The 72,089-nt window shown below is 34.5% G+C and overlaps 1 protein-coding gene across 1 annotated transcript; it reads left to right on the forward strand.

Annotated features, from left to right (window-relative positions):
• Window positions 1–2,976: 2,976 nt before the first annotated feature.
• Window positions 2,977–47,134, forward strand: EIF3E (eukaryotic translation initiation factor 3 subunit E). Its single transcript, XM_004431260.3, has 13 exons — window positions 2,977–3,115; window positions 8,022–8,136; window positions 9,788–9,905; window positions 12,382–12,424; window positions 13,809–13,913; window positions 19,228–19,353; window positions 20,042–20,166; window positions 31,009–31,135; window positions 31,982–32,083; window positions 33,407–33,516; window positions 45,078–45,180; window positions 45,482–45,616; window positions 46,950–47,134. Exons 1-13 carry the CDS (start codon window positions 3,026–3,028, stop codon window positions 46,986–46,988), a joined length of 1,338 nt encoding a protein of 445 aa, XP_004431317.1. The 5' UTR covers window positions 2,977–3,025; the 3' UTR covers window positions 46,989–47,134.
• Window positions 47,135–72,089: the final 24,955 nt, after the last annotated feature.

Here is a 72,089-nt window from a genome sequence, read left to right on the forward strand (position 1 = left end):
CTCACTTCTTTCAGGTCTCTTTTCAAATTCTACCTCGTCAGAGAGGCCTTCCTTGATCACTTCATATAAATTAGCAACCTTTTCCCATCATTATCTAACTTTTGCCTTGCATATTGTTCTTCATAGCATTTATCACCACCTGACAAAGTATATATTTGTTAATATGCTTTATCTGTCTCCTTCCACTTGAATATAAGCTTCTTTAGATAAGGTAGTTTGTTTTCTTTACTGCTGTACTCCCAGGACCTAGAAAAGTGCTTAGCACAGTGTAAGTATTCAATTCATATTGTATAAATGAATGAATAATTGTCACCTACTTGAAAGCTTCTGTGACCAGGGACTAGCTCTTATTGATCCTATATTCCCATTACACCTAGCTTAGTACTTGGCATATGATAAAAGTTTAAAATGTTGGACAAATTGAATTGCATCTTATTTTTCTCTGCTTCTCAGAAATACTCTCTGTTCCTTTTTGGCAAGTTTCCATACTGCCACCTGCTTCCTTCCTTCCTCTGCAGCCCATTTCTGTTGGAAGCCTCAGTTCTTGCTATTTGTCTTTTTAACTTCCCCTTTTCCTGTCTATATTCTATTACAACTTTAGTCTCTGGGCTTCCAGGAAACTTCAAATTACGACTATCATTTCTCAACTCTTAGCGGCTACAAAGACTATCCCCCACAATTTAGCAGCCTATACTATCATGTATTCTCTGATTCATGGGAATTCAGCCTTGCTTTCCCAAAAATACTGTAAATGGCACGATGGCAGAGATCATATCATACTCACAAATCCTTGAAAACATCCAGTACAAGGTCACATGCATGGTAAGTGATTAACAACTATATCAACTGATCCAGAATAGTATCTCTATTTGCATATTAACATCACCACTGGGATATCTAATAGGAATCTTATTCTGTCTGAACCACAGTTCCTGATTTTAGCACCCATACATATTTCTTGGCCATTCTCCCCTCAGAAGTCACCAGTAGGTATCCAGTTTCTTAAGTCCAAAGTCTGGGAATCATTTTTTAAAACAAACTTTTACTCTGAGATAGTATTCACATGCAGATGTAAGAAATAATACAGGCAGATTCCATATACCCTTTACCCAGTTTCCCCCAGTGGTAACATTCTGCAAAGTTACAGTACAGGTTGGCAGTTCCTCAAGGGATTAAATACAGAGTTACCATGCAGCCCAGTAATTCCACCTCTGGGTATACACACAAGAGAAATGAAAACATGTCCACATAAAAATGTGTACATGAAAGTTTACAGCAGTATTATTCATAGTAGCCAAAAGGTAGAAACAACCCAAATGTCCATCAACAGATGAATGGGTAAACAATTTGTGGTATATCCATATGATGAAATATTATTCGGCCATAAAAAGAAATGAAGTTCTGATACATGCTACAACTTGGATAAACCTGAAAACATTATGCAAAGTGAAAAAAGGCCACATATTATATGATTCCATTCATATGAAAGTTGTGAATAGGGAAATCTATAGAGACAGAAAGTCGATTAGTGGTTGCTTAGGACTGGCGTAGAGTGAGCAAGTGGAGGAAATGAAGATGAGGTCAGAGAGGTAATGAGTCCAGATGATCTAGGACTTTTTAGGCCATTATAAGACTTACATCTTTTACTCTGAGTGAGATAACAAGGCTTGGAGGGTTTTGAGCATAATTTGACTTTTAAAAGTCACTCTGACTGCTGTATGGAGAATAAACCATTGAAGGAAAAGAGGGGGAAGCAAGGTGATTAGTGAAGAGACTATTCTAAAAATCAAAGCAAGAGATGGTGGTTTGGACTAGGGATTAACTTTGGAGGTGGTGTGAACTGATTGGATCAGGATATGTTTTAAAGGTCAGAACCAAAGGATTTGTTGGTGGATTCAATGTAGAGTGTAAGAGAAAGAGAAAAGTCAGGGATGACTCCAAGGTTTTGGGCCTGAGCAACGGGACAGATGGAGTTGGCATTCACAGAGGTGGAGAAGAGTATGAAAGGAGCAGGTTTTGAACAGCCACTTTGGGGAGTTTGGCTGTGGACATGTTAACGTTGAGATGTTGGACATATGTGAATCTGCAGTTAACTGATAGTCTGTGTTGCGGCTATAATCTGGGAGTTGTCAATGTGTAGATTGCATTTAAAGCCATTAGGCTGAATGATATCACTTAGGGCATTGGCCTAGATAGAGAAGAGGTCCAAGAACAGAAGGAACTATTAAAGAAGACTTCAGAGCACTTCGAGTAAGATCCCCATTCCTTACCTTAATCATGACCTGGCCCTTCTCAACGTCTTTAACCTCACTTTCCAGTCACACAGGATACTCACTTTTTGAAACCTAAGTCTTTTCCTGTCTCATGGACTTTGACTTTGCTGTGCCTTCCACCAGGCATTTAAAAACTTGGTTTTTACCCAGGCTTTAATTGGTCACCTCCTTCTCTTACTACAATTCTCAGCTAAATTTTTAGTTACCCTGAGTTTTCTCTAACCACCCTAATCAAAAAAGCCCAATCCGACCACTCCACCACGTTATGGCTCTTAGTACAATCCGAAATTATTTCACTTGTTTTCTGTCTAGAAACCCATCCCACCTTAATTTAACAAACGCTTACAAAACGATTATTGTATGCCAAATAAAAGCTCATATTTCTCCTTGTATGTAACTTCCTGGAGAGCAGGAGCCTTATTATCTTGTCCTCTGCCGCATCTCAATGCAATCGACATTGCCGCAGCAATCAATTCTGAGTTTTCAACATTTATTAACGGAATGCATAGCACGACACCCATCAACTTGCAAACAGAAGAAACTGTGCCGACCTCTTCGCCGCGCCCTAGAATTGCTCAGAAGAACGGAAAAGCCGCACGCATGCGCCATTGTTCTCAGAGCGCTCCAGGCTGAACCCCGCCCCTTTCTCATGGCTAGTTTAACCACTGCACATGCGCAGTACGGGCCCTGTCCGTCTGTCGATTCTACCAATAAAGTTTTAGTGAGAACAAACTACCCTTTTCCTTGGCAAGATGGCGGAGTACGACTTGACTACTCGCATCGCGCACTTTTTGGATCGGCATCTAGTCTTTCCGTTGCTTGAGTTTCTCTCCGTAAAGGAGGTGAGGAGGGCTTTGAGCGCGAGGAAGGCGTGGGAGCGCGTGAGATGCGGGGCAAGGCCGAAAGGCGGTGGCGGTAACCCTAGGCCTGACACACGTGTGAGGCAGCCGCGAGTTTGATCCCAGGTCGGACCAAACTGTAAGGACCTACTGGTAGTTTACTGTCGTCCCGGTTGTTTAACACCGCGGAATTCGGCCGGAAGAGGGTGAAGTGCCAGTATGAAACTTAGGAGAGAAAGAGGTCTTCTTGAGGTGCCAGGACCCGAGGTACTTCCGCGTCTTGTCCTCTGGGAAGTTGACGACTCGCTGGCTTCGCTGTAGTAACGCTTGAGCTTTACTTCAGGCCGGCTTCTAAAAGCAAATTCGAGTGTGAGAGATTTTGGGTTTTATTTCGGGTACTGTGGGCAGGCTGTACTTGGCTTTGTGCTTTTGCTTGCCGGATCGTTTGGATAATTTTCTTACACTTGAATGAAATATTTAACACGTTAATTTCCATAAGGTTGTGAGTTGTTTTCATTGAGTTTTCTTTAGCCACTTCCTAGAAACGTTGCATATTTTGTCGGATGGAGACAAGGACCTCCAAAAAAACACCTCGACAATTTTTAAGCTAAAAGTTTTCCAGTGTATACATGTACACATTTCGAGCGATTTGAATTGGTTGTGAACGTTCGTTTAGCTACTCAAGTATCTTGAATAAGTATGTGGTTCTGATACCTCATTTTAAAACGTGTCAGTCCTAAAAGTTTTGAAATACTGGGCTTAGTTATACCTTGAGTTTATTGGGAAATGAATGCATTTTAATAATTAATAATAAAATAATATTACTATGATGAAGGGATTAAGATATCGGCCAGAAAAATGAATGAATACAAGTGTATCTATACTTGGGAGACACATTACAAATTAAAAGTGTAGAAATTAAGTGAAGTTAAGCGTAGACTTAGAACACAAGTCTGCTTAGAGAACTCTAGATTTGAGGAATAGATTTTGTGTGTCCCAGCAACAATAAAACGAAAAAGCTGTACAAATAAGCGTTAAATTGTTCTGATAACTTTTTAAGTCTTCCTGGAAGTTATGGTTCATTAGACAAGTATAATCCTCAAATTCATGCGAAGCTTTTCTAAAAATTTAGACAACTCTAAAGTTGTTGTTAGAGAGTAGCTAAGTTCATTTTCAGTAATCGTTCAAGAATATCTTGCCATATAAAGCTTTATCTTGAAAGGATGTGTTTTTGCCTTGATTTTTCTTTATATAGGATGTATTTACATGTATATTTTAGAGCTTGAATAAAACAGTCCAGTCTGCATTCTGTTTCCTTTTCTGGATAAGTGAGGATAATTCACCAAAGATCAAGGAATAAAAAAATACCATATTTAGAAATTCTTTGCCACCTACTTGTAGAAATGCTTCTGAACTAGCCAAACTTCATATTTTTGTATTTTGTTCTTTACACTTTCGTTTTTCAAGGCAGACAGACGAAAGGGAGGAATATGTAAGTGTAAATTAGTTTTTCATGGGACAGGACCAAAACTATGAAAGGCAGCTGAGAAGCAGTGGAAAATAACTGTGCCCAATACCTGCCTCCTTAGAGAGAATGTGGTAAGATGGCTGTGATATGCCAAGACGAAGACAGATACTAGACTATTTATTTAAAAACTACTAAGTATAGGGCTACCATGGAATTGTGAGAAATCCAAGATAAAACTCAGACATCTCACCACTAAAAAACTGACCTATTCTTTACAGGAGATAAAAGATTATTATTATAAGGCAGGTAGTAAATGTCAGAGAAGTACTGGCAGAGTGCTGTCAAAATTGAGGGAGATTCTTCATTCAGTGGGCAAAAAATTTTGAGGAGGAGAGGCTTTAAGTTGAGTTGATAGTCAGTGACCATGACACATGAGACTAACAATTTGTTATATTTGTAGTATGTTGCAGAATATAAGTTCTATGAGAGCAGGAACTTTCTTCTCTGCTGTGTTCTCAGCACAGAAAATAGAGTCTGGCATAAAGGCTTTTAATGATTTTAGTGAGATTGGAAATCATAGATTTATAGAGCTTATGATGCTCATTCTCAGTGAGAAGGCTTGTAGATAAATGTTATTTAGAGATTAATGAGAAGGGTTGCTGATCAGCAGAGAAAAGCACATTTGTGATTGAATAACATTATTGCCTAGTTTTGAGATATTTTATAGTGGTCCTAAAACAGAACGTAGGAAAAAGATAACTTTTTTCCAGAGCTAGAGATCGATATTGAATTGTATTTGGTTGAAGAAAATGGATGGAATCAATGCAACTGCTAAAGAGAAAATATTTGAATAGCTAAAAACGATATCCAAACTAATGTAGAAAGTGACAACCAAAAAGGGTGATATAAAAATGAGAGCAGAGGGTATGGTGAGGATGAGGAAGCACTTTAATGGTAATGGTGGAAGAGGTGATGAATTTAAGTTGAAAATCTTAGAGATGAAGTACTGGATGAAAGTTGTACTTTGCGGGATAAAGGAATTTTAAGGCTTGAGTTTTTAAAGAATCATCAGTATAGATGTTGGATTTGTGGAGGATGACAGCAGGAAGGGATGTCAAAAGACCTCTTAAAAAGTAGGAGCTGTTTGCAAGAGGTTGATAGACCAGGGGTTGGCAAACTATATAGCTTGTGAACCAAATATAGCCCTTTCTCCCTGTTTTGTGTGGTCTGTATGCTAAAAATAATTTTTAACAGATGAACATTTGCAAACATTTTCAATTAGAGAACACTAACTTTCTACCCCAGTTAAGTGAAATATTTCCTGCCCAAAAAGAATTCCATTCTTTTCATTAGTAATCTGTATTACAAAAAATTTTACTCCATTATAATCTTTATATTCTTTATTTGAAAAAGAAAAGAAATTGTGGAAATTTGTTTCTTTCTTATGGTACTTATATATAGTATCCTTGATTTTTGGTCTTTGGCTCACAAAGCCTAAAATAGTTACTATCTGCCTTTTATAGAATAAGTGTGCCTATGAGGCAGAATTTAGAGAGGGTGTTATAAGCAGATGTAGATTTAAGAAGAGGCCAATAAAGTGTAATGGCAGAGGAGCAATGCTTTGTATTTACACTTGGGAGGCACATTACAAATTAAAAGCTATTAATGGGGTGCTGAGGGGACGTGGCATGCTAGGAAAAGGATGTTTTCACCTAAAGTTAGGGTTTCTGTAGGGCAACTGAAAGAAAACTTCAATTCTTTTAAGTAAGCTTTTTATCAAGTATAACATTCACGCAGAAAAGTGCATAAGTATAAATGCTTTTTTCAAAGTGAACACACTGTGTGACCACCATCCAGATCAATAAGTAAAACATTACAAACATCCTAAAAACCTTCCTTCAGACCCCTCTTAGTCATTATTCGCTCTTCCCAAAGGTAAGCACTAGATGATAGATTAGTTTTTAATTTTATATAAAAGCAATTAATCATTCACCATCATATACTGCTTTGTATGACTTCTTTCATTCAACATTGAGTCATCCAAGTTGTTAGGATAGCAGTAGTTCATTGATTTTCAATGCTGAATGTTAAACCATTGTATAGGACAGTTTATCCATTCTAATATTGATAGACTGGGCTATTATGAATAGTGCTGCTATGAACATTCTTGGAAATTTTCTTTGAATATAAATACTCATTTCTCTTGAGTACCTAGGAACAGAATTGCTGGGTCAAAAAGTATGTTTAGCTTTCGGAGATAAAAACAGTTTCCCAAAGTGGTTTGACTTCTGCCAGCAGAGTTAAGTGTTCAGTTACTCTACATCTATACCAACACTAGTATTGTCAATTTTTTTAGTTTTTGGTGTGGTTTTCGTTTGCATTTCCTTTGTGATTAATGAAGTTAATAACCTTTTTGGGTGTTTATTGGCCATTTGGTTATACTACTCTTGTGAAGTGCCTATTAAAATCGTTTGGCCACTTTCAATTGGATTGTCTCTCTTTTCTTACTATTTTATAGGAGTTCTTTTTGTAGTTTGGAAGGTCAGTTTTGATCTCATGGCTGTACCATTTGACCACCTTCAGCTTTTCTTTTCATGGGCGGTGAAATGTGGAATCTCCTGCATTTTTCTTTCCTTGGCAAAATTAAGTACAAAAATTTTTTCTTTTGCTGAAGCTTTATCTTGATGACTGATAAAATTTTTTTATTTTGATTATGATCTCTCCCTGAATATTATTGTGTAGAATCCTTACATATTGCTCAATACACTTAACTTCATGTTTATGTGAGTTTGCTTATGTATCTATATGGTACCTCTACTATGGGTTAAATTATATTTCTTGAACTCCCTGCAAAACAAAAACCTGATATGACGTGGTTATCTTACAGAATAGGTGCTAGTTTTGTTTCAGGGATGTGGATGGGGAAGTATTATAAAAAATCGTTAACTAGTGAAAAAATACGTGGGGGTAAAGGAGAGGCCACTTCGAGAAGAGATGAGTAGGCATCGTGTAGATGTAAGAGATACTAAGAAGGTAAAAAATTTGAGTTGATTCCTGATTACCTGGATGTGGAGAAGATACAACTGTAGTTGCTTACCAGTGGAGTTGGTATGGTTGTGTGTTTATGCACAGCCTTGTTCTAGAAAGGATAAAAGATGGCTTATAGGGACACATAAAAAATGATATAAATCAGGGGTAGATAAGAATGGCTTTGAAGTGTATAATTGCCTTCATTTTTCAATTATTAGGTAAACAAAATATTCTTCTGTCTCTGTAGGCTGATTGCTTGCCTTCTTACAAGAGGGTAAATTCATAGTGTATAAGATTATATTAAAAAACAGTATTTCAGAAAGTATATTTCCAGGTAGACTAATCTTAGTATTAATCAGTTTATTTGGGGGAACTTCAATATATTTATTAGAAAGTAATTTTCTCTTGCAGATATATAATGAAAAAGAATTATTACAAGGGAAATTGGATCTTCTTAGTGATACCAACATGGTAGACTTTGCTATGGATGTATACAAAAACCTTTATTCTGATGATATTCCTCATGGTAAGTTTTGTCATTAGAACTGAAGCTTGTCTTGTTAACCAAGTTTCTGTGTATTAAAATTTTGTGATTTATAATAGAGCTTTAGTCAGAAGTCTTAATTATTTGAATGAGTACATTCATGCGCCACATAACAATGTCTCGGTCAATGACAGACTGAGTATATGACGTTGGTCTCTTAAGATTAGTATTATATAGCCTAGGTGGTAGGCTATACCATCTAGATTTGTGTAAGTACACTCTGATGTTCATACAATGATGAAATTGCCTAACGACGCATTTCTCAGAGCATATCCCGGTCGTTAAGTGACACTTGACTGTAAAAAGTTCTTTGGATGAAAGGTAATATGAAGGTTATAGGTCTTCTAAAGTATATTGTTTTCTCATGGCAAAAGGTGTGAAACCTCTTTAAAACATGGCCATCAAGTACCTTCAGTTCATAGTATGTATGATCAAAGTTGTGCTTATGAATCAGATTGTTTCCTTAGAATTATTCGAGAATGTTGCAGGGTTTGGTTTGCTAACTTTTTCAGTTAGCATCTTGTGTGCCTTAGAGATATCTTTTTCATCCTGAAGCATCTGGGTATAGCCACGATTCTCAAAATTATGGTTCCCAACACCGTCATCATCAGTTCACCTGGGAGAGCTTGTTAGAACTTCAAATTCTCCAGCCATACCCTAGATCTGCTTAATGGGAAACTATTGGCTGAGGCCCAGCATTCAAATTGGAGAACTATTGTGGTACAGTGTTTTCCAAATCCTTGTTTTCTATGATAGTAGATGTTCCTTTAAAAAAAAAGTGGTCCCATAAGTTTGGAAAATTCTAGTATATCATTTCTTCTATGCATAGAGTATTTTTAAAGATTCTAAGAACTCTTTCAGTAGAGAGATACAATTTACTTTGTTTAAATTGACATTTCTCAGTATTTAGTTACAGATCCCCTCTGTGTTTGAGAAACACTGTTCTAGTATATACTTTCTAATGTATAATGCAGAATTTATTACATTGAACATAATCACCTTTTTGATTTATATTACAGTTCCCTACAGTAACAGTAGCTCTTTAAATTTTAGTTTGTGAGGAAAAAGTGAACTATTTCTCAGTGAAACTTTTAAAGCATGCTAGCAGGGTAGGTTATATGCAAGTTTTCCCTATAGAATTGGGTTTGCGAGATTAGAGAACTAGATTTATAGTGAAAAGAGAGATTATTGACTGGATTTAAATTGCATTCAACCTCATTGAAAACCTGTGGTAATAATATGTAAACTCCTCTGAGCCTCTGTTCAGCAACTCTGGGATAATATTCACCTGAGAAAATTCAGTGAAAACACTGAGAATGAAGTCTCTGAAATGTAGAATTAGATAATTTTTTCCTGGACAGCCTGCAGGTCTCCCCCGCCCCCTTCCATCTATATATTCCCCCATTTCCTGTAAGAGCAAGAAGAGGATTCCCTCTTCCTTTCCGTGCCTTTGCGGTGCTAGAAAGAAAAAATTGGATCTGGGGGAGTTACTGAATTGGTGGTTCCTGGCATGTGAAAAATTGGGGGTAAATAAATATTTGCACAATTGAAATAAATTGAAAATTTTCCAGAGACATCTTCACGGTGAGCAGTATAGTTTAACATCATAGTACTCCTTTGCATTTTTAATTAGCTTTGAGAGAAAAAAGAACTACAGTTGTCGCACAACTGAAACAACTTCAGGCAGAAACGGAACCAATTGTGAAGATGTTTGAAGATCCAGAAACTACAAGGCAAATGCAGTCAACCAGGTAACCTCTCTTTAATTTGAGTTCTAAAAATTCTCTTTCCTGGATTAAGACAAATGTTAATTCAAACTTTATCTAGTGTCCCCTTGTAGAAGTTTGTGGTTTAAATGATCAATTTATGTGTTTATTTTCATTTGTCTTTATTGTGTAGGGACCAGGAATTCCTTAATAATAAAAGTTAATACTAAATTTTTTTTCAAACTTCTTACTGGTTACCCAAATCTGATTATGCAGGAGCAGTTCCACCCTTTTCCCCCCTTCCCAGGGGACATTCGACAATGTCAGGAGACATTTTTGGTTGTCACAATGGGAGGGGTGCTGCTGGCGCCTAGTGAGGAGAGGCCAAGAATGCTGCTAAATATCCTACAATGCATCAGACACTACCCTAGTCCCAAAAAAGAGTTATCCAACCCAAAATGTCAGTAGTACTGAGATTGAGAAACCCCGTACCTTGGCAATACCTGGAGCACATGGGTTGCTTGCTGTAAGGGAAACCTGAGCTCGTTTTATCACTTTGCTACGTTCTCTCGTATCTTTCCAACCTCGATGCCCAGCCCAAGGAGGGTAGTGTAGAGCCGATAAGGTTATTTTATTCCTAACTTCCCCTTAGCTAGAAATAGACTTATTGTTTGGTTTCCAAAGAGAGCATATTGCCTCACTCTGCCTTAATATATATTACTAATTGAAGCCCTTTCGGTTATTAGAAATGTTTAAAAATAGAATCTTCTCCTAAAATTGAATATTGTCATTTTGATAAATCTTAGCTACCAATATATTTGCTAGAGGAATTGAAGATTTTGCCATGTTGTACCTTTAGTTCTTATGATATGTGATCAAACCAAATTTTTAGAGAAATTAGCGCTAAGTTTTTATTTGTGGTTTGGGTAAGTGTTACTAGATATTTAGAAAAGCGGTATATACTACATGATTACTATACCATACTGTAATGTACCATACTATGCTACATAAGTGTACACAGATGTATATATACACATGCACACACATAGATAGCTATATCTTTCAAAGCTATCACATATATATCTTATATATAGCTCTGTGTGTGTGTGTGTGTATATATATTTTACTAGATTACTTGTGTACATTTAGAATATAATGAGTAATTGCAGACCTTCAAATCACATGACCTTAAAGGGAAAGCTGAAATAATCCAGGTGTTAGGCTACGACAGATTTAGGATTTATATTCTAAATTTAGTCTAGTCACTTAAACACTAGGAAGTAATGGGATTAGGGTATGAATAAGATGAATATAGATTTGTTCACCAAATATTAGGAAGAGAGGACTCCTTGTAGCTTAATAGACACTAAATTGGAGATAAATGAAAGGATACAATTGTGTATTAAAAGCTTATAATCTAATTAAACTACTTGTTTTCAAAGTAATAACCTCTCCCCACCAATTCCCATTTTAAAATTTCATTGAACATGTAGTATTGTACTTCTCATACTTTTCCAGAAATATCCAGTGAGCCAGAGGACAGTGTAAGGACTGTAACACAGTTGTTCACTATGATCCATAGCAAGCATTAAGTTTTGAAGTCTTTTGATGTTAAAATTTCATGCATGTTTCATATTCAGTGTTATACCCATGTTAAGTTTAGTGATAAAATATCCCCTTCCCATGAAATCTTCAAAATGTTGCTCTCGGAGGACATGCCACGACATTTCTTCTTGCAATAAGCATAAGAAAATGTTTTCATTTTTGAAAATGCCTAGAAGATGGACACCTGTGCCCATCTTGTTCCTTGGTGTCTTTGTTATCAATTTGTCTTTTACCAGCCTGCCAACCTCTCAAGTTATGCAAAGTTAATTTAAGATAAGTTAAATCGGGTTATTTGACACTTTGGTATGATGATAATTATATAGGGTGTGTAGCATAGATATCATGTAAGTTAGGCATGATTTATTAATCTTGTGAATTTGCCAAATCACTGTCCTTGTGAAATATATTAATATTGTGGAGGGGGACAAAATTTATATATAGGATTAATTCCTGTTTGTACAGTACATTTATTTCAATCTCATTTTATAATATGAATATATTATCTGTTAGAAATGTTACCTCAAGACTGCAAATACCATTCTCAGTAGGTCACCACCTAAGTAGACTACTGACCTCACTATAAAAATAGTCAGAATGTTCTGGTTTTATCACCTAAAGAACTTCTAAAGGCCTTCCCTTAGATGATGTGGTGAAACAGAACATGTGATTTTCAATTAGGGCTAAAGAAATTTAAAAGTGAAATTTTAGAGTTCGCAATTCTCCTCGAGTTCCTGTTCCTTATGTTCAAAATGTGTAATGTTCTATTTATTTTATTCTAGAAGTCTTATTTTCTTTCTAGTGTTTATTAAGATAAGATTAAAATGGCTTTGTGTGGGTAATAAGTTAGAAGTTGGATATGCTTATTTTGTGTTCTGTGGCCTATAAAATACAGTAATTTTTGTTTTTTATTATTAAGGGATGGTCGGATGCTATTTGACTACCTGGCAGACAAGCATGGTGTAAGTGGTGTTTTAAAAATTCTTTTAATTGTCATGTTATAATAAGGTTAAATAAAGAATAATGCTGTATAGATAGGTTCATAGCTTGACAAGAATATAATTTCCAGATTAACTTCTTAAATATAATACCTGGTATGTTTTTGAAACTTTAGTTTTTAAAAATTGGTGCTGATAGGGAAGTAACATGCTTATGCTTACTTTTAGATAACAGAAATTCTCAAAAGTTCTGGTTTATTTTTCCAGAATAATCATATGATAGTTAACATTTTATATTTCTCATGGGTTAACAAGTGAGTAAAGAAAACTAAATTTAAATTAGAAACGCTTTGAGCAATAGAATTAAGTGATACTTTGACTGCCTTGTGGAATACAGTAGCCCTTGATGTTATCAAGGCCTTCATAAATCCCCAAATAAAGGAATGTGATTATAGGCTTTGCTAGTCATCTCCCAATCTCATTTCCCTTGTGTTAACTCAAAGTGTGAGGCATATGTATATAATTAATTCTTTAGCTTGCATTCAAGTTTTGTCTCTCATTTAACAATTACTGTTAACAAGAGGCATGCTGACCACTGTGCAAATTACTCTTTCTGATTTCCATGTAGATTTTTTCATTTATTTGTTCATGTTCTTGTTTGTAGCCCTTCTCATAGATTTCTTCACTTTCACTTTGCTTGCATCATTAATTCTAAAAGTTGATGTAATTTGGGGGCCAGTTTTCACAGAGAACTGAATTTTATTGTATGTGTTATTTGTACAGCATCACAAAACCTTACAGGGATGCATGTGCTTGATAGTTGTATAAGCTCAGTCACCAGCTAAGGGACTCACATGTCAGACCTTCAGCTTCAATTCAAGTTTGTATTGTAACAAAGTAGATTTCATTACAATTCATAACTCTTAGAGGGCAGGACTGGGAATGTTAAATCCAGTAATTCCTAATGTATATTTTAAGGGTCATGTTGTTTTCTGATTATGTTTTTTTTTTTGTTATTGTTGTTTTTTGTGAGGAAGATCAGCCCTGAGCTAACGTCTGATGCCAGTCCTCCTCTTTTTTTTCTTTTTTTGCTGAGGAAGACTGGCCCTGAGCTAACATCTGTGCCCGTCTTCCTCTACTTTGTATGGGATGCTGCCACAGCATGGCTTGACAAGTGATGCGGTGGTGCGTGCCTGGGATCCAAACCTGCGACCCCTGGCCCGCCGAAGCAGAGCACACGCACCTAACCTCTGTGCCACTGGGCTGGCCCCTGTTTTTTGGTGGCAACTTTTGGGAGGCTTTGGACGAACTGACTTTTGGGGACATCTAAAGGAGTAAATAGTTTGAATTTTAAAACTCAAAATTGAAAAATAGAACTTAAGCTTTTTTTTGTTTATTTGTTTTTCAGTTTAGGCAGGAATATTTAGATACACTCTACAGGTATGCAAAATTCCAGTATGAGTGTGGGAATTACTCTGGAGCAGCAGAATATCTTTACTTCTTTAGAGTGTTGGTAAGTAATTTCTTTTCTTTATCCTCTCCTTTGTAGGATTCCCTTGGTTTCTCAAAACGTATCTGTAGATTTGGGTCTTTCTGTTAAGTTTTCAGCATTCGTTGGCAAAAGGAGAAAAAAATAAAGCAACTTTCCCCAACAAAAAACAAGTAGAAACAGGAAACCTTATGTCAGGGCCTCAAAATTTGGAGGGAGATTTACCTTCTCCTTAAAATCCAAAAGTGGGAACCACTAATTTGTTATTTTATGTATAATTGTATGATTTCAGCATTAGCAGAATTCTGGTATGTAATGAATTTGTTATAATATTACTGTACAGCATAGTGAGTGGCACATTGTGAGTACTTAAAAATATTTATTGAATAAATCTATTATTCCGAATTTTAATTCAATATTTTATGCTGTGTATATTGGTTGACCTTGTTCTAAACAACTGTGGAATTCTTATAATACTGGAGAAGATTTTATGCCTTAGTAGTAGCTTTTTTCCATTTACTTCTGCCCTCAGCTATTAGAATATAAAGCTCAGTGGTTTTTTCTTTATGTAGAGGGTAGATGAGTTTAAATGGTACTATTAGAGCAAATTGCTAATCACAAAGGATCCTGTTTATTATCTTCGTCTATTTGACGAGATCTAGATTCAGTGCTTTTGTTAGAGAAGGAGGAGTTGTGTGAAGCCAAAGAAAAAAATCAGGCCTTCACATTGACAGATTTCTTTCTCACTCTGCCTTCTGTTTAGGTAATTCTTTTAATAAATGCCTTCTAGAATTATCAAAATGCCCTTGTTTTACTAGCCTCTCATTTGAGAAATTATAATTGGTTACTCACTTTGGGTTAGTAAGCAAGTACCTAAGTCTGTGATTTCTCTAATTAATCCTAGAAGTTGGGAAATGACCTCTTAAGACAGGTACTTTTTGTCTTTCAACCTTGGAAGAGTCCTTTTTTCTGTCTCTGTTTTCTGGTGCCTTTTTTCTTTTAGCCACACATGCCACAAAGAAAAGCCTTATGACTGCTATCTTTAGTTATTTTCTAGGAAATTAAATTTTCCTTTTTTGGGGTGCGGGAAAGAGTTTGGTGTTACTAATTTAGGTAATTCGTAATTTAAAAAAGTACTTAGGCAACTTCATTTTTTAAAACTACCATCCTTCCTTCAAAGAAATACTTTTAGTTTATTTGCAAGTTCGATTTGAAAAAAATTTATTTTTCACTTGCTCCCATTTGTAAATGAATTCTTAACTTACAGATTAGCTGTGGTTAGCTTGCAAGTGCATTGAAGGTAATCAGTGATGCTAAACTTGTAGTGCCTTATCAGAAAATTCCATCAGTTTTACTTTGAATGTTATGAAGGATTTAAGAGAACAAAAGTTGATTACTTTGGAAATGTAAACAGCTTAAACCAGGATTGTAAAATCAGAAGCCTGATATGATTACAGGTACATGAAAAGAGTTGGTTATTCATATCATTTGTTAATGCTGGGAGTGAATTTTGAGAATGAAGATTTAGTGTCATGTTAGAGTTCTAGCACAGTAAATTTATTGTTGCTGGTCAGCGAGTGAATGTGCCATTTTGCTAAGACATGGAAACTTAAGGTAACTGCTGGAAATCCAGATATTGAAACTCTTCTAACATATCCACCCTTGAAAGCAGGTTGGTATGAAGAGCCAACTGTAGTGACATGGACTTGAGCCAGAGTAGTACGCATGAACCTTTTGGGGATTAAAAAACTTGCTGCACTGCTACAAAAAGCTTTTATCCTGACACATATAAAATATTCTAGTTGTAATAGTATCATTATATTTATGTAGTATAGTTTTATATACTACATATATAAAACTAATTTTATATATACTAATTATATATATACTAATTTTATAATTAGACTGAAAATTTCTACAAGTGATACATACTTAAAGGTTTGCAGAGTTTTTGTGTTTGCTTTTTTTAAATATGAAGATCCAGTTAGTTCCCTATCATAAAAAAATTCCAGGTTAGTTTTTAGTTTTCGCATTGCCTCACAAATCTTGTGCTGAAACTCAAATTAACTCAAATGGCATTTGGTTAAGTGATTGAATACCATGATCTGGATACAAAATTAATGTTTTACATTAAGAGCAGTCAAAATATAGTGATTGGATAGTGCTTACAAATTATGTGCAATTTGTTTTTAAGTTTTTGTCCCATCTCAAAACATTTGAGATAGGTGGGAGCTGGTTACTTCCTCTTGGCATACTGATTGAGGCTTTGGAACCAAGCTAAATTTAAAAAAGTAGATTATTTCACTTCTCTTTTTCTTTTGATTTAGATAGGCCCTACTATAAAATCTATGTATTTGTTTGAAATCTCGTTAATAGTAAAGATAAAAATCCTGTTTTGGATTTGGAATGAATCATGTCAGTGTTTTACTTATTAGTTGTTTAATTTTATTTTTTTGTGGTAGCCTTTTTTCATTTCTAAATTCTTTTCTGGTAGTTGATTATTCTTTTAAATCTATGGTTAAGGAAACATAAGCTATGAAAGAACCATTGTAACTATGATCTGAGATTAGAATTTGACTCTCCAAGTGACCTATTGTAGGTCACTGTTGTATAAATTAAAGCTGTGTGACCCTACAGTCTACCTTTATTTTAAAAAGACTTTGGTGGCTTTTAGAATACATCCAGAAGTGTTTAATGCATCCTATTTGGTTGTGAAACTTCTTTGATTTATGCTCTAAGAAATGTATTAATTTGAAATGAAATGGTGGAGCAGATTTGATAGGAATTTTTGAACATTTTGTTTTGAAAGTTATTAACACTGTATTTTAATTATTTTGATGAAATCTGCCCTCATGGTGGCATTTGTCCTGGCTGCAAACTATAACCCCTCCCCTCATCCAGCAGTTGTTTGAAATAAAAGTGATTTGAAGAGGCTAAGATTGTTGGTGATCATATTTTTTTGGTGTTTTTTTTCTTTTTCCCCCACTCAGAAATTAAAATTCATCTACTGTAACTACATGCCATTTGATTTAAAGATACTTCTCCTTGACTCTAGAAAGTGTGAGTAATGATGACTTTTGGAAGCTTTAGGATCTTGATCAAAGTTTTGGGTCTGATGTACCCTGTTTGATAATGTCAGTGTAAAAGATGTCTATTTCATATTGATTATCAGATACGTAGTTCATCACATTTTAACATCTGAAATTGGGATGTGTCTTGAATTGGTTGTGGTTTTGGGAACATAAAATAATAGTGTATCTTAAAATTGATGGCATCTTAGATTTGTTGAAATATTACTACTCAGATTTCTATGTAAGGATCAAACATCTTATCCTTTACAATATGAACTGTAATTTTATGGATTTTTATAAATCATTTTTTTAATTTCAGTGAGTTTTGACCAATGCATTTACTTGTGCAGCTACCACCAAATCAAGATACAGAAAGACCCCTTGTGCCCCTTTGCAGTCATACTTAACCCCTGCTTCATCCATTGATCTGCTTTATATTCCCATAGATTAGTTTTGTCTGTTCTAGAATTTCGTACAAGGGGAATGATATATGTGAGCTTGTGCCTGGCTTATTTGGACCATCAAGTTTTTGAGATTTGTTTGTGTTACTGTGTGTATGCGGAGTTTTATTCTTTTTATTGCTAGGTAGTATTCCATTCTATGAATATACGAAAATCAGTTTATCTGTTCATCTGTTGATGAACATTTGGATTACTTCCAGTTTTTGTCTGTTACAAAGAAAGTTGCCATGAATATTCACGTGCAAGTTTTTTTTGCTCACTTGGCGGCATGGAACAAAAATATTCTAATAATAGGAAGAACCAGAGGTTTCATGGGTATGTTTAAAAGTTTAATCTACAAATTTATTCTCTGTTCTTTGCCTGTTCTTAGAGTTGGCTGAATATTCAGTACATTTGAGTTAATTACTGCCTTCAAAGGAAGAATCTCAGTATAGGCAGAGTGTGAGTTAGGTATGGTTATGGTCCTCATAGTTTAGACAACATATAGTACTCTGATATCATTGTTTCCCGTCATTTTGACATCATCATTTTGATATTGACTCACATTTACTGAGTTCTTACTATGTATCAGATGACATTGTAATCTTTTCAAATGTATTATGTCATTTAAATCATACAGGAACTGAAATAGTTTCTATTACTATCCCCATTTTATAGATGAGGAAGCTAAAGCACAGATGATTCAGCTATTTATAGTAAGTGGTAGAGCCAGAATTATTGGTGATTGGATGTCTAATCCTGCCCATACAATTCTATTTAACTTGTAATTATAATATATACTAACAGTACTTTACAGTTATACTATTATATAAGTGGTTCAATGAAAAGTTAAATTCAGAATTTCAGCTTGGGGTGCAGAAATGTATTCTCCCTCTAATACCCTCACTTACTTCTGCTGCTCTAATACATCTGATAAGTTTGGAGTCATTCTGTTCACTTCCATTGTCTTGTTTTGAGAGTCCTACTTTACTCGTTTTTGTTATCAGCCTAGTCCTTAGTGTTTTGGTGTTTTAGGTTTGTGACCCTCTTCCACCAGTGGCGAGAAGAGGGAGGATAGCCCTTAGTTCTCCTTTTTGGTAGATTAAGACTGTGGCAGAAAATTTACAGCTTTCATGATTAGAAGTGTGATTTTGGGCAAATTATGCTCTCCATACATCAGTTCTCCCTCTTTAAAATGGAGATAAAAAATATTATTTACCTTATGGGGTTTTTGTTAGGATTATACGAGTAAATGAACTTTTATTACTCACTACATACTTCTTGATAATTATTAATTGTTATTAACCACTAGACGTGCTTTTTTTATTTTTCTCTCCATAAGCCCTTCCATTTCTGTCATAGTTTGGAATTTTGTTTTGTTCTGGAAATAATTTCTCTAAATTGTAAATGACACCCACAAGTCTTGATTTCCCACATCTTCATTCCAGTGATTTTAGCAACAAATTGCTTCTGAATCTAACTTGATTTCCAAAGTTTTAGGTGCCTAAAATTTGATTAGTTGTATATATTATTATATATTAATAGTATAAATGATCTGAAATGGGTTACACTAAAACACGGGTGCTATTTCCTAGTTTTCTGATCTAGACTGAATATCAAAGATTGAGTATTTTTAGTAAATTAAGTTAAATGAAAGCTGTTTGAATCAGTTTAACCAGTATGATCCAATAAGGACTAAGATAACTGGAGTTTTGGGTAGAGAGCTTCAGGTCTTTTAGTAGGCTAGATGGATATGTAGAGTATAAAATATTATTCTTTTTTCCTCGTGAGTATTCAGAGTATAATTAATTATGATTTCTTAAACAGGTTCCAGCAACAGATAGAAATGCTTTGAGTTCACTCTGGGGAAAACTGGCCTCTGAAATCTTAATGCAGAATTGGGATGCAGCCATGGAAGACCTTACACGGTTAAAGGAGACCATAGATAATAATGTGAGTTCCACTTTCTCAGGGTGATTCTCTGAAACTTCTGTGTATCCTTCATACTTTCTAAGAAGGAAAACACTGTGTATTTTATTAAAAGAGAAGGAAGAAAAAGAAACTAAACTAAAATGTTCATATTAGATTTTGTTGACCTGACATAAAAATCACAGAGGGTTAGTGGGTTGACTGGTTTTACTGAATCTCCTTGAAGGAACCTGTCAAATTTCTTTTGGGTCTTAGAGAAGAGAACTCAGTTTTCATTTCTATTACAGCTTCTGTGCCTTTTTTATCTGTACCAGTGAAAAATGACACAATGCCTTTAGTGCCACCTGTTATTAAAAGACCTATGCAGAAGATGACAGTTTTCATCTACATTTAATGTTTCATAAAACCACTTATTATGGAGTGTTTAGTTCAGTCATTGCTTTTAAAATATTTTCTGAAATGAGTATTATTTACAGCTTCTGTAAAAATGGCATAGTGGACATCATTGAATCTATCTCTGAGAACAGGACAATTTCGAATGTCGAGGATCGTGCAGAGTAAAGGGTATAGGAGATTGGACTTTGCTTATAAAGACTCTAGTACATGGCTTAGAAGGTTCTCATTTTTAAAATTCTGAGATCAGCAATGTTTATTCTCTTGCCTCTTTCTCATATATTAATATTTCCTATGTATGCATTTTTTAACCCTTTAGTCTGTGAGTTCCCCTCTCCAGTCTCTTCAGCAGCGAACATGGCTCATTCACTGGTCTCTCTTTGTTTTCTTCAACCACCCCAAAGGGCGTGATAACATTATTGATCTCTTCCTTTACCAGCCACAGTAAGTTATTTCACTATAATTTTGGCTTTAATTATATGAAATTATATAGATTTTCTTAAACGTAAAAATGTACTTTTCTCTAACATTTCAGTTTGTTGTAACACATTTTTCCCCCTCTTCATGTGATAGATTTGCTTGTTAATTGAAAAAGCATATATGTAACTCTTAAGTAAATTATTGGATAAAAGTGTACTCTAATCCCTTTAAAGTGCTATTTAAGTGTGGTCCTTGGGCCAGTAGCATAGGTATCATGTAGAATCTCCGGCCTTATCCTAGAGAAACTAAATCAGACTGCATTTTAACAGGATCCCAGGTAATTCATGTATACATTAAAGTTTTAGAATTAAGGCTCTAGGCCATATTATTTGGAAGGAGTATATACATCCCAGGAGGATTCCTTTTACATCATCTTTGCTTGATCATCCAGCTTTTGGTGATAAGAAATTTACTGCTTTATGAACTAGATATTTCTATTGATAGCTAGAAATCATTTTAAAAAATTTATTCCACCAATTGAGTCAATGCCTCTGAATCTTCTGCCCATTATTTCATATTTGGTTGGAACGACAGAAAACAAGACTGCTTTATGAAAACACTTCAGGTATTTGAAGATAATTTTTCCTTCTCTCTCCTTCCTTCAGGCTAAATATTTCTGCTTTTATCAAGTAATGTAGTTTTTCAGATTCTTTAGTATTTTAGTTGCTGTCCTTAGACAATCACCAGTTTATCCATAGCCTTCTTAAAGTCTGGATCTTTAAAACTGAAATTTTAGGGGCCGGCCCCATGGCGTAGCAGTTAAGTGTGCGCGTTCCACTGCTGGCGGCCTGGGTTCGGATCCCGGGCACGCACTGATGCACCGCTTGTCAGGCCATGCTGTGGCTGCGTCCCACATAAAGTGGAGGAAGATGGGCACGGAGTGTTAGCTCAGGGCCAGTCTTCCTCAGCAAAAAGATGAGGATTGGCATGGATGTCAGCTCAGGGCTGATCTTTCTCCCAAAAAAAAAAAAATCCAAATTTTATTCTAGGATTGTTATCTAAGCCTTATAGTTTACAGTGGCAATATTAGCTCCTATGACCGGTACATATGCTTATATTATAGCCCAAGATTTCAGTAACATAGTTTAGCAGTTGCTTCATGTTATAGTTTATATTGACTGATAGTGTTTAGCTAAATTTCACGTAAACACTTTGAGCCATATTTTTGTTATTTGTTAACCCAAATGAAGATATAGTTCTATTATATTTCACTTGATTTCTGATTATTGTTGTCTGTCAAATTAAGATAACATTTTTTTCTAAAATGTATATTTAATTTATAAAAGTATAGCTTATGAATATCCTTTTGATATAAAACATCCATAAGATTGAACAACTTGTTTTTAGGTTGGTTTTGTAATTTTCAAAGACTTGAAAATAAGAGAATACTCTATAGTGATATTTTTGCATAAGTTGATGAGATATGATTATCTAAACTGAGTCATGTTAATAAACATGTTCTTTGCTCACTTTAGTAAGATTTTGAAGACTGTAAAATATTTGATCTCTAAAGTAAAGTTGTTAACATAACCAACAGGACTTTGAATTTAAGAGAAATTAAGTTATTGGTGGTAATACAGATGAAAAATATTTGGCCAACCAAGAAGTGCCAGTAATTTTTTTCATGTAGAAATGGGGACCCATTTTTAAATGGTGTATATTATGTTCTCTGCATTAAATGCTACATGTTCCCCTGACTCTGGTAAATAAAAGCACTTTTAACAGAAATATGCCTGGTTTATTTTTCATATTAACATTGCAGCTTAAGTTCAGTATTAATGTATTTAGTCAGTATTTGCTAAACATGCTGGTTCAGTATGTTAAAACTGAACATGGGCAGAGGAGTTTTTGTAACAGGAAATTATTTTTTTCTTTCCTTGAAAAAACAAAAAACAAAATAAGTGAGATAGAAGACAATGTATGATCTTTGCCTACGTTCTAGCCTTAAATTTTAAATGTAAATAACAGATAAAATTTTATAATTTACATAGCATTATAGTTATTTTTTTGTTAGAGATATTTTATAGCATTCAAGTATGCCTCTAGAGTCACATTATTCACTAATGTGTACATAACAGCTTCATGCTGTCTGAGCTGTTATTCCTCCTTAAAGAAATTGTTTGTGGGAAATTCACTATTAAAATTGTATATGTATAATTTTTAAAATTATATATACAATTTATTGCTTGCTGGATGCTATGATAGGTTGTTTGTAATCTGGGAAGTTATATAAATCCTCGTCCATATGTTGAATTAAGTAAAAAGCTAGTAAAAAAGGTTAAGAAAAAGCCACTGTCCACTAAAATAAGATCCTACAAGGGTGGTGGTACTCTTTTTTGCCTTTGGCATAGTAACCTCACAACTTTATTTGGCAGTATACTAGGGGTGGGTTTGTGAAGAACAAAGCTGAACCAACCTCAAAAAAGACTGATATATAAAACCAGAATGTCATCAGTAATTTATAACGAGAAGTGTAAGTGCTAAGAGGACTAACTACATGAAACATTGGGCCAGTGTGTTCTGACCCTGTAGATTTATTACATAGGAAACCATATAATAAACAGAAAGTTTCTTTATGAGTACTTTGAATCAGAATAGAAAATTGCTTTATGTGATTGGAATGTTTAATGGCTCCATCAGGTTAAGCTAGCCTAACGTATCCATTTTCATAATAGGAATATTCTTGCCACTAGGACCAGATTATGAACATTTTTTGGCATGTATGACTCCATAAACATTTGGATGGGCATTTCCAAGATTTGCTTTTTACTTCTCTTTTCATGATTCCATTTCAGAGCAGTACCTCTCACTGTGCTTCTATCTTGCTCCTCCCCCCATATTGATTTAAATATGTTAGTATCTTTTATCATTTTCTTCTCAAGTCTTCCTGATCTGGTAGCTTTTTCTTGCTAAACTGATTAATCTCTTTTCTGCTCTGGTGCATTGTTTATTTAATCCTCTGAGGGCAGTCTTATTTCTCTTGTACTCTGATTCTTAAGAAGTACCTTTTTCCTGTACCCTTTGTGCAACCATTATATTTTAGAAGAGGCTTTTTTATTTGTGATACTGACAGTTACAATCTCATGCAGACATATCAGTGTTGGATGAATCTGGAGTATCCAGAAAAATGATTGGTAAATCATTGCAAGAAATTTGGAAATGTTGGTGAGTGAGTAAAATAGCTACATACCTGTCTTTAGTGTTAAAATATCCATGCATCTTATGAAGAAAGATGTTTTGTGAGAATTTCAAGCTCAAGAATTAAGGATATATTTCTCAGTAATTATGGAGATGAATCAAACATGCATTCAAATGAGAAGAGATTAAAAATAACACTAACATGTCATATTTTGCCTCCCTCCTGGATAATAAGAGTTGATTAAGAGTTGATTGATATCCCCAAAATCGGATGAGAGGATGAGCCAACTCTGAATGAGCAAATTTGACCCAAACATTGAAGCCTGTAATAGCTGGCTCTAATCTTGACACCTACTGGATGGGTTCAGGATAAGGACAGCTCTTCCTGAACTCAGCCATGAGAATCACTAGGAATTGACTTCCATGCTACTACTTACTGGTAGACCCACTCTTCTTTGTTTTTTGCAGTTGTGTATATATCCAGAAAGGAACATTAAATTCAGTTGACTTTTTGAATGTTTTCAAATAATGAAAGGAAACATGCAAACAAGAAAAATAAAAATATTCAAACGCACTGTGAAAATTCTATTATACAAATAAGGGGGAAACAATTTGGGTTAATTTCTGACAGCCTTATGGCTTATATGAAATTAAAACAATATATTTAATTCATTAGTTGAACCATTTGTTACAGATATTAGAAATACAAAGGTAGTTCAATTGAAATTGCAGAAAGGTTTTTTAAGATAAAAGTCAAACTTTTACAAAAGGAAAACAAGGCAAAATGTAGACTTTTTTTATTTTAAAGTAAGATAAAGGTTCACAGTCATAGAAATATAATTAAATAACAACTTAGAATTAAGTTAAGACTTATTAAATTATCAAGCTGTATTCTACAAGTAGGTTTAATGCCTTCATTTGTATTTCCATGGTTCATATACAAAAAAGACAATACCTTATACCATTTAAAATCTCTCAGTGAATTCAAAAAAATAGAAATTTTATATTGTAGTTTTTGAACAGAATACAGTAAAACTAGAAAAATAACAGTGACTAATAGTATAGTATGATGCCACTACCTTGATTCATGTACTAAGGTATCAGAAAATTTCATTTGTTTGTTTAAAATTCAGTGATTTTTAGTAACTTTACCAGGTGGTGCAACCATCACCACAAATCTGGTTTTTGAATATTTTCATCCACCCAATAAGAACTCTCATGCCTGTGGAACCATTTTTTAACAGAAACAGCCTGTTAGCAAAATGTGGAAAAGAAAACTACGCAGTACTATTACAGCTTTCAGTTTTCACCAAAATACTGTCCTTACTGTTTTCACTGCTGTAGGATCAGATTACCATCATATTTTCTCCTTCATTAGTAATGTCTTCATGGCTTATTTTGATTTTTGCTTAATTCCATCTTTTTTCATATGGGAATACACCCAGTTGGTTTCACAGATCATTGTTTCACTCATTTTCCTGGATTGCATATTCTTTGAGTAGAATAGCTACTAGTAAGTAGCATGTAATTTGTATTTGTATGTCTGCAATCAGTATATGTTTTTCAGTTGTCTCTGATAGGTAGTGGAAATTAATGGAGAAAGTATCATATTCTTCCTGTTTTTAATTTCTAATAGCACAGTAATACAATATAATGTGGTTCATTGAGTGTATGTTAAATTGATAGTTGATAGAGCTTGTGATTTCAGGCGTTTTTTAAAATATAAAAATACTTTGGAGATAATTTATACTTTTGTCCTGGAAGCGCAAGTTTAGATGCCAGCGCAGGTTATAGTCTCTTATGTCATATATATTACCATTTCTGCAATAATTTATTCTGAATCTAAAATGGGGATTATTTACACATTTCAAGAATGTTGAACTTATAAATGTAACATAATATATAAGATAAGGTATCAAGTGTAAGATAGGGCTGTTAGAGATGAGGCTTTGCCACCAAATGTAGATGCTATTAGGGAAAAGAAAGCATTTGTAATACAATGCCCTAGTTACTCTCCAGTTGTGAAAAGAAAGATTCAAAGTTCAGTTAGCAGAAGAGTGTTTAATTTGTTTTCTAAATGAAATAACATAAATTTCCTATGAAATTTCAAGTTTTACTAATAACAGTCAACGAGATGGTGTCCAGAATTTCTCCTGACTGGCCTTTCTGCCATTATTTTTCCTATATTTCCTAATTGTTCCTGATAAGAAAACTCTTTTTCATGCAGGTATTTTACCTGCTCTACTTCAGGATGACCTCTAAGATCCCCATCTAAAAATCCATCCTCTGAAGTTCTACTAATGTCTTGCCTTTTTTGTTTTTTTTAGCCAGTCTTTCCGGAAATGCCCTTCTCTTCTTTTTTGTACCTATCCAAAGCCTGCCTATTTTTTAAGCTCCAGCTTAGGTTTACTTCCTTCATGAAGTCCTATATACTGTGTTTTACCTTATATTTGGTATTTAACTATTTAATTCCTTTAAAATAAATAAACTTATAATTGCATTATCTCCCCAGCTAGATTATAAGTGTATTTGAGGGCAAAATTTCTATTCTTAATATTCTTATAGCATCCTGTAGATAATAGATTCTTAAATATTTTTTATTTGAGGGCATATCATGTCTTATCCTTTGATTACTAAATATTCTGGCTTGCAATTAGAAAACACTGTAGAAAAAACTTCCAGAAAATTGTACAGTTGGAGGAGGGTTGTGCTAGAGAAAAAATAAACTAAAACAGTTTTACTTATCTATTAAGAAATTACATTTCAGAACACAATAAATACTGAGGCCCATATAAAAGAAAAAATAATTAATAAAGTTAGATTTCCCAAATAGGGGAGATATAGCTTCCGTTCTTAAATAACACAAGAAGTAGCTTGGGGGAATATTTAACTAATTACAGATGTATTGTGTGTGCTAAACACACTGTAGGTATAACAGCTATCACTGAGACCTGGAGAAGTTAGAAGAGGCTAGTGAAGATGAAAATTGATCTGACCCTGAAATTTCAATTGACAAAAAAGAAAGGAGATGATAAGAAAGAGAAATAGAACAAAAGAGCACAACAGTCATGTGTAGGCTGTTAACCACATCTGTGGTTTTGCTTGTATTTGAATTAAACATAATTACTGATGGTATAAGAATGTGGACTAAGATAACTTCACAAGAATCACCTTTAATCCCCACTCCCCTCCTTTATGTATAGATCTTTATAGATACATACATAAGAAGGATCACTTCTGCTCTAGAAAGTAGAGAGTCCCTGCTGTCTTTAGAAGTCAGGAGTTATGGTAATGCTGTATACCAGGGGTCTGCAAACTATGGACCGTGGGTTAAATCTGGCCCATACCTTTTTCCTTAAGGCCTGAGATCTAAGAATGGCTTTTACTTTTTTGTGTGTGTGAGGAAGATCAGCCCTGAGCTAACATCCATGCTAATCCTCCTCTTTTTGCTGAGGAAGACCGGCTCTGAGCTAACATCTATTGCCAATCCTCCTCCTTTTTTCCCCCCAAAGCCCCAGTAGATAGTTGTATCTCGTAGTTGCACATCCTTCTAGTTGCTGTATGTGGGACGCAGCCTCAGCACGGCCGGAGAAGCGGTGTGTCAGTGTGCGCCTGGAATCCGAACCCGGGCCGCCAGTAGCGGAGCGCATGCACTTAACCACTAAGCCACGGGGCCATCCCTTACGTTTTAAACTGAAAAAAAAAATGAAGATTTTGTGACGTGACAATTTCATGAAATTGCAGTTTGAATGTTGGTCAATTTTTGTTGGAACACCGCCATTCTCATTGATGTATATATTATCTTTGTTTACTTTTGAACTGTAATGGCAGAGTTGAATTGTTGTAACAGAGATCATACATTGTTGCCTCACGTGCTGCTTGGTGCTTATGAATCACAGTGATGCTGCAGTTATACCTGGACAGTGTTTCAAGTGCCTTGTTTATCACCATACTGCAACATTTACTTCTTTTATTACCAGTGCATACTTACCATTTCAAAACAAGAAGAGAAAAGTGGACTTCAGATTTGCTTTTAAGGCACAGTGGAGTGAGGGGATTATTTGTGTGAAATTAGAGAGCAAAGCATTGAACTGATGCTATAGGTATACTAAAAGAATGCAGCAGACATCCACATTATGAGACTGTAAGCACTCATTACAATGCTCTCAACCGACAGCAAAGCAACTGTCAGAAAAATTAGGATATTTAAAACAGAGTATCTCATTCAGCAGAATTTCCTTATAAAAATTAATGAAAATGAGGCTTTAATTAAAGTTTCTGAGTGACTCTTTTGTTAGCCAAGTAAGGAAAGCCATTTACCAATGGTGATTCTGTTAAGTCCCATTTAATTGCAGCAGCCAAAAAAATATGTCCAGAAAAAATAAACTTGTTTAAAATTATTAGCCTTTTGGTGAGAACAGTTACTCAGAGTTGAAGATACTGGGAGCACCATCAGCATAATCAGTTAATAAACAAGGCACATGATTTTTAGTGATTTTCCTTGGCTCTTGATGAGTCGACAGATGTTACCGATATGGCTTAGTTGTTACTGATTTGAGGATTCAGTGTTGGATTTGAAGTGACTGAAGAATATGTCTCTCTGAATAATCTGTGTGAAACAACTATAGGTGAAAATAGTTTCAAAGTTGAGAAAACACTAATTTATTACAACCTGAAGTGGAATCTACTAAGATGTGTTAAAACTTTTAGTGGTAAATATATGTGAAGGAGAAAAAGGCTTAGTTGGACAAATTTACAAAGCTTGTGAAAATATGAGGTTACTCATTGCATTATTCGTCACCAGGTACTTTGTGGAAAATACTTGACTGTGGTGTATTATTGAATCATTAGTGTCAACAGTCAACTTCATTTGCTCTCTTGGACTTAAGTGTTGTCACTCCGTGAATTTTTGTTAGAAATAGGATATCTTGTTTCAACTCTTGGATGGCTCAGCAGTCACCAAGTTTTATTGTGACTTTTTTTTTTTTTTTTTTTTTTGGTAAGGAAGACTGGCCCTGAGCTAACATCTGTTGCCAACCTTCCTCTTTTTGCTGAGGAAGATTGTCCTTGAGCAAACATCTCTGCTCGTCTTCCTCTAGTTTGTAAGTGGGATGCTGCCACAGCATGGCTTGATGAGCAGTGTGTAGGTCCACGCCTGCGATCTGAACCTGCGAACCCTGGGCCACTGAAGCAGAGCGTGTGAACTTAACCACTTCGCCATTCGGCTGGCCCCTACTGTGACTTTTTTGAGCTTGGGGCGAGATTGAAATTTTTCTGAATGAGAAAATTTGCCCTCAACCACTATTGTTAAGCCCTGAATGGCTCTGGAAATTAACTTTTGCTATAGACTTGATAATATTTCTTAATTAATTCAACCTAAAATTACAAGGTGAAATAGTGCTTACATGCAAACCTTATACTGTTGTAATCATTTTGATGACAGCTAACATAGTGTGAATCACAAGTAATGTCTACTGTTTTATACATTTTCCATTCTTTCAAATGTTAAAACAAGAAGTGAGACCTTCATTCCCACACAAATTTGCAGCAGATATATTTTTTTTAGCTCAAATTACAAATCCAGAAAGTTTTAGACCTCATTGTAAGTACAAAGGAAATTTCCATATTTCAAAATTTATTTAAGGTGTGTAATTGAATTGGAAGTGATTTATCTGCAATGTGATGATATGCAAAAAGGCACTATCAAAGAAAGAGTTTTGCAGAATTCTGTAAATGCCTTCCAAGTGATAAATATACCAAATTAAAATTATATGCTTGTCAGTTGATATCAGTATTTGGTAATAACCTCTGTGCATGAAAAAACATTTTCAAAAACTAAACATGTAAAATCTCATTAAAGATAAGCATTAACAAACATTTGCAATAAATTTTAGTAATAGGGATATCTCACTTTGAACCCAGTTAAACAAAGTTATCCCCAATAAAGGAATTCTGTAGACCTGTATTACAAAAAATTGTACTGAACTATTATATTTTGAGTTTTGTCAATAAAATATGTTGGAATTGTTTTTTCTTTGTATATAAGTACCTGTATAATATTCTCAGTGTTGCCTTTTGGCTTGTAAAACCTAAAATAATCATTATCTGGCCCTTTACAAAAATTTTGCTAACTCCTGCCATATACACTCACAGAAAGAGAGAAATGGTTTCCCAAGGAAGTCATCCTCCAGTAAATACAATGAAGATATATGTGATGCAATGATATCAAGTTAGGATAAGTAAAAATAAATATATTTAACATCATATACAGTAAACTTAGAGTTTTTATCCTATGTGGATAAATTTATGAATGACTTCCATAAATGCCTACTAAAATTACCTCCTTCAAAACTGATATTAAGGAAAACAGTCACGCTCTTCTGTGCTTGTACGTGAGATCTCTGGTAAGAATATTGAGACAAACAATTGTTCTGAATGAACATTGCAATTTAAAAATTTCTGCCTGAAACGCAGGCTTAATTTTTCAGATGATGAAGCTTTTAGCTGATTTGTTTAGTTTTCTTTTCCTAGAAATTGTTTTATTCTTGAGTGAGTATTGATTTTGTTTTGCCTTGCCTTGCTTAGAGGGGATTTAAGAGGGGCTAAGTGGGACTAGATATTGTTGTTAGGTTATTATCAGATTCTAGGTTGCCTAAAGAGTTCAAACAACATTTTATGGGGAATCTACAATATGATAAAATACAAAGATTGATGAATATCATATTCTGGGAGATCTTGATATTTGAGCTGGACCTTCAAGGATGGCTAGAATTTACACTTTCAGAGGAGTGTGTTTAGGGGCACAATCTATGTGGAGTGAGCTTTAAGAAGTAAGGAAAGCAGGAAGCAGTCAATGGTGGTGTGGTGGAAGATGGAGCTAGATGGGTACTTTGAGGCTTGAATATTCAGTTGAGAGAAATGGACTTTCTTCACAAATATTTCCAAGCTTGGCATAATGCCTGGTACTCAGAGGTACTCATTGGATAAAAATTGGGGATTTTAAGGAAGCTGAGCAGAAATACATGTTAAACACTGGGTGAAAGAGGGTGGCCAGCTGCTGATCGTCAGAATAGCGGGATTTGCCAAATATTAGCCAAGGCCCCGTTGCCATTTGTCTAGCATCTAGTCCTTCTTTTCTAATTCCCAGTGCTACCAATTTAACTGAAGCCCAGTAATACTGTAATAGATTCCTTCTCTCTATAGTTTCCAGTCTTTCATCCCCTGAATTCTTTAATTTGTGAGTGCCTGATTTTCTTATTATGGTGAGTGATTTGCACATAGAAGGTTTTCACACATTTGTTCTGATAAGTGAATGACTAAAAGTCATAGCTTAGCAGTCTTTTGGAACAGACTGACAGCATGTATAAGAAACTCCCAAAATCATTTTACTCAACAATGATAATAGGATTATTTACCTCTTATGTTTGTTTCCCATCTCACTCCAAATTGGGGAATACCAGCTGGCATTCCTATCATTTAGACTTCTGTTTCTTTATTTCCTTTAAGGAGATGGCTCTTAAAATATTCATTCTTAAGGGTTTGCAATCTTACTGAAATTTTGCAATCTAATGGGCTGTTTAAGTATTTTCTTTAAATCACCTGTGATTATAGATCTAGAAAAACTGGGTAAGTTATTAGTATTAAATAACTTTTATATTTTTACCGTAGGTATCTTAATGCAATTCAGACGATGTGTCCACATATTCTCCGCTATTTGACTACAGCAGTTATAACAAACAAAGATGTTCGAAAACGCCGGCAGGTGCTCAAAGATCTGGTCAAAGTTATTCAGCAGGTAAAAACTAAAATTTTTATTGGTTTTTTTTTTTTTTTTTTAAACGTGCCTAAACTTTAGGTCTAACCTCTTTTTCTGAAGTAGCACTCTTAGGTCTTAAGGTAAAAATGTTTTAAAAATAGGAAAGTGTACATGAAGTATACATGGAGAAAGAAGAGCCCAAGAGCCCCACATTGGGCATTTACTATCTTTAAATCAAAGATATACTTAATGTTAGATGCGGTATGAATGAATACTGCTCTCTGCTAGGTGGATACTTAATATGCATTGTATATTAGTGTTCTTACTGCAAACAGTGAAAGATCTGGAGCTTGGACCTGTTTGTTGGGAAGTCAGTATCTACCTAATTCCTGAGTAGTGACCTTTACATAGAATAATGTTAATAGTCCCCAAGTTGTGCAAAAGCTGCAGCCCCACTGGATGATTTTTAGTGAGTTTCTCAGTAATAACTGTGGGTTAGAAAAAGAACTTAAATATTTATTTGATCTAAGAATACTGTAAATTAAATACAAAAAGACAATTTCGTTGAGTAGGATATGAATACCCTTATACTTGGGGAATTTCATCACTGTTTATTGACTAACGGAGACTTTTGGCAGTAGAGGAATTTGAGTGTTTGATATGGTTCTAGGATAAGAATTTAGAGAACTTGGTCTGGAAGGCATTATAAGCTTAAGGTGTGGCCTGGAATCAGGATACGAGCAATCACTTTGAGAAGATGATACTAGGTAATTTGCTAGAAATTAATGGTAGAGGAGGAGAAAATAGGAAGACTGGGATATTTATGGGCAGTCTACTAAACAATGTTGAATCAGATCCAGCTTGACCTTTGACTTAATTTTACAGGAGTCTTACACATATAAAGACCCAATTACAGAGTTTGTTGAATGCTTATACGTTAACTTTGACTTTGATGGGGCTCAGAAAAAGCTGAGGGAATGTGAATCAGTAAGTATGAATTTTTACTTATAAATTAATAACATTTAAAATTTTTGCATATTGTAAGAGTTAACTTTTCAATGTTTTATTAAAGTAATTTTATCAGAAATGTTTATTAATCTTAAAATGGCAGATTATTTAGAAATGTGCTAGGGTGAAGACATTTTTAATATTGTTGCCATGTGTGCATCCCTTTTGTTAGGACAGTTTGTTGAAACGTTGGGGGCATTATAAATTCACACATACACCCATAGTTCCATGTCTTATCCTGAATGAGTAAGTATGTGAAATATTTCATATGTGTGGGCAAGGTTGTATGGAATTGCGTGTCACAACTGTGATTCTCAATTTGTTTCATGAGTGGGCCTATCTTTAGAATTTTTCATATGATTGTATTTAACATTTGCTATAAACCAGTCAAGCTAAAAGTGTGAATTTTATAACTACAGTGCCTTCTGTTGGTTGGTAGAAATTAAAGTACCTTCAGAGCAGCTGAAAGAGTTAGATTTATAGTTTTTTTTAATAAGTTAGTTTGCAAGTTTTAAGAAACTAAACTGAGAACTTACCTGTTAAATGCATTTACCAAATCCACAAATTATTAGCTGTTGACTTCGTTTTAGAACCCAAATGTTGTAACAAAAATGGGCAGAGTTTGTTGAAGGACTAAGATCTTATTTCTGTAAGAAAAAAAAAAAAATTATCATGTAAATATACCTTCAGAAGTGATTTTCAAACATTGGACAAAATATAAAATTAGAATCCAGTGTGATAATTTGTCTTCATGTAGTCATATGTGACATTATTAAATATCAGTATATATTTATGTCAAGTATCTAGACTCTGCTGAGGCAGAGGGGTACTTAGTTCCTATTCTTGAAGTTAAAATAGTCTCTTAAAATTATGATACTATCTGTGGATTAGGATCTACCCCTTGAATTTTTTTCCTTTGTAGGTTTCCAAGTCTACTTACTATCACAGAAATATGCATATCTATAGTCCATTCATAGCTATTTTAAATAGCTGGAAAAGATATGGTATCTATGTAACATTTATGTAGGATAATGGGCAGGACAAAGCTACAAGGTTGCTCACATCTCAACAGAACAAGGAAACATTGCAGTTCTTTGGTCTATTTATTACATATTGTTTACTTGTTTAAGAGGCTTGAACATAGTGTTCTAGAAAGTGCTGTGGTGTATAACTCGTGATATTAGATGAGAGCATTGTAGTGAATGAAGCAATGAGTAAAGCACACAGAAAGTATTTGAGTCAAATTTTAAAAATTGCTTGTCAGTGCCATTAATTTTTTTCTTTTATATTTTACACACATAGGTGCTTGTGAATGACTTCTTCTTGGTGGCTTGTCTTGAAGATTTCATTGAAAATGCCCGTCTCTTCATATTTGAGACTTTCTGTCGCATCCACCAGTGTATCAGCATTAAGTAAGAACCTGATTTGATTTGTATTTTCCATTTATTGTAAAGTTACACTTAATAGGATTCCAGTTAATCAGATTTTTATTTTATTTACTTTTGCTTTAGAAGGAAAAGGAAACAATCTGATAGTGATTTATTAAAAATCCTAACTTGTGAATTCTAGGATGCTGCATACTCAGCAATATCTTCTTTAGCTTCCACGAGTGTGGCACAGCATGATTTTTGAAAATGGTGACTTCAAGGCAGTATTGTGATTGTCAGCTATCTTTTTAAAGAGTGATATTATACCATTTGGTAGGGAGAAAAGAGAAGTAACCATTATTAGAATGATTTTTAGCAGGAGTTCAAATAAGAAGTTAGCCCTTAGTAAATCAGAAATACTGTTAAAAGACCACATTTGGTAATCATTTCGGTTAATTAGTGTGTTTTATTTAATGATATATTTGACATCTCATATAGTAAACTCCTGTGACATCCTAAAATGTTGAAATATGGAAAAATTATGGTGAATTTCACTTGAAATTTTCTCTGTTGTGTGAGAAAATTATTGGGAAGAAATTGTGAAGCTTATATAACCTATTAGAAACTAATTTTACACCAGTACCCTATGGCCACAGATGAAGTCGAACAGTAAATGCTCCATAAATATTTAAAAACTTACTACTTTGATGTTTGCCTGTTAGGAATTGTGTGTAGACCCAAGTTTTCCTTTTGTGCCATTTGTTTTTGCTTAGGCATCCATACTTGCTTTCCTAATTTTAGTAGGTTGTCATTGAAGTGGTTATCCAGAGTTAGAAGTATAGTGTGATCATGGGGCTTTTCCTATGGGCATTGAAGCCCTGATTTCCGTTTTATCAGTACTTGACTATAGCTAGCAGAAATATAATTTTAAAAATCTGATTCTCTTAAAGAATACATGCAAATTCCTAATACATTGTTGATTGTGAAATAAAGAGAGCTGTATCTATGTGGAACTCTGGTGAATAGTAGATAACTGAATTACATTGCTTTTATTTTTTTTTTAAGATTTATAATTTGGACTTGTGAATGAGGGATGCTAGTATTTTGGTTTCGCTTGTGGACTTTCCATGATTTCTCCTTAGAATCTGGTCACTTGGATGTTTTTTGGTCCAGAACTTATTTAACTATCCCTGTTGTGAGCCTTTTGAAAGCAGACTTTACTTTTTATATCTTGAGCACCTGGTATACTAACTTTACAGTATCAATGCTGAATAAATATTTGTTAAATGAATAAATTTCTTTCCTTTGTATTGGTGTCCATGGTAATTCTTTTTCACCTTGGTGTTTGTTTCTGAGGTACCATGAGTAAGAAGTTTGTTCCAGTTCTAGCTCTTTCCCTCTATTAACTCTGGGATATTGTATTCATTATTTTGCTTCTTGGGATTCAGTTTACTATCCTTAACAGTGAAATAGATAAAGTATTTGTCCTGTCTACTCAAGAGAGATGTGCAGCTCAAAGAAGGTAATAGAGTGGGAGTGCTTCTATAGACTTTTATGTGATTATCATTGCTCAAGAATTTTTTTAAACATATATGAGTATAGTTTTTGATTGTTTTCTTTGCTGTAATTCTTTGATTCCTGTCGGTTTTGGTCGTTTTAGACAAAATCTAAAGCATTTTCAGACTTAAGTTCCAGTGGCTTTGTAAAGTCTAGAAATCTTTTTTCTTTTCCAGTGATAGTATTTCCTTTTTACTTAGGTTGTTTAAATGTTTTTGGCTACCTATGGAATGTTTTCCTAACTTAGATGATTTCAGATACATAAATTAATGCATTTTCTTAAAATATTAGGGGAGAAATTTAGAGCTAGAAGAAATCTTAGGGAGCTTCTAATCCAACAGCATACAGTTATTGAATCATTGACAGTAGAACTTTTCAGTAGAACTTTCTGCAATGGTGGAATTGTTTTATATCTGCAGTGTTCAGTGTGGTAGCCAATAACCATATGCGGCTTTTGAGCACTTTAAATGTGGCTCAGGTTTCAAGTTCTAGAACCATGGTTTTTGAACCATGGTTTTTAAGTCGTGTGTGTGTATGTGTCTGTATAGGACTTGTTTTCAAATGCAGTATTATATATATGAGTATATATATTTATGGATGTATCTAAGTAGATACAAATCAGAGCCCCTTCACCCTGTTTAGCCTATAGCTCTATTTCAACTTCCCTCCTGTGCTAAGGCACCTCAATGAAACCCTAAGACTTTTGGAAGCATGATTTTACAAAACACTGATTTGGTACAACTCCTTTGTTTTGTAGCAGTTTTGAGCTCCTTATCTGTAGCTGGGAAACTTAAGGCTCAGAGACATTAAGCTGCAGAGGCCTTATTTAATGACAGAGTCTGGGCGATAGGTCTTTGACATTCATTGTATTGTACCTCACTATAAATTCTTTCTTTTTCATTGTGAACAATTGATATTTTTAGAAATATCAGATTTAGATTAATTTGTCATTAGTGTTTCACTTGAACCAGAGGATAAAGATGGAAACCATAAGTCAGTGTTTAATTTATGTCTCAGAATCTCTGTAGGGTTTTGTTCTGTTTTATTTTACAAATACAGATTCCCTGAAGCCACCCCAAACTTTCTGGATCAGATTTTCTGAGTATGCTATGCTATGATGTGTAATAGATCTACTATGCTCTACCTTAAGGGCAGTTATTCCAAAGCACATCCAGGATTGAGAACCACTACATCAGGTCACCAATTTTTTTAGGTGTGTAATTACAGCCTGCTAGAGTAATAGAGTGAAAAATCAGTGATTTATTAGCTTTACTATATAGTGAATTAAGAATATAGGGGCAGAGCAGAAAGTGTAGCTTCATGAAAAAAATATTCTTCTTAGAGCAACAGTGAGATAGATCTTGGTGGTGGTGGTGGGTGCATCCAGTAGGATTCAGTCCAGGGGGAAGGCTTCTTCATATCTTTAAAGCTATTTTAGTGGGTTAGGAATATGGCTGAAAATAATGTTAAGCATTTAATTTGGGCTTTTATAAATATAGCAAACATCTTAATTCAGACTCCAAGGACTTGAAATCCATGATAATGACCAACAGAGCTAATGTTTACCTTTAAGCAATACATAGAAAAAAAATCATTGTTCTCTAATCCAGAGGTTTTTAAACCTAACTGTACATCAGATTCATCTGGAGAACTTAAAAAAGCAACAACAACTTGAACTTAAAAAGAATAGATTTTCTGACCTCACCCCAGACCTTCTGAATCAGAATCGCTGAGATCAAGGCTTGAGAATCTGGGTTTAAAGCTTCCCTGGTGATTGTTTTGCAGTCAGCCTTGGAGAATCATTACTCTAAATTAGTGATTTATAGTCTTAACTGCACATTAGATCAAGTGGGAAACTTTAAAAGGAAATAAACAAAAATAGTGGATGACTGTGCCCAGCCCCGTAAAAGCTAAAACATTCTCTGAGGGGAGAACTTGGCATCTATATTTTTTTAAAGCTCCTCTAAGTAATTCTGATGCAAAACGTCTTCTTTTAAATTAAACTTTTTATTTTGAGATGATTATAGATTTACATGCAGTTGTGAAAAATAATTATGAGATTCCCTGTGTCCTTTGCAGTTTCCCCTATGGTAACGTCTTGCAAACCATAATAAAATATCACAGCCAGCATATTGATATGGATACATTTAGATACAGAATGTTTCTGTCACCACAAGGATCACTCAGGTTGCTCTTTTATAGCCATACCCACTTTCCTCCCACCTCTCCTTAACCGCTGGCAACCACTCGTCTGTTCTCCATTTGTCACTTCAAGAATGTGCAAAAACTTTTTAAGAAAATAGTGTTCAACTTTCTAAAGAGGATAAATGCACTTTGTGTCATGATTATGATATAGTTAGTTAATAGCAGTATAACTAGTATAGTTGTTCAAAGAAGAAAATATTATAAATGTGAATGAGTGCCTCTTCTGGTCAGGCATGGGGTAGACAGTAGGGAGCACACCCTTATAGCTTAAAAATCCAGACGAAGAAACAGATATTAAATAAAGATAAAATTGCAAATTATTATAGGTGTTTTGAAGAAAAATACAGAGTAAATAGAATGACATGGACATAATTTGAGTATTGAAAAATCAGACAGGTAATTTAGATTGAAGGTTCAGTAAGCCTTGATAACTCTCTAAATGGAGTATCTTTAAGGTCCAAAGTAGACTGTCTTCCACTGTATACTAATTATGACAAATTATTGCATTTACTAATTTATGCTGGCCTATCTCTGCCTCTAATTAAAGTTTTTTGATATTTCATCTTTTTTGGGAGAAGAAGGGGAAGGATTTATCTCTGGCCTCCTTTCTTTCTCCCAAGGGACACATTTCAAATGCTGAATCGAATAGTTTTATAAAACCTATGGTTGTTTATTAAACAACTCTTTCCATTTGTGACTTGGAACATTCTCTGTTGATAATTGTCTTGACCAAATGGCTGTAAGCACATGTGATAGTCATATCTTTGTAAAAATGCATATTAAGAATGTTTTTATCGGTTTATATACAACCCTATAGATTTGTAGGATAAGTTACGAATCTGTTTACTGTAAAGTATGCAACATCTGTCAAAAAAGATTACTGTGGTGGGATTTAATCTGGTATAGCTGAATAGTTTATCAGATATGGTGTGTGTCTGAAATTTAAAAGCTGTTCTAGAATAATTCTTGGACCAGTTTTCAATTGTAGGTAAAAACAAAGTATGGAAGTAATATTTTGAATTTGTATGATAAACATGTTGGAGCATACATTAATATAATTGTCCTATAGGGGGTTTGTTTTGGCTTTTCACAAGAGATGATATTTGCCAACTATTCTTGCATTTCTTTAAGTTATAAGTCATTCTACTTTGCTTATTAACATTTTAAATCTTAATATTTTTCTTAAAATTCTTATTACCACATAGCAATTTATATTCATAATTATACTTCCTGATATTAGAAAGGTATATTTCCAGTTGGAAATAAAATAGTTTCAAAAGCTATTATCATTGCATTTTTATGTTAACTATAGAGTAATATACTCTTCTTTTTGACTAATGAGATGTTAGAAAATCCAGTGAGAATTTTCATTTGTCACCCAGCATTTAGCATTTCTCAGTTTTTTCCTGTTTTCTGTCTCCTGTTTCCTCCTTATCTTACAGTTAAACATCTACACTTAACACTCACTCTTTAATTAGTTCTCATAGCATAGCATACCCCTATAAAAGACTGGAGTATGCTTTGAATATGCTAAATAGTTGGCCTCAGTCTTCAGTGAAAAGCAGGCCAGAGGTTCCCATAGTTTAATGCTTAAGTCAGTAGTATTCGAAATAAATTGTACTTATCAAATAAAATTTGGAAAGCCAGGTTACTTGAAGAAATAGTTAATAAGCATATGAAATGCTGGACCCCATATCCTTATTTGTTAAGATATGTCAGGGTGAGGGCCATGGGAAGGTTCAGAAAAGGGAGATTATATAAAAGATTAGTGATTGAAAACCTGATAGAACATCAACCTAGAGTTGGTGAAACCCTACTTAGTTCTCTAGATTTAAATTTATGTAGATTTAAATTTATGTATCTTATTAAGTGGGACCACTGTTCTTAATTACTGCCCCAAAACAGAAAAGTATCTGGTTTTATGCTAGGGGCGTGAACACATTCAATTAATGAAATTGAACCCAGGGTGAAATACTCATTTTTTACTATGTCTTTTGAAATAGCAATTAGGAGTCTATGTATTTCTTTTTTTTTTTGCCCTGAAGGAATGATTTACATTTTTCTGTAAAGTTATTAATCTTTTCCTTTATGGTACTGGATTTTATATTTCATTTGAAAGTTCTTTCTCGCAGTAGGTTTATATGCTATTTATCTATGTTTTCTTCTAGGACCTTTATGGCTTTATTTCTTCTGTTTAAATCTATCTACGATTTACTTGGGAGTAGAGAGTGAGGAAGACATCTACTTTTTTTTCCTAAATGGCTAGCCAACATGATTTATTGAAAAACTATCTATTCCCCCACTGATTTGAAGTGCCACCCATATCACATTTTAAATTCTCATTTGTATATGGGACTTTTTCTGAACTCTTTAATCTGTTATAATTGTTTGTTGATTCCTGAACCAGCACCAAATGGTTTGAAATAAGGTTGATTTGTAATGTGTTTTAGTATTCAGTATTTGTTTTCCGTGGAGTTAATAATTGCTACTTTTTTCCCCATTTGCTTAGTTGTTTTTCTTAATGTCTTTATCCTTAATTCCACTTCAAACTCTTTGCCAGTTTATAAATCCCTTCTCAAGATTTATTATTGTCAGTTTTATCTTCCTAAAAAAAATCTGCACTTGTTGCTCTCTCTGCCTGGTGCGTATTTATCTCCCCTTGTCATTTGTCCTGGGGATTCCCTTAGCCTGTCTCCTGTGATAGAGCTCTAGTTTCCTGGACTTTGTGTCATCCTTTTTCTTGATTTATCACCATATTTTGGTAAAGCGTATCCTTCAATAGCTTCATAAGGAAGGGTGCTTGGAGGTAAGTTTTTTCACATCTAAAAATGTCTGTTTTACTCTTTATACTTGAATAATGGTCTTACTAGGCATGGTACTCTAGGTGGAAAACTACTTTACTCCAGAATTTTGAAAACATTGTTCTATTGCTTTCTAGTTTCTTGTTGGAGAAGTCAGAAGCCATTTTTATCCCTGATCTTTTATATAGGTCTTTTGTTTTCCTCTTTAGAAATTGGGAGGATTTTTTTTCTTTGTCCCTGTTGCTCTGTAATTTCACAATGATATGCCTTAGTATAGTTTTATTTTAATTCTTCATACTGGACCCTTTTAATTTGGAAACTCATATTCTCCAGTTCTGGGAAGTTTTCTTGAATTATTTCTTTAATGATTTATTCTCTTCTGTTTACTGTTTATTTTTTCTAGAACTTCTATTATTTGGGTATTAGACTTCCTGGACCCAGGCTTCTAATTTTCTTATCTTTTCTTTCCTATTTTCTTTCATTTTTTTAATTGCGGTAACATTGGTTTATAACGTTATATAAATTTTGGGTATACATCATTATATTTTGATTTCTGTGAAGACGACATCATGTTCACCATGCAAAGACTAAATTACCACCTGTCACCGTCGCAGGTACCCTTTCACTCCTTTTGCCCTACTCTCTACCCGCTTATATGAGTGGGTTTGTTTCTGGGCTCCTCATTCTATTCCATTGATCTATGTGTCTGTTTTTATGCCAATACCATACTGTTTTTTTTTTTTTTTTAATATATTTCTTTTTTCTTTTTTTTTTTTTTTATTTTATTTTTTCCCCCCAAAGCCCCAGTGGATAGTTGTATGTCGTAGCTGCACATCCTTCTAGTTGCTGTATGCGGGACTCGGCCTCAGGATGAACGGAGAAGTGGTGCCTCGATGCGCACCCGGGATCCGAACCTGGGCCACCAGCATCGCAGCGCGCACTTAACCACCAAGCCACAGGGCCGGCCCTACCGTACTGTTTTGATTACTAGAGCTTTGTAATATAATTTGAAATCAGGAAGTGTGATGCCTCCAGCTTTGTTGTTCTTTCTCAAGATTGCTTTGGGTATTTGAGGTCTTTTTTGGTTCAATATATATTTCTTATTTAACACATTCAATATCATATTGTTGTGTCACTTGAGCAGGAGAGGTAGTCAACTTAAAGATGTGTATAAGGTATTTACACAAAATATTTAAATGTCTACTTCAAGCTGCCTATAGACGAGGTTGGGATTTTTAGTGTAATCGGAATAATCTGGAAGTTATTTTTGTTTTTAAAATCTAGATTGAATTATTTTTTTCTCAGACATTTTGCATTTTAATACATTGTCTTTTTGTTTATTGATAAACTAAATTATTTTAAGTAACACAAGATAAGCATGATATAGGATAGCTTAAGGCAACTTTTTGTTTTTTAAGCTTTAATAGAATACGTTTTTATTTTTAAATCTTTGCTATTTTTGCATAAAATCAGTAGAATATAAGAGACTTGTAGACTGTGAGGATTTCTTTCTATTAATCATTTAATTTCTTTAACGGTGTACACTTTCCTGTTACTTAAAAGAAACTGGATTATTGCCACAGACTTTAATTCATTCTCATAGTGATTGGTAGTCTAGATAACTTGAGATGCCATCAATAATTTACTAATACTTAGACCTTATTTCAAGTGTTTCTTTGACTTGATTTAATAAGTAGAGGATCAGCAGGCACAATGCAAAACAGTAAATCACCAAAGTGAGATTATGGGTCAGAATATGCAGACACATATGGGTCTTGATGCATGTTGCCAAATTGCCCCAGCCATGTTGGAATTTGAGACTTAGAGTATGGCTGTAAAGAAAGAGGAAGGCTGGAGAATTCTAGGTAGAGTTATTATACAGAATAGAATTTTCTTTCTTTTATCTTAAAATCAGACCTTAAATATTTCCTTAGATAAGCTGTCCCCAAACCTCTAGACTAGAACTGGTAAACCTTTTTGCATCTCACATAGCTCCTTCCACTTTTTCATCATTACACTTATAATAGTTTATATATTTTGGGGATTGGGTGATTGTCCCCTACTCCCCAACTCCTTGGCTTAAACTTTATAAAGTTAGGGAACAGACTGTATTTTGTCACCAGCAGGAAACCCAGTTCATGTTTTGTTGAATGAATGATGAAGAAAGAAGAGGTTTGGTTTCGCTAGCATGTGGTATTCATGAGGGAGAATAATGGGACATTGGAAAGTTAGAGTGTAGCTAAATTGTAGAGAACCATGAATGAGAAACTTAGAAGTTTGAATTTTATTGTTTTGGTATAAGGGCTCTATTAAAGTTTTGAAAGGAATCTGTGAATAAACTTGTTAGTTGGGTTTTGGGACTAACCTGGCAACTATATAAAATAGATTAAGGAGAGACTTGAGAGGTAGATTAGTTAGGATACTAGGAAATAGTAATGGAGCCTGAAGTAGGGTAGTGACTAGGATAGGAATGAGACAGTATACGGATATTAATTGCCTCCTGTGTACTGGGCATTGTGATAATTGCTGGATATATAGCAGTGAATAAGAAAGCTGTGGTTCATGCTCTTGGGTTACATATATAGTCTATCATGAAAGCAGATATTTAACAAAACAACTACAGCTATTATGAATGCTATGAAAAATATTGGGGGCTATGAAAGCATCAAACAGATATGTCATGGTTGGGAGAGGTGTCTTGAAAGGCTTATGAGGGTGCTGTTTTAGCTGAGACCCGTGTAACGGATAGCTAAGTGAAGTAAAAGGTGGATGAGCCTTTTAAGAAGAAGGCATGGCATGTGCAAGGGCCTTGAAGTGGTTAAAGACATGATATGTTTAAGGAACAGAGATGGTTAGTATGGCTGGTGAAGAGGAGAGTCTTTCAAGATGAGAATAGATTGGTAAGGAATTTAGATAAGGAGGCAATGGTTAAAGAGATAATTATTAGGATTTCTCAGTTGGATATGGGCAGCAAGAAGAAGAGGAATCTGATAACCTAGGCTTCAAGACTGAATGTTTCATTATAATTTTTGTTACTTAGAGATCCTTCATAAACAAGTTTTATATTATAATTTTAAAAAAATCTTTATGATACCAACTATACATAGTAGCTTACTGGGAATAATGTTCTGCTTTTTAAAAGCAGAATATAGAGATCTTGAAGATTGGAGTTTTAATATATTTAGTACAAATGGTTTCATTTGTGCTTTTCAGAGTAAAATGGCCTTGGCCTCACTTTAAAGAATTATATTTTTGGGGATGCAGAAGTCATACAAAAGACAAATTGGTATAGGAGTGATAAAATAATGAGTAAATTTTGGAAAATCTTTTCATTACCTTTAGACAGTAGCAGCTTCAGGTACAAGTATCAGACATTTGCTTACTTGAGCAGTGTAGAAGAGAATGAAATTTACGCATCTCTAAAATAAGTCAAACACCAGCAGGAAACAAGGAGTTTAGTGGGAACCCACAGGAAACACCAGCTGCAGGAATTTTTCCTAGTCAGAAAAATGTCTGCTTGTTTAAGTAAAATGACATACTTTCCTATTTTTAGTAGCTTAAATAAAATGAGGTTTAGTTAAAGAACAGTGATAAAGAGAATAAAATGAAATCTGTCCATGAAATTGAAGTAATAGTCATGGATTAATTGTTCTTTATGTTTGCTGCGAATGTATGCTTATAGCAAAACTGATCATAAAAACACAGAGAACAAAATTTTGACACATAGATCTAGGGATTTTTATGGTTGAGTTGGTTCATACTCATCATCATGATGTCTTTAGCTCCAAACATATTCTAAGGATAAATTTGAAATGATCATGTCTTCATAGATTTACTTTGTAATTTAGTTTGTGATAATTTTATTGATATCCTAACTTAATTTTTATATTTTGAATAAAATTCTAACTCTTTGTCGTTAAACATATAAAATAGGGGTAGCACATATTATATTCCGAAAAAGGTAGTTTTATTAACTGGATTGGGAGCTCTGGAATTATATAATTATACAATCGCCAGTGTCTTGAATATTTATATTTTAAAATTGGAAATCCTATCAGACCAGGAACTTTAGTTTCTAATATTCTAAGGAATGATTTTGTTATTGGTATTCTAGTTCTTTTCATCAAACGGGTGATAACATTAGAAAGCCTGGCAAGTATGTAATATCTTCAGTGAAGACAGGTGAAAGAGGGACAGTTAATGTTTGTGTTTGAACACCCATATATGCATATATATACTCTTAAATACTATACATGTGTAATATAGATACTCTTCCATCAGCTGACTGACTGATTTACCTACTACCAATGCTGGTGCTTGTGTTAGTCCTGATAAATTAAGTCCTGCAATGACCTCTTTTTCAACCTGATCATAAATTGGAAAAATAAAATGCAGATTGATTGATGTCCAAAACTTTAGATCAGGGTCTTGGTATCTGTCATCTCCCTCCCTCCCTGCTTTCTCCTTCTCTCTCTCTCCCTACCCGCTTTCTCTCTCTCTCTCTCTCATTTACTCTGTGAGTATATATGTGTCTGTCTCTTTTCTCTTAAATTCAGTGGCCATTTAGGTTATACCGTGAACAATTTCAGGGAATGCCCTCAGTTTATAGCACAAACATACACAGCAGCCTGTGTTTTAGTTATGTTTTTCATTATATTATGCTTATTTCTGTTGTAAACTTGTAGTAAGTTTAATTTGTATAATCATTATACATCATAAAACATTTTTCTCTCTTAGATCTTTCTAGTTGAGCACCTGCTAAGTGTAAAGTACTTTTACAGAAGCTGGAAGGATTTCTGTAAATGCAGAATATGATGCCCCTCCCTCAAGGATCTTATAATCTGATTGGTGAAATGGGGTAGGTCAGGCACAGTGCAAGATAATAGCACAAACGTGAACAATGCAGTTATTAAGAGTCAGAGTATTTAAGAGAAAGTGACCTGTAAATACCTAAAAGTCTCTATGCAGAGTGTGGGTCAAAGACTGTGTACATAAAACTAAGTTTTTAGACTCAGTTAACATCATTTTTACTTTTTTCATTAGCATGTTGGCAGATAAATTGAACATGACTCCAGAAGAAGCTGAAAGGTGGATTGTAAATTTGATTAGAAATGCCAGACTGGATGCCAAGATTGATTCTAAATTAGTGAGTATTATGTTAGCTATGCTATATACTAGGTATCAGTTGCTAATTATTTTATACTCTTGGAAATTTTTCATGAGGACATTTTATTCTATTAAGAATGTTTTGTTTCATTTTAATATATAATAGTTCTTTGAAGGCAACAGCAACCTCCTGTTTTTTGTTGCTGGATGAATATTGTCATCTCTCTACAGTGCATAAAAATATGTGCAAGTCATGTAGTGTTGTGATGTCATGCTCATGACTTACCTGGGAAACTCGATCATTCACGTTATAGGATCAATTTCCTTCTGTCTCATTTTAGGGTCATGTGGTTATGGGTAACAATGCAGTATCGCCCTATCAGCAAGTGATTGAAAAGACCAAAAGCCTTTCATTTAGAAGCCAGATGTTGGCCATGAATATTGAGAAGAAGCTTAATCAGAATAGTAGGTCTGAGGTAAGAACCACACATTTTCTCTTTTGTCTGGAATTTAGCAATAATGTAACAGAATTGTTACGTGGACTTCATTTGAGAACATAGTAATAAGGGTTGGGTTGTATCTGATTTTGTATTTCTGTTTGTTGGGGGTTTGAACATTTTGTTTAAGAAATGACTAAACTGAAAAGAACTTTTCTTAGATGTATTATATGCATTAGTTATGGAAACGAAAAAAATTAAGGGTTCCTAGTTTATTATAACTGTTTTTCTTTTCTTTTTACTTTTCCTGTGTGACTTCATTAACTCATTTCCTCAGAGTTTTCAACACATCATTTTGATACTGGAAGATGATAACTTACATGTGTGGACCTCTTTCAAGTGCTTGAAATGTGTGTTCTTTTTAAATCTAAAGAAATACTTCTGGGGGCCAGCCTAGTTGCGTAGTGGTTAAGCTCACACGCTCTGCTTTGGCAGCCCGGGGTTTGTGGATTCAGATCCTGGGCGTGGACCTACACACTGCTCATCAAGCCATGCTGTGGTGGCATCCCACATACAAAATAGAGGAAGATTGGCACAGGTGTTAGCTCAGGGACAGTCTTCCTCAAGCCTTTAAAAAGAGGAAGATTGGCAACAGATGTTACCTCAGGGCCAGTCTTCCTCACCAGAAAAAAAAAAAAACACTTCTGTAAAAATGTTGATTTTATTATATCTATCAGTGTTGAACCTATAAAATTTGATTTTATCTAATACTCATATTTATGTCAAAAAAATACATTCCCCTTTTTGGTAGAGATCCTACATAGTAGATATTAAAGGAACTTGAATGGCCTTGTAATTTTGGAATCCCAAACCACCTTTAATAGTCTGTAGCCATTAAGATTATGTGTAACTGTAGGGTATGAAATTTTTAGGAAGCAGTTGTGGACGCATTCAAGGAGCTCATTTGATTGAAGTTTTAGCACCAGGTTTGTGTCCTTAGAATAGTCCCTCAGTTTTAAAAGAGAAGGAAGAATTAGCAAATTATTGTCCATGCCTATTCCAACCAAGTTGAGAATAACTGAGCCTGAAATAACTTTGGTATACTCAGTTTGTATTGATTTGTTATAATATTGGTGATTTTTTCATTTTTATACTTTATAATTGGTCAAAAACTGTATCAGATGGTATTTTGATGTGTTTGTTTTGTTCTAAGAGGGATATGACATATGGTAATTTCAGAGGTTGTTAAAATCTTAGTGAATAGTTTGGCAGGAGTAGTGCTAAAAGGAAATGCTAGTATCACCTTTTTCAAGTTAGCTTATTGAGAAAGTACTCTCTTTTCACCCTGTTGATTTCTCTTTGTATGTTTTAGGCTCCTAACTGGGCAACTCAAGACTCTGGCTTCTACTGAAGAACTGTAAAGAAAAGATGAAAAAACTATAAAAAAAAGATGAAATAATAAAACCATTATATAAAGGGTGACAGATTTTAGAAACAATTAACATATTGAGTATAAATTTTGGAGAATTTGAATAAAATTGGCTATGTTTCATTTTATCTTGTGAATTTCCTTGTGTATACAAATGTGTGATCTTTTAACTTTTTATTTTGGAATAATTATAGACTTACAGGAAATTGCAAAAATAGTACAGAGAAGTCCCATGGAGCCTAAACCTAGTTTCCCCCAATTTTTTCATCTTATGTGACCATAAAACAATATCAAAACCAGGGTGTTGACCTTGGTACAATGTGTGTGAATACCTCTGTGCCCCTTTATCACGTGTGTAGATTTGTGTAACCATCACTGCAATTGAGATACAGAACTATCATCATCATGAAGATCTCCCTCCTGCTACCCCTTTATAGTCACACCTGTCCACACCACCCCCACCAGCCCTAACCCCTGGCAACCACTAATCTGTTATCCATCTCTGTAATTTTGTCATTATGAGGATGTTACAGAAATGGAATTATACAATATGTGACTTTTGGAGATTAGCTTTTTTACTCCTTATAAAGCCCTTAAAGCCCTTAAGAACTACCCAAGTTGTCATATATATCAGTAGTTTGTTCCTTTTTACTGCTAAGGCGTATTCCATGATATTGATGTACCACACTGTTTAACTGTCTACCTATTGAAGGATATTTTGGTTGTTTCCAGTTTGGGGCAATTACAAATTCCTTAATTCCTGTAAATCGCTCCTTAGTCACTCACTGGGTAGCTACAGAGACTAAATAGGAATATAAGTTGAATTTTATAAATGCCTCCTTGAATATTATTTATATATATACACGTACACAGTTTACTGGATACCCAAGATATTTAAGAAGTGTATAAAGTCCTGGATGGGATGCCTTTACACAGAAGTGGTTTGATTTGTTTACTTTGGTTGTTGAACTAAAATCCAATCACATAACAAATTTCTATTTCTGCTCTCAAGGAATGGCACCAAGGTAGAAGATACATGCCTATTGTTCTTTTATTTGCCGTCTGATCAGGCCACCCTCAACATTAGTTAAGTTTAGAGAATATGGGCCAGATTTGGCCCATGTGCTGTGGTTTCAGACTGCTGGTTTGCAGTGTTGGTTCTTCTAAACTGGAGGCCAAAGGTGCTGAAGCTAGATGGGGAGCATTACTGGTCAGGGTAAGCCAAATGCTAATTTTTGATTCGTCCGTAACCAGTGTTGTGAAAATGCCGAGTTTAGAGGATCACTTGTAGTACAAAATGGTAATGGTTCATAGAGAAAGTAGCATATCGGTAACTAGATAGAAACAGACCCTTCCTACCCCAAGTGTAGGAGCTAATTCCATGAATCAAAAGTGCAGATCTATAAGAAATAGAGCCATAGTTATGTAAAACTATATAAAATTACACAAGATTGTTAAGATGCCTATGTTTACCTCTTTCACCAGTGAACCAAGGGTAAAAAGTTCTTAGAGGCATCATTAATATTCACTTTTTATCTTAAGATTATAGCATAACCAAGCCACATTAATAGCAAAGACTTCTAGGTGATTACATAGCCAGCAGCTAAAAGCAAGTCTAACAGTTATTTAATGTGCCTCAGTGGACCAGTAAAAACGCCAGAGAGGAAAGATAGGAAGCTAGTGTTAAGCATTTGCTGTGTCAGGCATCATCGTGTCTATATCTCTAAACAACCCTAAGGAGAAGAAAAGGAATGTAACGTTTGAGTGCCTCATTTAAGCCTAGAGACATTGAAAATTTGGTGCTAATATGTGTGTTATTAATGAGGGAAACATAGATGGTTACTCAAGGTCATATCTAGTAAACATTAAAGCGGGGAATGGAAAACAGGGTTTTTCAGTTATGTCGTACTGCCTCTCTTTACATCATTATTGCCTTATTACTCCTTCCAGACTAAATTTACAAAGGGTTAAGGGATATCTGTTTAGTAGGTTGTAAATGAGAAGCTTGATTCACAAAACTATTCATTTCTTGGCACCATTATCTTCAATTGAGAGCAAAGGGTATTCTATTTTTTTTTTTCTACCAGTATAATCATGGGATACTGGCGGCCCCACAAAAAAACCTATTGGAACATTACAGAACTTTGATGAACATCTCTGATTTTTTCTGTTTATACTCTGCTCCTTCAAAGTTATTCATTAAATGAATAATTAATGTTCACTTTTTCTACCTGTTTCTGCTTTCACGTATTGCTGCCCTTTGAACTTGAAAGATGATGCCACTATGGATTACTAGTATCAGTCAGAAAAAAATATAACTAATAGCCATTTTTATACATTACCAACATTTGTTCATTGTTGAAAAGCATTTTAAAAGTTTACAGAAAAACAAATTACTTGGTTCTGGATTTAACCTTAAGTTGTTTTTTTTTGTTTTCTCTCTCTCATTAAATTCCAAACAAGATAAAGCCCATTCACCAGAACTCACTATCACATGTTACATAGTCAGTTCCACATAGTTAGGAAAATGGCAGAGATGAGAATACGAAGTAGGTAGGACTGAGCAAGTTACCCTGAGGAAGTAAGCCCATTTGGGGGATATCTGTGGTATCATGTCCAGTAACCTTAAGTTTTGATAACAGGTAACTGTACCAGTAAGATGTTGAGCGCAAATTACGTACTGATTAATTTTCTTTTTTGTGATCTTTAGTTTTTTCCATTCAATAAATAGTTAGTCTCTCCTTCCTATGTGTCAGCAGCTTTTACAGACACTGGGAACAATCAAAGAACAAGAGTTCATGAACCTTAGATCAAATGAATGGTTGGTTGTGTATCTTTTTAAAAAGTTTCTATGCATTCAGAAGCATATGGGTTTATGCTTTTTTAAATATGAAATATACAAAAGTGTATATATACTGTGTATATATATATATATATATATATACCGTTTAAAGAAAAATAAAACCAATACCCAATTATTCAATACCTCCTACCTGCTACTCAGCTTAAGAAATAGAATGGTCCTAGTAACTTGGTGTATCTTGTGGACCTCTCACTAATTATGTTTTCCTCTTTGCCCCTGAGAAGTAACCACTACGATGATTTTTTTTGTTAATAATTTCTTTGCTTTTATTTATGGTTTTATCCTATATATATGTCCTAACAAAAATGTTTAGTTTTGTGTTTAGTTTTGCGTGTTTTTGACATGTATTTAGATGAAATCATACTTACTATTCAGTGGCTTGCTTTTCTCAACACTGAGATTCATCCATGTTGATTTATTCATGTTGGTGTATTCAGCTGTAGTTCATTCTTTTTCACTACTATGTAGTCTTCCATTGTCTGAATATACCATAATTCATTCAAGTGTTGATGAACACAGGGTGTTTCCTCCTTGCTTATCTTGGGTTTTTGGACCCAGCCTGACAACCATATGTCTGTTAACTGCAGAATTAAATCCATTTCCTTTTATTATGATTACTGACATATAGGGTTTATTCTTACCATCTTCTTATGAGGTTTTTATTTGTCCCTCTTTGGTTTTATTCCCCCCATTTCTTGCCTTTTATGATTCAATTTTTCTCCCTTCTACTAGTTGGGCAGCTAAACTTTCTATTCTTATAGTGATCACTCTAGAAATTTTAACATGTGTTTTTAATTTTAATTTTATTTTACTGAGGTAACATTGGTTTATAACATAGATTTCAGGTATACATCATTATATTTTGATTTCTGTGTAGATTACATCATGTTCACTACCCAAAGACTAATTACAACCTATCACCATACACGTAACGTGTTTTTTAACTTAATGTCTCAAAATTTATATCTCTGCCCCACCCAAAATGAGGAAGGCTTTTACTGCAATCATCTTCCTCCCACCTGTTATTTTTGTCCATATTCTGTCTCTTTCATTGTAGCCTCAAATTATAGACATTTATTTTGTACAATAATACCATTTCTCTTGTTCTTTTGTCATTAGACTTTTTTCTCAACTTGCTTGTAGGCTCTTCTCTTCTTTGGTGTTCTGCTGTTTCACTATGATGTGTCTAAGTGTGAATTTTATTTGTACTGGTTGGGATTCACTGGGCCTTGTGATTCTGAAAATGGCTTTTGTCTTGCATTGGTTCTGGAAAATTATCTCTTTGGATATTACTCCTTCCTGGTTCCTCAGGTTTTTGTTTCTGAGTTCTCACTCCAGAAAAACCTCCCTCCATTTTATATTGTTTATCTCTGTTATCTGTGCTGCATTGCATTTAGGGTAATTTCAGATCTGTCTTCCAGTTCATTAATTATCTCTTCAACTGTGTCTAATTTGCTGTTAAATATCCATTGAATTTCTCATTTCAGTGACTTTTTTTTTCATCTTTGGTAGTCTCTTATTCTTTTATCATACCTTCAGTGCCCACTTGTATTCTTTAAACTTATTTTATATTTTGTGTTTTGAATCTATCTACTCCTCTGCCACCATTCTTGCTCAAGCTAGCATCCATCACATAATGAGTACAATTCCTTCTAAGTTATTCTGCCTATAATTATTCTTGACTCCCTATTCCCACCTGTTTTCCATATTATAAAGTCAGAGTAATCTTTTCAAATTTAAATCTGATTGTTTTTCTCCTCTGATTAAAATCCTTCAGTGGCTCCCCATTATTCTTAGTCTAAAGGATCCCTAACGTGGCTCTCACCTGGTTTCTGCTCGCTGCGTCAGCCTCATTTTATGCCAGCCTCAAGCCACACTGGCCTTGTCTCAGTCCTTTAAAGCAGTAGCTTCAAGCTATTTTGACTGTTACAGGGTAAGAAATACATTTTACATTATGACCCAGTACTATAAAAATATATTTATTTAACTGATGCAAAAGTTTTGTAAAAGAATACCCACCCTTACTATAGGTGATGATCTCTAATTTTTATTCTTCTATTTTGTTCTATGTAATGGTGATTGTGTCCCATAAATTGATTTCATAATCTACTAATTGATATCAATCCACATTTGAGAAATACTGATCTAAAGAGTAATAATCCTTCCTATGGTTTGATGTTTGCAATGTTGTACCCTCTGCCTGGGAATGAATTTTTTCTCCCTCCAACCTCCACTCGTCATGCACACATGCATGTCTACTTTGTAGTTTATTTATCCTCCAGAACTCAACTCAGATATCAAGGAAAACTTGGCATTTCTTTTCTCAAGGAAAATTTCCCTTACACTCAGACTAGGTTAGATTCTTCTTTTATAGTCTCAGTCTCATTTGTATTATTTACCCCATTTGTAATTACATTACTAATTTTATGATTACTTGGTTAATGTCTGTCTTAGACTGTCATTTTCATTTGTTTACAGATGATATCTGTCTTGTTCACTACTGAATCCTTAGTGCCTGGCTCATATTAGGCACTTGATAAATTATTGAATGAATGAAACGAACGAATACATCTTGTTCAGAATGGTATAGTGGAAAAAATGTGGACTTGAGGGGAAAAAGGTTGATAAGTAAATGTACCTGTCCAAAAACCTTAATTTTTATTCTGTTATTATCAGGTGATCTTGAACAAAATCATGTATTTCTTATTCTCTGATTGCCTAATCTGTCTAATGGCAATATTAACTGCTTTGTGTGCCTGGCCACTTGAGATTAGAAATGAAAAAATGACTACCACGTCCCTTCTCTCCATGACTTCACAGTTGATGTCTGAGACGTAGACACACAAACATAATACAATATGGTAAGTACTATTGTATGTGAAGACACTTAACTTTATGAAGTGTTGCTATAAGATACTTTTTTATGAGTAAGGTCAGTTGAAGACTTGTTAAAATTATCAGGTTACTGAAATTATGAAAAGTTTCAAAACATCTTTCTCTTAGTCTTGGCTCTTTCTTGGTAATGGTGGAAGTCAAAATGGAGAGGCAGATATACTAATGATCTCAGATGTTTTCCTTCCTCTCTACTTCCCAGTGGTCAGGAAAAGAGCTGAACAGCATACAGAGCTATTGAGTTCTAAATTCACAGTATTCTGAACTCATCTTGTTTGCCAGCCTACTGTTGATCCCCACATATGACCACTGTTTTGTTTTCTAGCTGGTGCATGTGTGGACAAAGGAAGGGGTACAGTTGTCCTCAGATACCCTCAAGCATCTGGAAGAGGTCACATGGGAAGTAAACCCTTTTGGTTCTAGTGCCACTGCTAACATGGGAGCTATTGAAATCCTAAATCAGATTCACCTCAGCAGTAAAAAGGTCAGTAAAAATACTAAGCAGTAAAGACAACCAGTAAGGAAAGTAATCAAGGTCAGGGCCAAAGTATCTGCTAGAGGGAAATGTTTAAAACTTCCCCTGAGGCTTTGATTAGATTCCTAGAAAAATAGCCTGCTGTTAAACTGTTTTGTGTGTTTTCCATGCGTTATTGACTCCCATGCATTTTTAATTCTCTCAGGGATCAAGCCATCCTCTGGAAAAGCGTTAACTTCCTGGAGAGGTGGCAGGAACACTGTTATGTTGCGTTAATTTTTCATCTCATGTACTTAATAAACTGTTTGTTAGAATCAGCAAGAAATAACATTAAGGCATCTCCTATTTTGGTCTAAAGCTGTGACTCTTGTGCTGACTTCCTTTTAGTCTGATGAGATTGGGAGAACAATGCCAGATTGATTACTTTTGTTTCTAAGTGTTGTGAGGACAATTGAGGGGTGAGGAGAAGTTGGCATTTTGAACTGAGAAACAGCTTGGGCACTTAGGCACAACTCCAGGTAAATAAGCTAAATGTACTTATCTGTGTGTATGTAAGTCTGATTGCTTAAAGTATACATCTAAGATTCTGTGTTGATCAGTGCTAGACTGCAGCTGTTTGAGGACCAGAGAGGCATGGCTTGGGTGCAGAATGGCATGGAAAAAAAGAATTGGATCACGGAAAGACACTCTTATTTAATCAGGACTTGAAATCTGGCAGCTCTCCTAGGGGAATAAAGTACTATTAGATTGCATTTATTTGTGAACAATTTTTCTTGCTTTCTACATTGCTCTTTAAGCACAATAACCATGATTTGCTCATCTTTGTACTCCCCAAACAGTAGGCAGAATACTAGATGCTTGGGCCGGCCCCGTGGCTTAGGGGTTGGGTGCGCACGCTCCGCTGCTGGCGGCCCGGGTTCGGATCCCGGGCGCACACCGATGCACTGCTTCTCCTGCCATGCTGAGACCGTGTCCCACATACCGCAACTAGAAGGATGTGCAGCTGTGGCTTGCAACTATCTACTGGGGCTTTGGGGGGAAAAAAATAAATAAATTAAAAAAAAATTAAAAAAAAAAAGAATAGTAGATACTTAAGAGTTATTGACGTCTTCACTAGCCATTCGTTCTTTTAGGTTCACAGATGATGTTTGGGAAATATTAAAGCAGCAGTCTGGCAGAGAGGGCATTGCTGTTATTCCCTCTGATTTCCTCTACTTAGGGCATATGCAGCATTTCACTTCATTTTAAATACAAATATTCTGCATAGAGAGAAAACACATGATTAGTTGTGTCTGTTCGGTTGGCTAATCAGGCCAGAGCCGTTGGGCCCTCTGTGCATAAACCAGTTAATGTTTCTCCACTTGTAGCCACAGATTTGCACCTTGAACCTTTGCCAGCTGTTTCCCAGGTACATGCCATTGGATGTGAGAGAGACCTGAAAAGAGTGCTGATCGATCAGCTCAAAATCATCACAACTTTTAAAAACAAACAAAGCATAAAGCATGAATCCCATAATGGCAGATCAGAAGCTTTATCTTTGTATATTCAAAGGTCAGTACATTGGTGCTATATGTGCTGCTGTCAGTCTAAATACTACCTGATAGGGACAAAACTTAAGAAGCTGTGACAAATGAGTATTGGAACTTTTGTTATCATTTTTACTTCAGATAAATTTCTGCTGGTAAGTTAGTATAACCAGTCCTAGAAAATATTGGGTGGAATGTGAGTGATCTCATTGATTCAGAAATTATCCAGAGCTCTACATGACCAGTATGCCTTATGTTTTAATAGATGACGTAATTAGATAATGTTCTTGGTTGTCTAGCAATAACTCCCTTTCCTCAGAACTTGAGGCCTTGTTTGTAGATTTGTAGGACTCAAATGAGGTTTCACTGACAATCAATTTGCTTCATATTTTCACTGTTACTTAACAATCATTTACATTATTTCAAGTGAGTCTCAAAACAACCTTGTAATGTAAGTTGGACATTGTTCTTCAAGTTTAGCATTTGATCATCTGGCAACTTTTTCTTGTCTGACCATTAGTGACTTAAGGAACTCTGGGAAAGAAAAAAAAAAAAGTATAGTCCTCTACTGACAAAATTATCTCTTTTGTAAGATGCTACATTCTCTTATTAGAAAACAGAATGAACGTTTTGGTGAAACATCACTCATCAAAGTTATAAAAAATATTACTGAAATGGTTTGCTCTGTTATAGAGCATTTAAGGGGAAAAAATGAAAGAATTCCTTTCGGCATCTCTGGATATTTGAATAGACAACAAGGAAGAACTGTAGCCTTTTTTTTTTCAGCTAAATTATCCTAAGAACACTCTGCTCCAACATAGAAATGCCAGTGGAATAAGAGATGGTAACACAAGATGCACCAGGAGACTCGAGGTTTTGTGTGTTTGAAACTTATATTCTACTATAATGACTAAATTGTAGAGAAGCAGAACTAATGTGTCTGTGTTTTTAAATTTACCCAATTTTTTTTGGTTCTGTCTTCTAGGAGCAGACAAACTTCTTTTGTTTTTTGTTTATTTGTTTGCTAGTTTGTTTTTAAAAGTTCACTCATATTTTATAAAACAGTATAAGAGAAGGAAAATTAAAAGTTATACAACATTGAAACAATATATTTGCTAAAAATAGAATTGCCAAAAGCACATAAAGGTATAAAGTGGTATGCAGTGTTTTTTTCACATAATTTATTTAAATTGGTAGGATTTGTTTTTGTCTTTCAACTTTTAATTTCACTATAAACAAAAGTGAAGTAAATACAATGATTGTTATCAACTGAGTACTAGATGAGGTCTCAGTATTTAAAGGAATATAGATCTCTTCTTATAAACTTGCTTTTGATTTTAATTCAAGAATAATTATGCTGGGTTCTTATGTATGACTGGACAAGAAAACATGCAGTTTGTTTTGGCATATGTTCTTCCAGCTTGTTCAGTGATAGTCCTGATAACCAACAAAGGAAATTTAGATTGGAAGGCCTTTTTCTGTACAAGATTCTAATCATCACCCTAAGAATAATTCCAACACCTATTGGTTACTTTTACGCGAACATCTTATGTATATGTATATATATATATATATATATACATGACAGTGACTTTAACTGGTGGAGAACAGGTCACGGAATTCAGAAGAATAAACTTTTAGAACAGATACCTGCACAATACCATGCTCCTTTCCAGCTCCACTGCTGTTACCAAAAAAAGATTTGGGTAAGTAATTATGAAATCAGTAAAAATATAATGTTTTTATAACAGACGTATTTTCTATCATTCGTGTTTATAGCTTTCCCCTGAGAGCAGAATTAAAATTGTAAACTGTAGTTTAACGTATATCATTACCATAAAGGAAAAGAATGTGTGTGCATTCACACACACACACACACTCACACTTATAGAAAAGTCTAGATTTTAGTATCAAACAGAGATGTGGGTGTTGTGCAATCAACAAAACACTGTTGTGCAATAATTAAAGAATTTTTAAACTGAAGATTAAATTGGAATGTTGTTATAAACATAAGGGAAATGGCCAACATTTTTCTTTGTATCAAAAGAAAACTCATTTCTAAAAATAAGCACCCTCTTTGTGATGACCCTTTAAAATAGTTTTAAGTGATTCCATTCACAGATGAGCTTTTGGGTCTGCAGCACTTGGCTGTAAGTGGTTTGCTCTTTGATCCTGTAGCCTTTAATCAGGTATCTAGAAGAAAGCACTGGCATGGCGGTATCACCGGCCAGACTCTGCTTCTCGCTGAAAGTAAGCGTGGCGTGACTCAGACATGCTGCTGGGTCCTGAAAGGTTTCCTTTGGTGTGTGAATTTAAGGAAATATCGGGTAAAGCCATTTCCCATTGGTAAACTTATTTTATCAAATCGAGGCAAACATGGACATTTCTAAAGTTACCAAATTAAAAAATCACCTTGATAAAAAAAAAAGAAAATATTTTTATCTTCCGTATTTCATTTTACTTTCCCAGAAATCAGAATTAAGTAAAAGGAGGGATTGAGAATGTTACCTAGTCTTTTAAGTGTTGTTATTGACCTTTAGCATTCAATTCCTTTGTAATGTGAAATTGATTTAGTGTAATCTAAGTGTCCCAATTTTCTGTACTTAGAGTGCCTTGGATATTGCCTTCAGAAATGCAAAAACCAAAGAATTATTCTTCTACTCTTTTTATTCAGCTTCCCATCCGCACTCAACTCCATATTTATTATCACTGCTGATTCTCTCATTCCGACACCAGACCTTATCTTTTCCTTCCTATCCTGTCTTTCCTATCCTATGCTTTCCTATCCCCCTATCTAAACAGTTTTTTCCCCTAATGATACCTTAGTGGTTAAGAACCAGGTTTGAGTCCTTCTTTGCCAGTTACAAATTGTGTGGCCATGGGCAAGTTACTATCTAAAGATATCCCATACCTATTTCCCAGGTTTCTGGGAGTGAATGAAACAGTTCACGTGAAGCAATTAACACAGTGCCTGCCCTCAATACTGTTAGCTACTACTCACTCTTCCCCTCTTCACCGTTCCTCTCCCTTGCCTCCTCTCCCCACCCTCCTTTCTTCTTCTGCTCCCCCTGCCCTTCTTCATCCTCCTCCTCTGAGTGAGTGATTGGCACAGGGTAAGCGCTCAATAAAATGGTAGTTTCATTGTTATAAAACTGCCTCCTCCTTTCTACAAATCAAGCCCTCATTACTTCTCCCCTAGAACACTGAATTTAGTTAATTGGTCCACATGCCCTATGTCCTTCACATAAAGGTCGGTATCCATTGACTTGAATTTGTCAAAGTACAGTTTTTAAATTAAATTATGTATTTAGGTTTGGGAAATGAAATATGGCAAAAACTACTGTTAATAACTATTATGCTTTTGCTTTCTAATCATATCCTGTCTTCATCGAGTTGCTTCATATGGTCACTGTCTTCATATAGACTTATTTTGAAGATATTAAAATGACTTTGAGAATGTATATAAACTGTTTTGCTCAAAAAGACTTTACCATGTGCCAGGCACTGGGACTTAAGTGCTTTATGTGCTATCTTGTTTAATTCTCAGTAACCTATGAGATGTTTACTATTATTACCATCCATTTTATAGAAAAGGAAACAAACACAGAGAGTTGTGCCCAAGGTCATACAGCTGTAAATAGTAGAGAAGGATTTGAACCCAAATGGTCTGATTCCAGAGCCTAAGCTCCTAAATACTAGTCTATACTGCCCCCCTGCTTCCAGGAATAATTAAATAATTTAGTAAAGTGCATCTTTAACCTAGAATTTACTGAGTACTTGAGTTAAAATGAAGAACGGTTCCTGGAAATTCAATTTTTAAAAGGAAAATTAAATTCTTTTCTAACAAATAGTAAAGAAAAATAAATAAATCTTACCGTTGACTTTTCATCTTTTTTCATGGCTAGCCAATAAAGTTTTCTTATTCGTTAATTGTATGAAGAAAGGAAATGAGTTTGAAGGATGGCATGTGAGTTGAAGAGACAAAATCATGACCTCTGAGAAATAGTTAAAGAATCTGGAGATATTTAGCCTTGAGAAGACCCGGGGGAAATGAAAACTTGTCAAATATTTGAAGGGCTTGCATGTGAAGGAAGGATTAGATATACTCTGTGTGGCCCAAGAGGATAGAATTAGAACCATTTGTTGGAAACATTTAGATGAGACCTTTCTAACAATTAGAATTGTCATACCATGGAAGTCACGTTATGAAAAATGATGACAAGGCCTTTGTCAATCACACTGTAACTATTTCTACTCGTCTTCTGGCTCAGAGATTTCATACTTTCAGGGAAGTAGCTCATTTTTTCCAAGAACATCAGAGACCTTCAAGTGTGCACACTTGGCCTCTGAGATAAGGCTATAATGTGAAAAGCATGATTTTTGTAAAAAGTCAGATTATAAACTTAATACATAAAAAAATTGGGATTCTGTAAAGCCAGAAACCTGCCCCTAATCCCATCATCCAGGGACAATAATTTGGTATATTAATAGCTTCTATTTTTTTTGTGTGTAAGGATATTGTCCCTGAGCTAAAATCTGATGCCAATCCTCCTCTTTTTGCTGAGGAAGATTGGCCCTGAGCTAACATTTGTGCCTGTCTTCTATTTTATGTGGGACACTTGCCACAGCATGGTTTGATGAGCAGTGTGTTGGTCTGCACCTGGGATCTGAACCTGTGAACCCCGGGCCACTGAAGTGGAGCGTGAGAGCTTAACCACTACACCACCAGGCCGGCCCCAAGAGCTTCTATTTTTTAATGATTATAAAACACGTATAGAAAATTTAAATACAGAAAAGCCTAAAGGGAAAAACAAATATAAGAAAAATAAAAAGGTTTCAGAAGTAAAAAAAATTCCATAATCCTCTACGTGATCGCCGCTTACATTTTGATGTATTTTTCTTCTAGTATTTTATTTTACTGTTTTTATATTTAATTTAATTTATAATTTTTAATGAACTTATACTTTACAAGGTTTTATAGGCCATTCTTTTCACATAGCGTTATATCATGGATATTACCGTATTATTTTAATATTTCAGGTATGTAATTTTTAGTGGAGACTTATGGCTCCATCTTATGAATGTACCATGATGTATTTAACCAATTTCCTATTCACAAATAATTATGTATGCAGTGGTTTGTTAGCACTGCAGTGAACATTTTTGTATATTATTAATGCTAATTGTGTTCTTAGGTTAGATTTCTAGAGGTGGAATTAATAAATCCCCCCAGGCTCTTGATATGTCTGGCTAAACTGACCTCTGAAAACTATATATCAATTTACTTTCTCACTGTCAGTAAGTGAGATTAGACTTTGGTTTTTAACAGTTTAGTAAGTCTAGTTGGTAGATTATGCAGGCAATTTTTATTTTAATTTGTATTTCTTTAAATAAATTGATATTTCATATTAATTTTATATGTCTAATGGCCAATTAAAATTTTTATTTAACATGCCTATTCATATTTTCCCCTATTTTTTAGCTGTATTGTTAGTATTTTAAGAATTTATTCATAGCAATTAGTTATATATTAAAGACATTAAACCTTTATCTATCAAGTTTTTCATTTTGCCTTTAAATGTATTTATGTATTTTTAACATTCACAAGTTTTAATTTGTGTGTAATAATACTTCTCGGTTTTGCGATTTCGTCCATTGCTATTATTCTTTGAAAGAGTCCCTTACATCAATCCCTCCTCAGTTAGACACGTTGTATCAGTCACAGTTCAATCAGAAAAGCAGAACTACTAGGAGATACACACACACACAGATTTGATCTTATACACACAGGTTTAGTCTGATACTATTGTAGGAGATGGTTAAGCAGTGTCTGCAAGGCTGCTGTCTTTGGGTCTGATGCTGGACCTTAAAGTCCAGAGGGCAAGCAGTTGGGAAGGAAAGATGGAGGTAAAGTGGGAAGAGCAGGGACAAGGTGGAACTACAAGCATGAGCTGGAGCCCCACAGGGATGGAGTGAAACCAGTGCCTATTCTTGTTCCCTCTCCTCTTTGTGGTGTGGTGTGGATATCTGCCTTTGGTCGGGGGCCAAACACACACCTGGCCTGGGAGTCAGAGCAGCTGAAGGAGGACCCAGGGGAAGGCAGAGTGTTGCAGGCCCGGCCGCTACATTACACCAAGAGATGAAACTGCAGATCAGTGACCATGTGTACAAGCTACAAAATGGCTGCCTCTTCGCTTGCATTCTTCAAATCTCCCATAAGAATCTCTCTTGTCCCTGTTATGAAAAATAGAAAGGAAAGTTGACACATTACAAAGCCACCCCACACCTATATTTTTTCTAGTTTTATTAAGTTAACTTGGGAAGAAATGATATCTTTGCAAAGTTAGTCTGTCCATTCAGGAACGTGGTATGTTTCTACATTTAAATCTGATTTTATATGAGGGAAGTGCTATAGTTTTGTCATATGAGACCTACATAATTTCTATTAGAATTATTTTGTTTCTTATTTCTAGAGCAAATGGAATCATTCTTTTCAATTATTTTTTAGCTGATTGAAAAGAAAGCTATTACTTTTAGCGTTTGTCTTGTATTCTGCTATTTTGCTGAAAACATTAATTTTGGAACTGTGTAAAATTGATTTTCCTAGTGTTCTAAGCATATAATTGTTTTATCTACGAACGATAGCATTTGATCCTTCTTTCTAACTGTATTTGTGTTTCATCTCTCATTGTTCTGGATGTTCTGATTTGTTAACCAATAGTAATGATAGTGGGCATCCATTCAGTTTCCTGATTTTAAGATATATATTTTTAATCTTGAACAGCTGCTTCTATTTTTGCTTGTTTGTTCATTTCCAAAATCAGGAATCTGTGTGAAATGCCATTTGACATCTACTGACATATGTGGTAGAATACATTAATAAATTTCTCAAAAGTGAACTATCTGCATTTCTGGAATAAATCCTGCATTATCTTGGTGAAAGATTTATTTTTTGTGAGGAAGATTACCCCTGAGCTAACATCCGTTGCCAATCCTCCTCTTTTTTGCTGAGGAAAATTGGCCCTGGGCTAGCAATCCTTGCCCATCTTCCTCTACTTTGTATGGGACGCCACCACAGCATGGCTTGACAAGCAGTACGTTTGTCCGCGCTTGGGATCAAACCTGCGAACCCCAGGCTGCCGAAGCAGAGTGCGCAAACTTAACCACTACGCCACTGGGCTGTCCCTGAATGACTGACTTACTTTTTAATATACTTTCGAAATGTGTTGCTAATAATTCATTATTTTAAAAATCTTTATTTCTAAGTGAAAGTGGTTCAGTTCTTTATCTGGTCTCAGTTTCAGTTACCCTAATTTCATAAAATTAACTCACTATCTTTACTTACAAACTCTGTGGCAGTTTGTATAGCCTGAGAAATATCTAATCTTTGAAAATATGAAAGACTTTGCGAGTAAAACTGGTGCCAAGCATTTTTGTGGTAGTTTTAAAAAATTAACTTTTTATTTGAGGTAAAACATTACATATGGTAAAGTGCACAAACCTAAAATGTATAGCTCAATGAAATTTTTGACATTTACAGACAAACACATGCATAGTTACCAAGCTAGGATAGCTGGTCCTACTAGAAATTCAGTGACCACATAATGTGCTTTACAAAATTCATTTTTTGCGTGAGCTCTTTAGAGTGAATTCCTTTGCTTGCAACTAAGAATTGTATCCTACTGGATACATAAGTTTAATCAGTGTTTTTGCTGCTTAAAAAAGAATGATTTCTTAGTGTGTATTTGTAAAATATAGCACATATCCAAACGAGAAAAGGATATGAAAGTGCATGTATACAGTTTTAAAACAATAATAAAAAAATAATTTCTGTGTACTCATCACCCAGGCTGAGCAATAGATCCATGTCTTAGCCCAAATGCTTTCCCTGTTCCTGCCATTTGTACCTCTCCCCCTTCTGACATTTGTGTTAACTATCCCCTTGCTTTTGTTTAAACATTTGACTACCAACACATGTACCACCAAAGAATACATTGTTAGGTCATGCCTGTTTGAGAAATTTATATGAATGAATCATACTGTATGTATTTTTCTATGTCTGGTTGCCTTTTGCTCAACACTATATTTTTGAAATTTGTCCACATGGATGCACATAGCTATAGCTTACTCATTTCACTCTAGTATCATGATCCCTTTGTAAATATCCCACAATTTATTTATCCATTTCACTGATGATGGACATTTAAATTATTTTCAGGTTTTTACTGTTACGTACAGTGCCACAATAAATATTTGTATATGTGTTTTCTGGTGCACATGTGCAAGAGACACCCTTAGGGTATACCTAGTAGGGCATCTGGTGGCTTCGTATATGTTCGCATTTATTAGGTAATACCATAATTTTTCCTGTGTGATTGTATGAATTTTTAATTCTACCAGCAGTGGATGAAAGTTCTTTTTGTTCTGCATTCTCATTAGCACTTGGTATTGTCACACGTTTAAATTTGTACCAATCTAGTGGGTATAAATACTATCTCATTGTGATTTTAATTTGCATTTCCCTGATTCATCAATTAGATTGAACATCTTTTTGTTTTTGTATGTGTATTTTTATCTCTGCTCCTGTCAAGTTCATTTTTTTCCTCCATTTTCCTATTAGGTTATCTTTTAAAAATTGAAGCATAATATTTTTAATATATTATTGATATATGATCCTTTGTTGGTTATATATTTTGCAGATATCTACCTTTCACTCTTTGTATGAAGTCTTTTTTTTTTTTTTTTTTGTGAGGAAGATCAGCCCTGAGCTAACATCCATGCTAATCCTCCTCTTTTTGCTAAGGAAGACTGGCTCTGAGCTAACATCTATTGCCAATCCTCCTCCTTTTTTTTTCCCCCAAAGCCCCAGTAGATAGTTGTATGTCATAGTTGCACATCCTTCTAGTTGCTATATGTGGGAGGCGGCCTCAGCATGGCCAGAGAAGCGGTGCGTCGGTGCACACCTGGGATCCAAACCCGGGCCGCCAGTAGCGGAGCGCGCGCACTTAACCGCTAAGCCACGGGGCCAGCCCAGTATGGAGTCTTGATAAACACAAGATCTTAATTCTAGCAATCACATTTATTAATCTGTTCCTTCAATTTGTGCTTTCTGTATTTTGTTGAAGAAATCCTTTTGTACCATGAAGCGATAAAAATATTCTCCTATTTTGTTTTCTGAAAGTTTTATAGTTTTGCCTTTTACCTGTGGCTGTGAAATCTATCTGGAATGAGTTTTGTGTATGGTGTGAGGTATGGGTACTCTGCAACACTACCTCTGTCATATAGCAGATGACCATAGAAAGGTATTTGTTTCTAAGGTCTTTATGCTCATCATTTTAGTATTGATTTCTGGCTTAATCACATTGTAGTCAGAAAATAAGGTCTGTGGTTCCAATCCTTTCAAGTTGGTTGAGAATTGCTTTATGTATGTGGTCACTTTTGGTAACTGCTTCATCTGTGCCTGATACAAAAGTGTGTTCTACAGTCGTCGGGTGCATTCTCCAGACTCGCATTAGATAAATCTTATTGTGTTATTCAAGTTGTGTATATTCTTAAGTTTTTTTTCCTACTAAATTTGCCAGTTACTGAGAGTTGGGCTAAAATCTTCCACTATTATGGCAGATTTGCCTATCTCTCCTTGAAGTCTGTTAATTGTTGCTTTATGTATTTTGAGGCCATAATATTAGGAGTATACAAGTCTAGAACTGTTAACTTCCTGTTTATCAGTATGTAGTGAATCCCTTTATTTTAATAATGCTTTTTGTCACAATATATTAATGTAGTGATATTAATATAGTGACCCCAGTTATCTTTTGGTGAGTATTTCCTGGTATTTTTTCCAACTTTTTCATCTTAAACTTTTTATAGTCATCTTTAGATGTAGATTTTTCTTTTCTTAAATGTGCTCTGATGAACTTTGCCTTTAAGTGGTACATTTAGTCCATTAAAATTTATTTTAATTACTTTATGTAGATATAATTACTATATATGTGTGTAAATATATGTGATATATAAACATATTTTAATATATAAATGTCTGTTTATATAAATATATATATTTTTAATTACTGTACACATATTTGAATATTTTTTCTAACGTTTATTTTGTGCTTCCTTTTTGTTCCATCGTTTCTGTATTTCTTTCTTTCTTCTTTCTTGTTTTCTTTTTCCAAGTGTTATTTTTCTCTGCTGTTTTGGATCAGTCTTGTTAATAGCTGTCATATCTATCAAATAATAAAAGAGATATTATTATAAGGATTTTTCTAGAAATTTTAACGTGTGTATTACTTGAATATTACCAAGATCTAGATTTAATAAAAATCTACTCTCCTCCTGCACAATACACAAACCTTAGCACAGTTGATTCCAGTCACCTGCTCCCCATTCACAACCTATTGTTGTTGCGTATTTTAAGACTAACCTATTCTTGTTTTTATTTCAGTCCAGAAAGACATTAGTTTTGTTGTTTTACACCTCAATAGTTGATTGAATTTATCCATATAACCCTTTCCTTCTCATACTTTAAACTTTCCATCACAGATCCCATTCCATGTGCCTAAAGCACATATTTTGGAATTTCCTTTAGTAATAAATATCTTATTGGTAGCAAACTAACTATTTTTGCTTCTTGGAAGAATTTTTTTTTTACCTTCATTTTTAGTGACTTTTTGGTTATAATTTTTCTGGGTATAGAATTCTGATGGTTCCTTTCTCGTAGCAAAATTGAACACATCACTTGATAGACTTCTGGGTTCCATTGTTGCTATTGAAATTCTCCTGTCAGTTTAACTTTTGATCCTTTGAAGATCATTTATCTTAGGCTTCTCTGAAGATCTTTTCTTTATTTTTGATGTTCTGTAGTTTCATTATGATGTCTAGATGTGATTTTTTTTTAATTTTAATCTTACAATTCATTGAACTGAGTCAGTAGAAGGTGATAGAAGATGACTTGCATCAGTTCTGGAAAAATTCTCAGCTAATATCTATGTTTTTTTCTATACCTAATGTGATTTTTTTCCCAAATGTTCTTACATCTCTGTCACATGCCTATCAAAATAGTAACCTAATGCTGCATAATAAATCAGCCTAAAACTTTGTGGCTTAAAACAATAATCATTTATTATCTCTCATAGTTTCTGTTGGTCATATTCAGGATAAGCTCAGTTCTTATTTGAGATCACTGTCCTGTGTTGGCTGGGGCTGCAGTTATCTGAAGGCTTGAGGGGTACTGGAGGATCCATTGCCAAGGTGGCAAATTGGTGCTGGCCTTCCTTCTTCTCTATATGGATTACTCCACAGGACTGCTTGAGTGTCTTCATAACATGGCAGTCGTGTTTGTTCAGCATTTTTCTCATTATGAAGGTGGGAGAAATGACTTCGAAGCTCTTTTCATGTCAGAGCAGAAACTTGAAGTGCTGAGTTTGTCTTTGCCTATTGTTTGAAATTTTTATTCTATCTATTCAGTTTTGGATTTTCAGATCTTTCTCTTATTTTTCTTTATCATCTTTAGTAGCATACTATAATTGTTTCATAACTGCAGTAACTTATCTTTCTCTTTTCCATCTGAGCAAGTTGTTTATAAGTTTTTCTTTTTAAAGTTTTCTTATGCTCTTTGCTTTGTCTCCTTTTTTTTTTCTTTTTGTGAGGAAGATCAGCCCTGTGCTAACATCTGCCAATCCTCCTCTTTTGTTTTTTTTGCTGAGGAAGACTGGCCCTGGGCTAACATCCGTGCCCATCTTCCTCCACTTTGTATGGGACACCGCCACAGCATGGCCTGACACGCGGTGCGTTGGTGTGTGCCTGGGATCCGAACCGGCGAACCCCAGGCCACTGCAGTGGAGTGCGCGCACTTAACCACTTGCGCCACTGGGCTGGCCCCTTTGTCTCCTTCTTTTTTTGAGGGGTGATTTCCATTCTTTTTGTTGTTGTTGTTGTTGTTAATTGTATTTCACTTGCCGTATAAATGACAAATGAAACCATGAGAATGAATGAAATTGCCTAGGAACAAAATGAGCGGAGAGTCTAGCTGTGGGAAACTCCAACATTTAATAGGTAGAGAAGGAAACATATTATTTTTATAGCTTCTTGAATTGAATGTTAGTTCATTTACTTTTATTCATTGTTTTTTTTTTAAATAATAAAGATTATGACTTTGTCCCTTGGGACAACTTTGAATATATTCCACAAACTGGGATCCAATGGGAGAAACACTTAATTTTGAAGGAGTCGAGGGTTTTTTGTTTAAATTTCCATTATTAATTTCTAAATTTATTGCTCTGTAATTTAGAAATTATCCTGTTATAATTAGTTTTTGCAGAAATTATTTATGTTTTCTTTTTGGCCTAATAAATTTTACTTAGATGCTTTAAAAAATTATGTAAAGTGTTTACAGAGTGCATAGTTAATTTAATTAATTGTTCCAATCTCTATTTTCTTATATGTTTTTTCTATCTAATATGACATAGAATTTATAGTGGCATATTGAAATTTTCTATCTAAACTATATTTCTAAATATTTCACATATATTTTAATAATTCTTTTTACATTTTGGTGCTGTGTAATTTGATCCACAGACCTTTATACAATTGTTATTGGTTTTTATAATGCATTATGTATTGTATATGTGTGTGTATCTTTTTTCCCACTTAATGCTTTCTTCCTTGAATTCTCCTTTTTATGAAATTAATATTTTGACACTTGTTTTATTTGTGTTTGCCTAATACATTTTAAGGTATCTATTAATTTTAAACTAGTTTGTTATTTTTTGGTTGCTCCTGTTGTCTGAAGAATTTGCCTTTCATTTTCATCTAATCTGACTGTCTTTATCTTTAAATTGAGGTGGTTTCAGTGCTGGTTCTATGTATATTTTTATATAATTGAAAGCATACTGCATACATAATTTTTATTATATGCTTCTGATTTTGCACTGTGACCAGTTTTCCTTTTAAAAAATCTTCTTATAATTATAGTGAATCATGTTGATATAGTATAATTTTACCATAATTTTTCTATTGTTGGGCATTAAGTTGTTCTTTCTGTTGTTGTAATAGATTCAAACAATGCTTCAATGAACTTTGTATTTTGATTTAGAGTAGATTCTCAGAAGTGGAATTAATAAGCCAAAGTATACAAACATTTATAATAAGGCTTTTGATTTATAATTCCATTTTTTATTAAATTTATTCTTTTCCCATTAGTGGCTTAGACTGAATTTAAACAAATACACTAGAGCTTATATACCCAAAGTATCATCCCCCTTAAAGTGCACATTCTGCACAGATAAGTGCTTATGTAACTTGCTACAAATAATGAAACTCCTTTTTGTGAGTTGCCTTCAAAGCCTAAAGCATAACTTTTTAGCAATTTTCATATGGTAATCTTAAGTTTTGAGAGTAGATTTAATTCTTATGACTTAGAAGGAAGAATAAACTGGATAGTATTGCCTTTAGTGAAAATCTTAGTATATTATCTACCCAGATAAGGCAGGATTTTGACCCACATCTGCCTGACTTCCAAGGCCATGTACTACACTTAGAGTCAGCAGACAAATATTTATTGAGTACCTATTTTATTCTAGGTGCTGTGCTAGGTGCCAAGAATAGAGTAAGGACCAAAACGGACATGCTTTTCGTTCTTATGCTGCTAAAAGTCTAGCTTATATTCAACTTTCTTCCTTCAGTTATACTCTTTTAAGCATGTAAGTAGTGGCACTTTAAAAAGACTCCATCTTGTTACTTGATAGTTAGTGCTTGTATACACCACCTTATGAGAGTATCATTTCCTTAAAAGCAGAAGGCATTACTTCTTTTTATCTCTCAACTGCTATGCATTTAGTGTTGGTCTAATGAGTGTTGATTTTTACATCAAGAGCTTTGACTCAAACTCATTTTAAGTAGAATGACATTATAATTTATCATCTAGGCTGAAATATATGATTGCCCTAACTTTATCTAGTCTATTAGAGAAGAAGTTTTATAGGGCAGCATATAGGTACTTTGAGGATATTTAAAATGGGATAAGAGGGTAGAAAAATTCATTTGATTTTAGAGGACTTGAAGGTAAATTGCTATTTGTGAAAAAATATCTTCATTAAAATAAAAAATGGAAGTTTAATAAGTATTTCTTAGAACCTCTTTTATTGCATCACCTTTATTTTACTAAGTCAGTTTTTGATAATGACAGCCACAGCTTAAAATACATGTTAAGCCTTTTGAATCCAGTACAGTGGCAGAATTGCTTTAAACATTATGGAAATTGGTCCTAGACTTACAGAAATAACTAGTCATAAATTTTGGAACCTCTGGAAAGAGGATGGGCATTTTCCAACTATTTATCTTGGCGTTTAGCATACTGTGGTCAAAAAGCATCTGAATTTTAATGGCTTAGATGCTTGAATCATTTCTTGAGCCCTATTTTGTTTTTCTCAAGTCAGCATGAGTATATGGATCAATCATCAATTTTAAAGGACATCTGGAAAACATTAGATATCATCTCCTGAAATTCCCATAATTTTATTTTTAATTCAAGATCACAAAAATTAATAATTAAGATATTTAATATATTACTCTGAAAACTGTCAATAACTATTTGAAATATAAACAAAGATTTAGAAAGTTCTGTTTGAGGAAGATGAAAACTCACCATTTACTCATTTGAAGTGGCTGTTGAGTTTCCCAGATAAAGTCTGTTCTAAAAATTAAATGACTTTTAAGTTAACATAGTAAAATGATGCCATAGGTGATGAGACAGGTTAGAGTTAGGTAAATCATAAGAGCTCTACTCAAACATAAATCTTATTTTGGATTTGCTACCTCTTACTAATAGTGAGTACCTTGTATGTCATAGATTGGGATTTCTTCAAAACCCGTCTAGAACCATTAATATCAGAATCTTTGGGGATTCTTAGTTAAAATGCATCCAGTTTGAAAACATCATTCTAATTCATCAATCTTTAGAAAGACTGTCCAAGAAAAAAAAAAGAGAGAAAACCCAAATTACCAGTATCAGCAATCTCTATAGACCCTAAAGAAAGGAAAAGTATAAAAATACTATGAATATCTCTATGCTTATAAATTCTATAACAGATTAGATTGGCAAATTCCGCAAAAGAAGCAAATTACCAAAATTCACTTAGAAAGAAATAGATAACCTAAATTGTCCTATATCTATTAAAGAAATTGAATTTATATGTTAAATGCCTCCCAACAAAGAAAACTGCTTCCGCTGGCAAATTATACAAAACGTTTAAGGAAGAAGTAATGTGAATTCTACACAAACTGTTTCAGAAGATAGAAAAGGAAAAAACACTTTCCAACTCTTTTTATGAGGTCAGCATTATTTTGAAACCAAAACTAGACAAAGACATTACAAGAAAAGAACACACAGACCAATTTTTATGAACACGATCACAAAAATCCTTAACAGTATATTATCAAATTAAATGCAGCAACATATAAAAGGGTAATATATCATCACCAACTGTAGTTTATTCCAGGAATGTAAGATCAATTCAACATGCAATAATCAATCACTGTAATTCACAATATTAACAGATTAAAGAAGAAAAACTACATGATCCTCTTAGTATATACAGAAAAAGCATTTGGAAAAAATTCAGCAACTGTTCATGATAAAAGTTCTCAGCAAACTAGGATTGGAAAAAACTTCCTGAGCTTGATAAAGGGTATATACAAAAACTACAGCTAACGTTATAATGGCAAAAGAATGAGTGCTTTCCCTCTTAGGTTAGCAACAGTAAAGATGTCTGCTCTCATCAATCCTATTTAACATTGTTCTGGAAGTTCTTGCCAGTGCAATAAGATATGAAAAAGAAATAAAATGCATACAGATTAGAAAGGGAAAAAAAACTATATTTAAATGAGTTTATCAAGGTTGCAGTGTACAAGATCAATATACAGAAATCAACTTTATTTCTATATGCTAGCAATAAACCATTGTTAATTGAAACTTTTAAAAACCATATCATTTACAATAACATTAAAAACAATGAAATATATAGGTATAAATCTGGCAAAATATATGCAGGATCTGTATGCTGAAAACTACAAATTATTGGTGAAAGAAGTCAAAGAAGACCTAAATAAATGAAGAAATATACTGTGTTTATAGATTGGAAAATTCAATACTGTTAAGATGTTTATTCTTCCCAAATTGATTTATAGATTCAATGCAATTCCAATCTAAATCCAAACAGGATATTTTGTAGGTATTGACAAGCCGATTCTAAAATGTATATGGTGGGGCCGGCCCCGTGGTATAGCGGTTAAGTGTGCACGCTCTGCTGCTGGTGGCCTGGGTTCAGATCCCGGGTGCGCCCTGATGCACCGCTTGTCAGGCCACGCTGTGGTGGCGTCCCATATAAAGTAGAGGAAGATGGGGGTGGATGTTAGCCCAGGGCCAGTCTTCCTCAGCAAAAAGAGGAGAATTGGCATGGATGTTAGCTCAGGGCTGATCTTCCTCACTCAAAAAAATAAATAAATAAATAATAAAATAAAATAACATGTACATGGCAAAGGAACTAGAATAGCCAAACCCTTTTGGAAAAAAAGAGCAAAGTTGGAGGACTAACACTACCTGAAAGCTACTTGAAATTGGACTTCATAAAAACATTTTTAGTCCACAAACTGTTAAGAAAATGAAAACACAACCCATAGACTTAGAGAAAATATTTGAAAATCCCATATCTGACAAAGTTCTTGGATCCAAAATATATAATGAAAACTCAAAATAAGAAAACACTCCAATTTAAAAATAGACAAAAGATTTGAACAGATATTTCACCAAAGAAGGTATACAGAAGGCAAGTATGCATATGAAAATATGCTCAACATCATTGGTCATTAGGAATATGCAAATTAAAACTACAATGTGATACCACTACTCATAGATTAGCATGGCTAAAATCAAAGACTGACCATTCCGCATCGATAGGATGGTGTGGAGCAACTGAAGCTCTTATACTTTGCTGGTGAGAATGCAAACCAGTACTTTGGAAAGCAGCTTGGCGGTTATTCACCAAGTTAAACATACACTAACATTACAACCCTGCAATCCCACTTATAGGCATTTCACTAGTGCAATAAAAGCCTATATTACATAGAAAACCTGTATGTGAATGTTAGAGCAGCTTTGTTACTAATTACCAAAACCTGCAAATAATCCAAATGTCCCTCAACTGGGGAATGGATAAACAAATTATGCTTCATCTATACAATGGAATGGTACTCATCAATAAAAAGGAATGAATTATTGGTACATGCAACACGTGAATTAATCTCAAATGCTTGATGCTAAGTGAAAGAAGCCA

The sequence above is a fragment of the Ceratotherium simum genome, chromosome 23, assembly GCF_057802395.1.
Source record: "Ceratotherium simum simum isolate JZ-2026a chromosome 23, ASM5780239v1, whole genome shotgun sequence".
Classification (NCBI taxonomy): Eukaryota; Metazoa; Chordata; class Mammalia; order Perissodactyla; family Rhinocerotidae; genus Ceratotherium; species Ceratotherium simum.

What these genes read in the sequence shown, in the direction of transcription:
- EIF3E (XM_004431260.3), top strand. Translation starts at nt 3,026, where the DNA reads ATGGCGGAGTACGACTTGACTACTCGCATCGCGCACTTTTTGGATCGG. An exon ending in TGGTCAAAGTTATTCAGCAG is followed by an intron (nt 31,136 to 31,981) that starts GTAAAAACTAAA and finishes TTAATTTTACAG; the next exon opens with GAGTCTTACACATATAAAGA. An exon ending in AGCTGAGGGAATGTGAATCA is followed by an intron (nt 32,084 to 33,406) that starts GTAAGTATGAAT and finishes TTACACACATAG; the next exon opens with GTGCTTGTGAATGACTTCTT.